General features: G+C 39.4%; 1 protein-coding gene and 1 pseudogene across 6 annotated transcripts; both read left to right on the plus strand.

The window, feature by feature from the left end:
* Positions 1-653: 653 nt before the first annotated feature.
* Positions 654-20,088, plus strand: MRPL42 (mitochondrial ribosomal protein L42). 6 transcript variants are annotated; one of them, XM_036457554.2, is made up of 6 exons: positions 654-770; positions 2,456-2,617; positions 5,656-5,719; positions 9,316-9,400; positions 11,641-11,804; positions 19,926-20,088. In XM_036457554.2, exons 2-6 carry the CDS (start codon positions 2,548-2,550, stop codon positions 19,969-19,971), a joined length of 429 nt encoding a protein of 142 aa, XP_036313447.1. In that variant the 5' UTR covers positions 654-770; positions 2,456-2,547; the 3' UTR covers positions 19,972-20,088. The 6 variants fall into 6 exon arrangements, with proteins under 6 accessions (XP_036313447.1, XP_036313451.1, XP_036313448.1 ...); XM_036457558.2 differs by lacking the exon at positions 19,926-20,088 and adding an exon at positions 18,891-19,293; XM_036457555.2 differs by having other exon boundaries at positions 710-777.
* A 24,194-nt stretch (positions 20,089-44,282) lies between these two features.
* Positions 44,283-55,601, plus strand: LOC123653146 (annotated as a pseudogene).
* Positions 55,602-59,680: the final 4,079 nt, after the last annotated feature.

Below are 59,680 nucleotides of genomic sequence, written 5' to 3' on the forward strand. Positions count from 1 at the left end.
GGATAATGTAAGGCAGTGGTCAAAAGAGCTGAAAGAAGAGCACTGATGGCAATGAGAACATAAAGTGCAAAGGCCCAAGGGCCTTCAAGATAAAAGGCAAAATCCAGGTTTCTGACATTTTCTTCCCCCCATAATGAATAGCTAGCTCAATTCTCAGAACACGGCGCTGGTTTCTCGGATTGGAGGCCCTCCTCACTTCCCTTAAATCCTTAGGGGTGGGACTGGATGTGAAGTTTAAAATGGAGAAGTGAGGAAGGCCTCCAATCCGAGAATCACCCATGGGCTCCCTCCTGCATGATTCACATTGGGGATCACGCCAGAAAACCGCATCTGCTCTCCCCACTCCTCCGCCATGTGCCCTGACTGGGAATCAAACCATGACTCCTGATTCATATATGCGTGGATGCTCAACCACTGAACACACCAGAGGGACTCCAATTATTAATATAAACTTAAAAGATAATACCGCTTGTTACTTTCTAAGGATGTGTGCGTGGGGCAGTGATCTTGTGTTTTTTGTTCGTTTGTTTGTTTGTTTTTTGAGTGATTTGAGTCAGGTTGCTAGCAACTAAACGGAGCATGGTAGGTGGTTCCCAGTACGCCTCACACACACTCCGCCCCCCTCCCCTCCCCCGCTGCCCTGCCCAGAGCTCTTTCCCGAGAGACTACATTTCCCAGAATGCCCGGCGGGCCAGGAAGGCACGTGCAGCGGCGTGCCCTAGGACCCGGCGGGAGGCAAGATGGCGGGCTCGCGGTGAGCGGACGTCAAGGTAGCCGGTGCCTTTTCCTCCTCCGGTCCAGGTGTCCCTAAAAGCCAAGGTGGGCAGGCCCAGAAGGTTTGTCCGCGGTGGTCGCGGCTCCTACCTGTGGTTCGCGGCTGGATAAAGCCGCTGGCGCCCCCAGTCCCGGCCCGTCCTGCCGAAGGGCCGGCGTGTGGCAGCGCATGGCTTATGGCTGCTAGCGGCGCGCCTGTGCCCGGCGCTCGGGGACTCCTCCGGATCTGCCCCGGGATGGAGGTTCCCCGTGCTCCCGGGAGCCTGTTCCTTACACTTAGGGTCCTCCGAGGTGCTCTGCAGGTTTTGCTTCGGGGCTGAGTTCCGGACCAAGTGACTTTCCCTCAGAACCCCTCTCCCTGGGGGGATGATCTGACCCACTTTCGGGGGAGCTGTCTCTGGGCCTCGGCAGAGGAGACCCTGCCCCCCCACCCCCCATGTTTTGTTTCTGGGTTTGTGCTCGGAAGACGGGTTTGCGGACCACTCCGGCCACCTACAAAGCAGGGGTGCGGTGGGCAGAATCGTTTGGCCTCCGAACCTCTGAGTGTTGTGAAATGAGGATGCCTACCTCTCTGCCCGGTGGAAGAGCCCGTGATGTAAGAAAGGGGGTGTAAACGGTAAAAAGCACTCAGTGAACTCAAATGCTCATGCACTGACAGGGCAAGGAACCAACCTGCATAGTGTAGTCTAGCAAACATAACTGCGTGATAATTCCATTTTGTCTGTTCGGGGGAAGGGAAGAAAGCCATCAGGGCCAATTAAAAACAAGCGATGTAGCAATGCTTCTATGCTTTTATTCACAGTAGCCGTGGAGGTTGTGGTTGTTTTCCCCATTTACCATGGAAGAAACTGAGGGTCATTTAGTTAGTAACTTGCCCAGTGTTTCCCAGTTTGCAACTGACTCTTGGAAGTTAGTCGTTTAAACTTTGTACTGAGTTTCTTAATGAATCAAAATAAAGATACCTCTCATAATTAATATGAGAGTGAAGTGAAATGGTAATGAAGGTACCTTGGAAAATTTAAAACCGTAAACATACAGGGTGGAGCAAAGGTAGGTTTACAGCTGTTCAAATGGAAAACAATACAATAATTAATAATAATACAAGAATAAACTGTTTCATGTACTCACAACTGTTGACCTATTTTTGTCCCACCCTGTATATAAGGTGGTGAAATTATCTTTGGCACTTCGTGGTGTTATATGTATTCGTCTAAATCAGTATTTAAAAAAAAAAAATCAAGGATAGGTCTTGTTTAATATTTGTTTTAGTTGGAAACTGAGTACTACTCTCAGAGGTTTCATATCTGTATGGTTCCTGGGATGTTGTACACAGACATTAGCATTATGAAAGAGGATGCTCTGTGTAGCCTGTGTGAGTGCCTGCTTCTAAGGGTAATCCCACATTTACTGAGCACTCAAGTGAAAACTATACTAGGTGCTGAGAAATTTGGATTTAAGAGAAACTGTTGAGGACATAGTTCTGGGGTTTCTGATCACGTGTTTTGATAATGTTGCTCTTATGTAACAGGGAAAGGGAAAGTTGTTTAAAAGTTTTGCTTTAGGTGATTGTGGGTCTAGGTAGTGATTTTTATCTTGTCTTTGTAATGGTCAATATATTGTGTCACTTTAATTTACCATAGGTAGCAGTGATTGATTGATTTATTTCTTATCTCTCACTCAGGGATGAAAAAAAGGTATGCCTAGAAGCAAATTTTGAAAGCATTTTCTCTTCAAATCTTTTTCTATACCACCTGATAAGCATCTTGATTCACCATGGCCGTATCAGCAGTGAAATGGGTGATATCCAACAGAACTATTTTGAAACATTTATTTCCAATCCAAAGTAAGTGAGTTTTTAATGTCTAAAAAAAGTTTTAAACTTTTTCAAATATAGAAGCATGTATTCATTATAGAAAGTTCAAAGCATTAACTTATTGTATGTCTTAGCAGGAGGACTAAGTGGACTCTGTCCCTGGTAGAGGGTGTGCAGGAGGCAGCTGCTGGCACTTGATGTTTCTCTCTCACATTGATGTTTCTTTCTCCTTCTCTTTAAAAAAAAATATATATATATATATATATTTTATTGATTTTTTTTTTTTTACAGAGAAAAAGGGAGAGGGATAGAGAGTTAGAAACATCGATGAGAGAGAAACATCAATCAGCTGCCTCCTGCACACCTCCCACTGGGGATGTGCCCACAACCAAGGTACATGCCCTTGACTGGAATCGAACCTGGGACCTTTCAGTCTGCAGGCCGACGCTCTATCCACTGAGCCAAACCAGTTAGGGCACCTTTTATTTACTTATTTTTAAATAGCTAAACATCAATCAGTTGCCTCCTTATAAGCACCCTGACAGGAGGACCAAACCCACAACTTGGGCATGTGCCCTGACCAGGAATTGAACCAGTAACCTTTTGTGCATAGGATGATGCTCAACAACTGAGCCACACCAGCCAGGCTCAGCTTTTATATATCTTATTAAAATGCAATTAAACATATTTATGTAACAGTAGCCCATAAGTTACAGAGAAGTGACTCGTTGGAATTCTTTTTTTTTTTTTTTTTAATAAATTTTTATTCATATTATTACAAATGTTCCTCTCCCCCCCCCCCCCATTGCTCTCCTCCACCAGGTTCCCCCCCTGGCCCCCCCACCCCCCATTGTCCTCATCCATAGGTGCACAGTTTATGTTCAGTCTCTTTCCACATCCTCCTCTCCCCTTTTCCCCATGAATTGTCAGTTCACTCCCCTTCGTTGGAATTCTTTTGGGCACACTTAGTTGCTTTGGGTTGATTGATGTTAACTTGTCCTAATGATATATTTAGAACCTCGGGTACTTACCGTAACTAGAATTTTCCTCTTGTTACAATGTCATATGAGTTTTTCAAGTATTATGCAGAAATTAACACCTTTGAGGCAGTTTGGCAGCCACTATTTTTTTTTTTTTAGCCACTAAAAGGGATACATTAATAAACATGGTGTCGTTACTGGCCTTAAGTAACCATAAACTTACTTAAATTTGTAGGTGAAACACATCTATAAAAACTAGAAATACCTGGAGTATGAGGTAGAATGTGATGTATGTCATGAGGGTACAAATGTCTGTGTAAGTGCAGAATAAAAATTGTACAGGTTTCTTGTTGAGCTGAAGCACTGTTGTCTTGTGTTTTCCCCCCTGCCTAGTTAAGAATACTTAATAATGTATGTCCTGCCTCTGCCACCCAACCCTGTTTCTTTTAGCAAGCATGTACCTCACTTAGCTGGTTTGTATTCAAAGACTAAAACTTCTTTTAAAATTAATTTAGGCATAATTAGGAAGATCCTCCATAGTGCAAAACAAAATATAAATTGTGTGAATGTTTTTTTACTTTATCCGCTGATTTGTCTTACTGCTTCTTTGTATTAGCACAGTTAATTGAAAATTAATGAATCATTTGAGAGAGAAGGTTAAATTTCTAATTCTTTGTATTTTTTTTTTTTTTTTATGTTGCACCAATAAATTTTGGGGTTGACATTTTGCTGAACATTCTTGTGTGATAATAGTGAATTTTGTTAAGGTACTTTTTTTCTTTGGGGTTAAAATTTATATTTTGACCTCTAAATATAATGTAATCCTTGGAGAAAGGATAGGTATACAAGAAGGAAGAGACATCTTTTTTACATATCTTAATACACATCAATAACAGATGCAGAAAAGATTGCAAAGAAGGTACAGCAATGTCATATGAAATGTTGGTTGTGGGATGTATATATAGACAAGTCTCCCTTCTGTAATGGCGTTGTTGGTGGGGAGGGGATAAAGAATTTTTTTGCAAGAATAGCATTTGACTTTGAAAGATGAGTGCTATTTGAACAAAGTGGGGATTGTGTTTCATACTGAGAAGCAAGAGGCCCTGTTGGGAGAAGTGAGAGAGAGAGTACATAGCCCAGATATATTTGGAGCTTGCATTTACTGAGCTACATTTACATTTTTCCTTTATATTTAAAAGAACACCCTTTCTCTAAACACAGGAGAACCTTTTAAATAAACTTTTTAAAAAGTAATTATGGCTCTTGAATTTGTAGACATTCTAAAAGAAATATGCTTTGAAATATGAGCATTTCGATTAGTGAAAATTAATTTCGAACAATTTATATTTTATTAATTAACATGCTCCCTTTATGAACTGTGCACTCCACATGAAAGTTTTTAGAATATCCAAATACTTTATATTCTTTCTTACCTCTGATCTTTGGCACTTGTTACTCCCTCTGCAAGCAACATTTTACTTATCCCATACTAACTCCTATTTTTCCCCCTCATCCTTCACATAGCTTAGGCATCATCTCCTCTGAAAAGCATTCTTGAACCTGTACAATTTTGTTTCGTTTTTTAATCACCTGAGGATATGTTTTTATTGATTTTTTTTTTTTTTTTAAGAGAGAGAGACGGGTAGAGGGAGATGATTAAGGGAGGGAAGGAAAGAGAGAGAGGACATCAATAGGTTGCTTTTCAAACACTCCCTGCCCAGGGATAGAACCTGCAAGCTAGGTATGTGCCCTGACTGGAATCGAACCCACAGCCTTTTGGTGTATATATATTAAGACACTCTAAGCCACTTGGCCAGGGTTGTACAGTTGTGTTTTGTAACTTTTCTGTGTTCCCTTCTCTTTCCAAATACTTAATCCATCCTAACAGGGTTTATCTTTTTTATTGAAAATTATTTGTTCACTTGTCTGTCTCGCAGGGACTAGATCTTGTTGAATCCAAGGCCCTAATACATCCCTATTTCATAGTAAATAGCAAGTATTGTTTGAATAAATAAAGCTAGTTTTGCATCTATGTGAAAACATATCCTCAAATTAACAAATCTGTTTTATTTTTCTGGGTTTTTGCAGATGGAGCTTTATACTGTGTTTGTCATAAATCCACATACTCTTCTCTTCCAGATGACTATAATTGGTATGTATATAAATTCAATTGAAAAATTAACAGTCTGTTAGCTATATCTGAATTGATTTAATTTTATTTCTTATTTGTGGTTTTTCTGCTTTTTTATTATTCTTTTCTTTAATTTTTTTTTTTTTAATGATTTCAGTGATCTTGTTTACCCAGTCTATGGGCTTATAACTATTTTAAAAAATATATATATTTTATTGATTTTTTACAGAGAGGAGGAGAGAGGGATAGAGAGCTAGAAACGTCGATGAGAGAGAAATATCGACCAGCTGCCTCTTGCACACCCCTACCGGGGATGTGCCCGCAACCAATGTACATGCCCTTGACCGGAATCGAACCTGGGACCTTTCAGTCTGCAGACCGATGCTCTACCACTAAGCCAAACCAGTTTCGGCGGCTTATAACTATTTTAAATAAAAATCATTATCATTGTATTTCAGTAAATACTTTATTTTAAGACAGACATGCTGTTAGAAATGCTATCTTTTCTCCCTGAAGCATTCTTTAGGAGTTTCTTGAAAATTTTAGTTTTTTAGTTTTGTCTTAGAGTGTATATCTATTAGCTTCTGCAGTTATTTACCTTATCTTTTGCTTGATATTGAATAATTCCAAATCACAAATATTTAATTCAACCACAGTTTATTTTAGTCACTATGCTAAGAACTGGGAATAACATGAGTAAGATGTCTTTTTTTCTCTACAGCAGTCTGATGTGCAGAAACCAATGTATTTTCTTAAGCTACATTTTTTATTGCAAGTTTTAGTAAAAATGTATTTTCTTCCCTGTTAACACTTTTAGTTTAAAAAATGTGTTTTTTCCCCCCAGTTTAAAATATATTTTTATTGATTTTAGAGAAGAAGGGAGAAGGAGAGAGAAATAGAAACATCAATGAGAGAGGATCATTGATTGGTTGCCTCCTGCATGCCCCCTACTGGGGATTGAGCCTGCAACCTGGGCATGTGCCCTTGACTAGAATTAAACCCAGGACTCTGATACTCTATCCACTGAGCCAAACCAGCTAGGGCAAAAATATATATATTTTTATTGATTTTAGAGAGAGGAGAAGGGAAAGGGAGGGAGAGAGAGCGAAACATTGATGAGAGAAACATTGATTGGTTGCCTCCTGCATGGCCCCCATTGGGGATTGAGTCCGAAATCTGGGCTTGTGCTCTGACCTCCTAAACATCAACCTCCTGGTTCATAGGTCAATGCTCAACCACTGAGCCACACCCACAGAGTGACACTCTGTAGTTTTAATTATACATTTAGTAAGTGTCTAAGATAGTGATGAAAGTAGGCTAGGTCTAATTTGAGCCTGAAAAGAATGAATCTTATAGGTGCTTATGTAAAACTGCATCCTTCATTAAAATCATTTGATAGACTAAATGTTCATTGTATTTAATCTTAATATCATGGTGAAACAACCTTATCCTGTGTTAGCTAAAATACACTTTATAGTTTAATTGCTGGTCTTGCTCGAATCTGGTTGGGTGTTGAAATTCTAGAAACTTAAATTTATAGATATCTAGAAATCATACATGTTGAATAAAAGCTGAATGCTGTGCTCCTTAGAATGTCTGTAGATCTAAGTACAATATTAGTTGCCAGAGTTTTTGAAAAAGAAACTTGGGACAGCGGGGAGGCTGGGGAGATCTGGGGGAGATAAGAGATCAACTGAAGGACTTGTATACATGCATATAAGTACAACCAATGGACACAAAACTCTGGGGAGGGAGGGTATGTACGGGAGGGGGGGCATTGGTATATGTACAAAAATAATAACTTAATAAAAAAATATATTAAAAAAAAAAAAAAAGAAGAAACTTGGTAAATTGGTACCTGAAAGAATGAGTTCCAGTCAGAGCATTCCTGGAAGTGTTTAGAGGAATACTGCCAAAATGTGTTCTTCTGGGGGAATTAATGGAGAGAAGGGATAATATTCAAGTAATTTCCAAATTTGTTTGACCTATAGAATTCTTTTATTGGAAGCTTCTTACAGTTGTACTGTTCTGCCAAAGGCACTTGAAATGCTGATCTATCAATAGATGTTTCTTTATGAATAGAAAGAAATTCAGGTGATCCTTTACTTGGAAGATTGTCTTTTGCTGATCTTCAGCTTTAATAATTCAAACAAGTAATGTCCTCTGACAACTTTTTGAAGTTGTTAGATGAGAAAAAGAAGTTGTAATAATAGTGACAAACATGAAGGTCTCTTCTAAAAATCTGGATAGTCTAAAAAACAAATAATTTTAAGAATAACTTAGATGTAATAGTGGGTGAGGCCTTAGAGGTTTGTTGTGGTAGTAAACTGACATGTTTTGTGGAGTGGTTTGAGTTATTCTCTATTATATGGTACTGGAGGCCCGGTGCATGAAAATTTGTGTACTTGGGGTGTCCCTTAGCCCTGGCTGCCCCCGCTCACAGTCTGGAAGCCTCAGGGATGTCCTAAGCCACCGTCTGGCCTCCCTCTGCGGAAGGCAACTGGGCTGATCTGGGGAAAGCGTTGATCCCATCACCATGCTGCTGCTGCTACTGCCAGTTGAGGTGGCTGCAAGGCATGAGCCCTAGGCCTTCCCGCTGCCAGGGCTCACTGCTGCCTGAGCCCATGGCTGCTGGGAGCCCTGGGCCTCGCAGCCACTGTGGCTTTGTCCGAAAATGTCCGCCCTAATTAAAATTTTACCCTTTTGTTAGTATCTCAGTTTGCCAATCCAGTAAAGTGGCATCTATTCTTAGAGATTCATGAATAATTAACTGTTGGTGCCCCTCATTTGGACGTCATAATGCCGGGGTTCTTGTCCCAGCCTTAAAAAGGGTTCAGCATTCTGAGAAAGGAGCTGCACACAGATGATTAAGAAGGAGTCCAGGGACGAAAGATAATTTTGAAAGGCATTGGGGGTCAGACTACTTCAGCTAACGGGAGCTGAAGACTGCTTGTCTCAGGAACACGGGCTTTTATTAAATACAATTTGTCCCAAGGCAAGGTGGAAATATATACTTCAAAGGGTAAGGTATCAAAGGGTATTCTACAGAAGCATTAACAGTTCGGGTGTTTGGCCAACAGAAGGCAATAAAATGCCCTGAGCTGTCTGGCAGCAAACTGTTATCCTATTCAGGTTTGGTGTAAGTGCCATTTAGCCGGTTCCAACAGGTAAACTACATGTGACTCAACCCTGTTGAGCTTCCCAAGTTTCACCAACCTTTTGGTAAAACTCTTGTAATTATTACATGCTGGAATTGGTTCTTGGCAGTTAACCCATTGTACTCCATAAGCATCTGTAGACGCAAGCCATAGACCTTCCCCACACACCACGTGCGTCTATTAAAAAGAAAATATTTTCCCTAAGTGACAATCGTAGCCAACTTTAAAATAATTTTTCGTGAGAATTTTCAGCTAAAAATATTCAAGAATACCTGAATTGTAAGTAATTTATTTTTATAATATACATTGCAAATTGATTTTTTTAATTCAAAATATTGTGGCATGAGGGGATAGTTTCTGTTTTGGATGCATGACAGTAAACTGATTAATTTTAGTTCCAAGAGTATCATTCTGCCTTGAATACAGTGTAACTGTTTCTGAAACATTCTTTTTTTTTAGCAAAGTAGAACTTGCTTTGACATCTGATGGCAGGACGATAGTTTGCTACCATCCTTCTGTGGATATTCCATATGAACACACCAAGGTATGTATGAAAAAAAAATCATATAATTTTTAATTTGCTGTTAGAAGTATTCACACTTCCTTCTGGTATCTAAAGAGAAGGATTTCCAAGGGGAGGCATGGAATTTTTTGTTTGCTTCTCAACTAATAAACTGTAGATTGGACTGGACAAATAGAAACATTCTTGAAAATGATTTTACTGTTAGAATAAAGTATGTTCTTTCTGAATGCAGATTAACAAATCTCATGATGATAGTATATGATACTAAATACAAATCCTCAAACTAAATAAATAATAAAATGAAATAAAATCCTCAAACATGACTTAAAATTTAGACTTGCCTTACCTCTTTTCTCCAAGAAGTAGGGCTGCAACTCCAGTGGGCCCTTTGATTTTCTAGACCTGGAAAGCATATTATATACAAAGTTCCTAGTCATATGTAGAAATACCAACTAAAACTGGCTTTAAGAAAGTTAAAATGATTTGTATCTTTGCTTTTCTGGTCATTTATATTTGAATCTAAAGCATGTTGATTATCTTCCATAGATCCATATAGAAAGATCCTTCTTTTTCTGCTTCTTCCTGGTATATGTTTTATTAAAAATACTAATATTCTAGCCTGGCCAATATGGTTCAGTGGCTGAGCATTGACCTATGAACCAGGAGGTCCCAGTTCAATTCCCGGTCAGGGCACATTCTTGGGTTGCAAGCTCGATCCCCTGTACAAGGTGTACAGGAGGCAGCCAATCAATGATTTCTTTTCTTTTCTTTTCTTTTCTTTTCTTTTCTTTTCTTTTCTTTTCTTTTCTTTTCTTTTCTTTTCTATTCTTTTCTTTTCTTTCTTCAATGATTCTTCTCATTGATGTTTCTGTCTCTCCCTCTTTCTTTCTCTCTCTGAAATCAATATATATTCCCTCTCCCTTCCTCTCTCTGAAAAAAAAAATAAAAAAAATAAAAAAATAAAATAAAATAAAAAAAAATATATATTTTTTAACTAATATTCTAAAAATGTTTTTTAAATTTAGTATTTCTCATTTAGGAAAATAAAGATATTCCACCAGAGGCAAAAAAAAATAATGATTGGAAAAATAAAGTAAAAATAGAAGTACTAGGAATTTCTCTTTTTTTTTTTTTTAATTTATTGATTTTTTTACAGAGAGGAAGGGAGAGAGATAGAGAGCTAGAAACGTCAATGAGAGAGAAACATCGACCAGCTGCCTCTTGCACACCCCCTACCGGGGATGTGTCCACAACCAAGGTACATGCCCTTGTCTGGAATCGAACCCGGGACCTTTCAGTCTGCAGGCAGATGCTCTATCCACTGAGCCAAACCGGTTTCGGCATCTTTTTCTTTTCTTTTCTTTTCTTTTTTTTTTTTTTTTTACACAATATTCTTTTTATTTGTAAGGAAATCAAGTATATACTCACATTGTTTCGGCTGTCTTATCCCCACCTAAGAAATGTAAATGTAAAAATCAGTCTTCAAACCCACTCCTTTCCCATGCTTTATATTGGCATTTACTTAAAAAAAAAAATTTTTAATTTTTTATTATTGACTTTTTAGAGAGAGGAAGGTCTAGAGAGACAAACATTGATGAGAGAGAATCATTGATCAGCTATCTCCTGTGCACCCTACTAAGGATCAACCCCCAACCCCGGGCATGTGCCCTAACTAGGAATTGTACCAGCAACCTCTTGGTTCATGGGTTGATGCTCAACCACTGAGCCACGTTAGCCAGGCTCTTCTTTTAAATTGAATTTATAGGGGTGGCATTGGCTAATAAAATTATATAGGTTTTAGGTGTACAATTCTATCTACATCGTCTGTATTTTGTGTTCACCACCCAAGGCAAGTCTCCAGAAATATCCTCTTCAATGAAAGATATTTCATTGTATTTTACTTAAATTTTATTCAAGGTAGAGACTGTAAATTTTGAATTAAAAATTATAATAGGCACAATTTACAGTTTTTAGAAATAGAAATTATTGTAATAGGTCTTTTTTATTGAGGGGAAAATAGAACTTTAAATAAGAACTTTATTATTGGAAAAGAAACCCAAAACTTGATATGAGAAGAAAAGTATTTCTTATTCTTTAGTGAATATTTCAACTAAGTGAAGCTCTGTTCTAATAACTTACCCACCCACCTTGAAGTACTGTAATGAATTCTTGAGAATAATAATTGTTTTATCATAAACTCTATTAAATGCTGGCTAACATTCCTATATTTCGATACTGTTTATTACTGATTATTTTTTTAGCCTATCCCTCGGCCAAATCCTGTGCATAATTATGAAGAAACACAGGATCAAATACTGAAAACCAGATTAGAAGTAAAAGAAGAACACTTAGAGCAAGGACCCATGATAGAACAACTTAGCAAAATGTTCTTTACTACTAAGCACCGTTGGTATCCTCATGGACAGTAAGTTCTGTTTTCTTTTCTTCAACTTGCACTAACACATTGAAAGAACACGTACTTACCTTGCATTATCAAACTTCTGCATGGGGAAATTAATACACAGTATAATTACCTACTATATATTTAAAAATGCAACCAATTTCTGAATATTTGTTTTGTATCCTCGTATTTTACTGAATTTATTTATTAATTTTAGTAGTTTTTTTGGTGGAATCTTTAGGGTTCTCTATATACAGTATCTTGTCATCTGCAAATGACAGTTTTCTTCCTTTCTAGGTTGGATGCCTTTTATTTATTTTCTTGTCTCAATGGTATGGCTAGTATTCTAACAAACAGTATTTTTACTACAATGTGTGGTGCTAAGTTAAGGTGTCATGGAATATTATCTTACCTAATTATCTTCACACTATTTTAAAGTTGTTCAATTTCTTTTGAAATAGTAATTTATTTACAGTATTTGTGATGGCCCACTGGTAAATGTCCCAGTGATTATTGGAAGTTTTATTCCCAGAGTTCAGCTATCAAGGTATGTGGGTTCAAGCCTAGCTGATGAGCTGCTGCTGTCCAGGTCGGGAGTCTCTGCCACAGAGAGGGGCCTTGGAGAGCTCTCTTTATTGCTTCAATTCTATTGACATCCCTGCCCTTTTGAAGGAAGGAGGCTGGGACCTGAAACTGGGCTCTTGTTTCCACAACTGAACCAGCCTAGGACCTGGCTGGTGAAAGCCCATAGTTCCTAGAAACTAGGTGGTTAGGTTTATGGCTTGTGGTAAAAAGAGCACATGTGTTATTTTGCATTTTTAGGAAAGTTACATTAATGCTTTCTTAAGTTGCATCAAATGAGCATGTAAGTGATGTCCCTGTGAAAGGTTTAAAACCTTTCAGGTGCCCACCCCTGACTCTTCAGTTTTCATTAACCACTGTCCTTTGTATGCCAGTGTCTCTAAGATGTCTCTCTAGGGGAAGGATGGGTAAGAGACAACTTTGTTGATACCATTCTTTCTTATAGTGCCTCCTTCCAAACCACAGTTAGGTTATTTGCCCAGACTACCTCTCATGGCTTGTTTTCCATTCGCCTGGCCTCTGCCAGGCAAATCAGAATTGGGATTGGAGGCCCCCACCTCAACTTTTTAGCTCTACTTTGTTATATATGTTGAGTCTCCTGTTAAAAAGAGATTCTTTTATTATCCTTTAAAAGTTAAAAAACAAACAAAAAATAAGAAAATTTATGTGGGTTCATCTAATTTCCATTTGATCTAGGAAGGTCAAAAACACAAAGGTGTTTCTCATCTGATTCTTAATCAAGGTCAGCAAAAGACTTATGATTCCAAGGTGTTGCCTCACCTCATTTGTTCATAAAGTACCTGCATCTAGTTATTGGCCTCACCCAAAGTGGGTGGGTGGGAGTGTAGGTAGTATGATTGTACAGAATTGATGCTGAAATGGTGGCCATTAAACATTGGTGATTAGGTTATGTGAAGTAAAAACTGCGAAATCTGTGCATTGGATTTTGCTTTTTCCTGATTCTAGTGATTTATTTTAGGATGGCAAATCAGTTTTAGATTTGGGCTTTATTTTGAGACTGATTGCTAGAACTGTTTGAATTCTTAGTGTGGGAAATGACTAATGAAGAAATCCAGGACAATGCATTTAAATTGAACTTTTAGTTTCCTATCCTCTTCATTTGCCTGAATTACTTTTTATTTTATTTTTTAAATATATTTTATTGATTTCTTACAGAGAGGAAGGGAGAGAGATAGAGAGCTAGAAACGTCAATGAGAGAGAAACATCGACCAGCTGCCTCTTGCACACCCCCTCCTGGGGATGTGCCTGCAACTGATGTACATGCCCTTCACCGGAATCGAACCTGGGACCTTTCAGTCCGCAGACCGATGCTCTACCACTGAGCTAAACTGGTTTTGGCCTGAATTACTTTTTTTATTCAGTTCTGCAAAGATTGACTTGAAAAATAACATATATATCCATGAGGCTCCTGCTGCTTCCTGTTTGATGAAATCATAGATAATGAAAACAAATTAAACTGGCGTAGCTATTACATTATATTTACTTGAAGTCATGGAACTTTGAACATGAACATATTTGAAAGTTGCTGCTTATGTACTAGTAAAACTCTTTGAAATCCATTTGTTTTTTTGCTTGCAGTAATTTGCTTTAAAAAAAAAAAAATATATATATATATATATATATATATATATATATATATATATAAGAGAGGAAGGGAGAGGGAGAGAGAGAGATAGAAACATCAATGATGAGAGAGAATTATTGATTGGCTGCCTCCTGCATGCCCCCTTACTGGGAATCGAGCCTGCAACCCGGGCATGTGTCCTTGGCCTGAATTGAACCTGGGACCCCTCAGTCTGCAGGCTGATGCTCTACCCATTGAGCCAAACCAGCTAGGGCAGTAATTTGCTTTTGATAATTACTCTAAATAGTTTTTGAGGACATGATTCTAAGCTTCTTTGCTCTCACAGCTATCTCTGAGGTATCTCTTGTTGGCCTTTAGTGTTGCCAGTATCTATCTACAAGTTCTTTCTTTTTTTTTTTTTAGCCTTAGAACTTTATGATTTATTAATCTCACTCTTGTTTGCAATTAATTACAACTAAGCATTGTAACAATTTCTTTATAATCAGAGTACAAGATCTTCTTTTCTTGAGTCTTCTTCAGTTGGCATGAAAGAAATCAAAAGTGATGGAGCATTCCTTACAGTATAAGTATTTCCAGAATACATCATTTTAGCAGTGTTAACAGAGTTCCTTCAGGTTGTATTTGAGCATCTGTTATTTTTCTCATTAATTCAACCTTAACAACTTTGTTGAAACTATTACATTTCTAATGTTCACACATTACCTTACTTTTCCTTCCTGATTCCCTGATTCCTTTTCATCTTCCCTATCTCTAAATTTTTGAGTGTCCTAAGATCAGTTCTTTGATCTTTCCTCATTTCTGTCTGATTCTTAGCCAGATTCATGGCTTTTAAGTACCATCAGAATGCTAATGGATTCCAAATCTATCTCTGGTCACCTCTCCCCTGATCTATATACCTGTTTATCAGCCTCCTAATTGGTATACTTAACTTATTGTTTCTAAATGTACTTCTGCTGGTCCCCCACAAACTAGCTGCTTCTGCAGCCTTCCCTATCTATGTTAACGCCATATCCATTCTTCTAACTGCTTGGCCAGAAACCTTTGTACCACTCTTGGCTGTTCTCTATCTCACACTCCACATCTTGTTTATCAGGAAGTCCTATTAGCTTTGTCTCCAAAATGTATCCCATTTGATTATTTATCACCTCTTCCTCTGCCACCATCTTGGTCCACACCACCATCTCTTGCCTGGCTTATTACAGTGCTTCCTAATTGGTTTCCTGTTTCTGCTTTCGCTTCCCTGTAATGTATTCTTAGTTCATAGCCAGAGTAATCCTGTTAAAACTTCTGTTAGTTCTTATAATTTTTCTCTTGAAAACCCTGCAACTGCTTCCCATCTCATTCAGAGAAAAGCTATAGGCCTTAACTAGTACCTATCAGAAGCTACATGATCTTACCCCATTATCTTTCTACCTTCATTTCCTATTGATCCCTTCCTTATTTACTCTGTTCCAGCCATGTGGCCTCTTTACATGCCGTCCCTTTCACCTCAGAACCATTGTACTTGCTGTTCACTCTGTAAAAAGCTCTTCTCTGCTGTTATCAGCAAAGTTTGCTTGCTTCCTTCGGGTTTTTACTCACTATAGCCTTCCCTAGCCAACATATTTTTTTTTTCTTTTTCCTGTTTTCTCCATTGGAATGTACTCTTTATGATGGTGGGGGTTTGTCTTGTTTTGTACAATACAGAATTCTTAGCGCCTAGAAATAGTACCTGGCACATAATAGATACTTATATTTAAAAATGAATGCACAGATGAATGAGTGAATGATTCTGATTCTTTAAGTTTATTGGAGTGACATTAGTTAATAACTTAAAAGTTTATGTGCACAGCTTTATAATACACCTGTCTATGCCATTGTGTGCTCATAGTAAGTGAACATAGCTCCACTAAATGTACAGTGGAAAAAGGCTATATGGAAGATAAGATGGATCTGGAAAGTAATTCTAAATTTTTGAAATGTAGAGCAATCCTATAAATGTACAAATAGCAATACTGTTTTACTGTTTTAAATAACTTGTTTCATATTTTCCATGGAGGAAACAAATATTAGCTGGTATCATTAGTAGGAAACGAATATTAGCTGCAGTGTGAACCAGGAGGTAAAGTTTTACCCTGGATTAAAAATTGTGGACAAATCTTCCAGATATCACTGAGTCATTATGTATCACTGAGTCACTGTTGATTTGTCAGGAGTACTCTCAGCTTAACTCTTTTATTATTAATAGGGTGGGTTTTATTCTCTATGATAACTTATAAAGATATTCTAAAATTAATGTACTTTATTTCTGGTTAGTGATTGTAGCACATATTGAAAATCCATGCATGATAGGACATCTATAAATGCTATTGGACTATTTGACATTTATTTAGCATATTTTAGAACTTGGCTTTGTTAGATTTAGAGCTATCAGGATCTCAAACATTTTTAAAAATATATATTTTATTGATTTTTTACAGAGAGCAAGGGAGAGGGATAGAGAACTAGAAACATCGATGAGAGAGAAACATTAACCAGCTGCCTCCTGCACACCCCCTACTGGCGATGTGCCCGCAACCAACGTACATGCCCTTGACCGGAATCGAACCTGGGACCTTTCAGTCCGCAGGCCGAAGCTTTATCTACTGAGCCAAACCGGTTTCGGCAGGATCTCAAACATTTTAAAGTCACACTTTTATAGTGAAAATAGTTGAGCAATGTAAAAGTTAGATCACATTTAGTGTTTTTAGGACTACAGACTTCATTGAGAATTTGATGAAACATATGAATCCATTTCCCAGAAAAATGCATATTCTAAATTTTATAAATAATTTCACAAAGTTTATGACTTCCAAAACCCCTGCTGCATTGAGCGAATACCTTTTGGGGATACTATTGCACTAGTACTGTGCCAATATAAGTACATGTAGAAATGGTTACATAAATAATTTGCTATACGTATTTTTCTAATTTAATTTTTTTCTATTATAGTTGACATCATTATATTAGATTCAGATGTATAGAATAGTGGTTTGACAATTATGTAACTTAACAAAATGATCCCTCCTAATAAGTGTTATAGTACCTACCTGGCAACATGTATAATTATTGCAGTATTGTTGACTGTAATAGTGGCCTGGTGCACAAAATTAGAGCACGGGTGTGTGTGTGGGGGTATCCCTCAGCCCAGCCTGCACCCTCTCCTATCTGGGACCCCTTGAAGGATATCCTACTGCCGATTTACAGGGCTCGGACCTAAACTGGCAGTTGGACATCCCTCTCACAATCTGGGACTGCTGGCTCCTAACTGCTCGCCTGCTTGATTGCCCCTAATCACTCTGCCTGCTGGCCTGCTCTCCCCCAAATGACCCTTCCACTAGCTTGATCACCCCCAACTGCCCCCTGTGCCTGCATGCTTGCCTCCAACTGCCCTCCCTTCTGGCCTGCTTGCTCTCACCTGCCCTGCCCACTGGCCTGCTCGACCCCAACTGCCCCCCTGCTGGCCTGCTCATCCCAAACTGCCCTCCCCTCTTCCCACTGTCCTGATCACCCCCAACTGACCCCCACTGATGGCCTGCTTGCCCCCAACTGGTCCCCCTGCTGGTATACTCACCCCCAACTACCCTCCCTCCCCACCAGCCTGATCATCCCTAATGGCCTCCCCCCCAGACCCTCGCCCCCCGAGCCTGATCACCCACAACTGCCTTCCCATCCTGGCCTGATCACCACCCACAACTGCCCTCCCCTCTTGGCCTCTAACTGCCTCTACCTCGGCCCTGCCACCATGGCTTTGTCCAGAAGAACGTCTGGAAGGTCTCTCAGTCTAATTAGCATATTACCCTTTTATTAGTATAGATTTTCTATGCTTTATACTTTACATCCCTGTTGCTGTTTTATAACTGCCAATTTGTACTTAACCCCTTCACCATTTTTACCCAGCTTCTCAATCTTCCTACCATTCATTCTCTGTGAATGTATTTTTGTTTTGTCTTGTTTATTTATTTATTTTTTTAAATTCCACATACATATAAGTGAAATTGTATGATATTGGTCTTTCTCTGGCTGACTTATTTCACCGAGCATAATACCCTTTGGTTCATCCATGTTGTCACAGAGAAGGTATATGTACTATTCTGTAACTTAATGTTCCATATTAGTATATATAGATGTACTCCTTTTCAAATTAATTTCCAAATTTTTAATTTTTAAAAATAGTTTATTGACTTTTAGAGAGAGAGAGAAAGGCAGAGAGGGAGAGAGAAACATCAATGTGAAAGTGCAACATTGATAGATGGGCAGCCACCTGCACGCCCCCTACTGGGGATCAAGCCCACAAGCCATGTATGTGTCCTGTTCAGGAATCAAATTGGCAGCCTTTCAACACAAAGACAATCCCCACCTACTGTACCACACTGGCCAAGGCTATATTTCACAAATGGTTAAAAAAAAAATCATCAGAAAAAAATGTATAGGACAATTGCTTATATGAAACCTTAAAATAAGCAAAAAAACGCTTTTGATATATTTTTTGTTGTTAATCCTCACCCAAGGATATATTCCCCATTGATTTCTAGAGAGTGGAAGGGAGGGAGGAGAAAAAGAGAAAGTGTGTGTGGGGGGGGGGGGAGAAGGAGAGAAAGAAATAGATTTGAAAGAGGGGAGGGGGAGAAGGAGAGAGAAAGGAGAGAGAAGGAGAAACGTAGATTTGAAAGCGAAACATGAGTCACATCCTGTTTGGGGATTGAACCTGCAACCCAGGTTTATGGCCTTGATTGGTAATCAAATCTGTGACCCTTTGTTCTGCAGGCTGGCACTGTAACCACTGAGTAAAGCAGGCCAGGGCTGCTTTTGATATCTTAATCATCACAGCTAAAGAGCATAGAATACATGTATATCATCATTAAAGTATAGAAATCTTTACATTGTATTTTTTTCATATTAGATTTAAAAAGTTAAAAAAACAATTTTAACTCAGATCAACTTGCCAAAATCTGGCTTTAGGGGAATTTTTTTGAAGACAACTTATCACCAAAACTGCATCTACTTTGCAGAAATTTTCTTAACTCAATAAAAAAATAAGATAATGCATAGAAGCAAAAAAGAAAAATTATTCATGGTGAAATTACTCTAAGATGATCACTGCTAACTATGCATTTTATTTTACTTCGTATTTTTACATAAGTTGTGTTAGTTTGCTTTATATGATTTTATTTATACTGAATTTAAATTTGCATCCTGTATTTCCCCCTACCCCAATTAAAATTTTAACTATTTTTCTATATTGCTTTAGGATAGATTTCCAGAAGAGGAATTACTAGATCAAAAGTTATGCCTATTTAAGAATTTTTAAAAGATACACATTGCTAATACTGCTTTTCAAAAATATACCTGTTAAAACTTTAACCAGTCAGGTCTAATAGTGCTTATTTCACTACTCCTGTGCTTAGATTGGGCAGTATGAATTTAAAAATATTTGTAATTGCAAAAAATAAAAGTTTCCTCACTGTTTTAATTTTCATTTCTTTCATATTCTATGATATTGCACATTTTTCCATAAATGTACTAACTGTATTTTAGTATATATTAAAACATACTTTTGCAGCTTGAGCCCTCCATTTAGAAGAAAAAAATCTCTTTTCAAATAAAAATTTAGTAGAGCATGTTGACATTGTACTTTCTTTATCATAAAGATAAATTTTAGTTAATTATTAGTATTTAACAATCATCCAGGTTACCATATTGAAGTTATTATCAATATCTGAATGAAGATTTTCCAAAACGTTTAATAGAAAATAATTTTCACTCTTGGGAAATGTGGCTTATTAAGAACTATCTGAGATATATCTAACACCATATGTATGTAGTTTCATTTCATTGAGTACTAATAAATAGATGGCAAAATAATAATATAAATTTGATATTTCTGTCAGAAACACTTACTGAAATAAATTATCTTAAATATTTTTTTCTTTTCAAGGTATCATACACGTCGTAGGAAATTGAATCCTCCAAAAGACAGATGATATTGAGGTTTTCAATAAAATGCTGTCCTGTTCTCATTTGCCATTTGAGAAAATGCAATCAGATATATTCACTACTATGTTATATAGAAAAATAATAATAAAATGTCTTTTCATCTATTAGAATGTGTATTTCTTTATATTAATTCTGGTCTTGACATTCTTATTTAGAGAAACCTATTTTATTTTGGTTTCTTTGAGATATTAGCCTTCTATCTATTTTTATGTGACTAGTATGATGAAATATTCTACATTATCAGCCACATATTGTTAGTAGTGTAAATACTAAAAATGTGCATGGTTTCCTTCTGAAGATTATAAAATTGCCTTTAAAATGAAACTCAGAAAGTCTACTCAGAAAACATTTTATAATGTTTGGGAGTGAGGAGGTTGGCATCTAGGATATAATTAAATTCGTTACATATTATTTTATTTTTTAAATACACAACCCTCAGGCTTTTGTGGTTTTAAAAAATATATTTTTTATTTTATTTTTTATAGAGAGGGAGAGGGATAGAGAGAGAGAAACATCAATGAAACATCGATCAGCTGCTTCCTGCACATCCCCTATGCCCACAACTAAGATACATGCCCTTGACCGGAATCGAACCTGGGACCCTTCAGTCCACAGGCTGACACTCTATCCACTGAGCTAAACTGGTTAGGGCAATTAGTTACATTTTAATCAGTTACTACTATTTACTAGATCCTTTACATCATTATTAAATTCTCACAATAATCATTTGAAGAAAGAGCATCATCCTCATTTTATAGATAACAGACACTAAGTGACCTACCTACCTAGCAAGTGGAAGAGCCAGGATCCAAACTGTCAGTCTCCAAAGCTTTTTTACAGTGCATTGTAACAACACAGGGTGTTTTCTTTCACCCAGGAATGTACTTTGCTATAAAGACTAGATTATGTGGATTGTATGAAATTATCTTTAACTTTTAAATTTATGCTAGCTTTGGAACACATGCAATTAATATCACTAACCTAGTGTTATGAGAATGTTAATAGTATATCCTGTTTTTTTGTCATTACCAGCTTATACAAGGGTGGACAAAAATAGGTTTATAGTTCATATGGAAAGTAACATAATAATCTATACTACTAATAATAGAGGAATATGCAAATTAGCTGGGGTAGTATAATGTCACAACTGAACATCAGGGACCTGAGTCTGCTTGGTGCCTGGCCAAGGTGAGGGACCTCAGGTTGTTTCCCTGCCCCAGCGCTGGACCAGGGAACCTCAGGCTGTACCCTTTGCCCAGTGGGGCTTGATGGGGATCTCAGACCATGCCCCCATGCCCCTCAGACTGTGCCCCCCGCCCTGAAGGGCTTGAAGTGAGTGGTGGGTGGGGACTTGACTCTAGGTCCCACAGCATGCCCAGACTCTTGTCAGGAGGGAGATTTTCATATAATTTTACTAATTTTCTTTCATCTCTGAAACTTCCATTATATTGTAGAGAAAGGGCAAATAGCAATATTAAAATACTAGAGATTTGGTGCACAAAATTCTTGCACTCAGGGTTTCCCTTAGCCCAGCCTGTGCCTTCTTGCAGTTCAGGAGCCCTCAGGGGATGTCTGAATGACAGCTTAGGCCTGCTCCTGCCACCACCGCTGCACTCACCAGCTGTAAGCTCAGTTCAGGGGTTCTGACTGAGTGCACTGACCACCAGGGGACAGCTGCATTGAGCACCTGGTGATCAGTGCATGTCATAGTGACTGGTCATTCCTCCATTCAGTCGATTTGCATATTAGCCTTTTGTTATATAGGATTTCTTCTAATTCCCTTTTAATGTGCATGAATTTCGTGCATTGGGCCACTGGCATATATATATAAGATGTCATCAACCTACTTGAATTGCCTCCAGGCAATCGTCCTCAGGTATAGACAGTTTTTTCAACATGGTGGGGCAGTTGCTTCTACCTGGAGGCTAATCCTAACTAATAAAAGAGTAATATGGAAATTAACTATCACTCCAGTACACCCACAAACCACACCCATATATATATGCCAGTGACTGAAATGCCGTAATGACCAGAACGACTGGTCGCTATGACACCCACTGTGACCAGTGAACTGGCCTGAAGTGGGAAAGGCGGAGGACCAGCGGCTAACCCCGTGGCCCTTCCCCCAGGCTCAATTTTGCTATGAACCTAAAACTGCTGTAACAAAAACATGACCAATTATATGCTGTCTACAAGAGACCCACCTTAAAAGACACACAGGATGTAAATGAAGGGCTGGGAAAAAAATTTCCATGCAAATGGGTTCTCTGTGCCTCCTGAACTTGTGTGACTTTTTCCTTTGCCAGATTAGGGAAGTTTTTTTTGCCATTATTTCTTCAAATAAGTTCTCTATTCCTTTCTCCCTTTCTGCCTCTTCTGGCACACCTGCTATTCTAATATTGTTACTTTTCACATTATCCCACAGCTTTCTTAAGCTGTAATCCTGTTTTTCAACTCTTATCTTTTTGTTTCTCTGAATGATATTTTCCACTCTGTCTTCTAATTCAGCAAATCAATCCTCAGCTTCCCCCAGTCTGCTGTGTATTCTTTCCAATTTGTTCTTTATTTTTGTTATGTCATTCTTTATCTCAGACTGTTCTTTTTTCATAGTTAATATGTCTTTTTTCATACTGTTGAGCATTTTTTTAAAAAAATGTTTTATTGATTTTTTTTTTTTTTTTTTTTTTTTTACAGAGAGGGAGAAGGATAGAGAGTTAGAAACAACAATTGGAAACATCAACCAGCTGCCTCCTGCACACCTCCACTAGGGATGTGCCCACAAACACAGTACATCCCCTTGCCTGGTATGGAACCTGGGATCTTTCAGTCTGCAGGCTGATGCTCTATCCACTGAGCCAAACCGGTGAAGTCACACACCCCGCATGTTGAGCATTTTAACATCATAACTGAACTCTGTTTCAGATAAATTTCTTATCTGTGCTTCATTTACCTCTTCTGGAGAATTCTCTAGTTCTTTCATTGGGAGGTTGTTTCTTTGTCACCTCATTTTGGTTGTCTGGGTTTGTGACTATGTTTTAGGTGGATCTCCTACACCTCAATCTCTAATGCAGAACAGTGTTAAAGGCTGTTTCTGACTAATTGAATCAGGCAAAGAGTCAATGCCTCCAGAGACTGCCTCTGTCTACAGACTAATAGGATTCCTACTTGAATTGCCTCCAGGCAATCGTCCTCAGGTATAGACAGTTTTTTCAACATGGTGGGGCAGTTGCTTCTACCTGGAGGCTAATCCTAACTAATAAAAGAGTAATATGGAAATTAACTATCACTCCAGTACACCCACAAACCACACCCACCAGGCAATCAGGAGAGTATGCAAATTAACCCAACTAAGATGGCTGTGGACATGGAGAGCAGGAGGGAGGGTTGGGTTTCCCTTGCCAGCCCAGTCCTCTACTTAAGGCTGCAAAGTTTCAATTATAGAAGATACATAAGTCCCAACAAAAATGGCAGCAGCCTCAGAGCATGCAGGAGGCTTGTCTCTGCTCAAGGCTACAAAGTTTCAATTATAGAAGATAAATCTCAGATACCAGGGCCTCCAGCTTGGGCCACGGGGTGTGGCTGGCCTGCAAACTACCACAGGGCCCTCGCCCAGGCCGCCTCATGCCTCAAGGGAACCCCACCCTGATCTGGGACACCCTATAGGGCAAACCAGCCAGCCCCCACCCATGCATCAGGCCTCTATCCTATCTAAAAAAGTAATAAGCAGATTAATCATCACTCCAACACAAGATGGCTGCCCCATGTGGTCAAAGATCCTGCTCCCATATGGACATAAGATGACCACCACAAGATGGCCATCAGAGAAGGGCAGTTGGGAGGGACCAGGCCTGCAGAGAAGGGAAGTTGGGGGCAACCAGGCCTGTAGGGAAGGGCAGTTGGGTGGGACCCAGGCCTGCCAGGAGTTGTTGGGGGGACCAGGCTTGCAGGGGAGAGCAGTTAGGGGTGACCAGGCCTGCAGGGGAGGGAAGTTAGAGGCAATCAGGTTGGCAGGGGAGCAATTAGGCATCAAGCAGGCTGTCAGGAGAGTGGTTAGGGGGTGATCAGGCTGGTAGGCAGAAGTGGTTAGGAGCAATCAGAAAGGCAGGCAGGCAGGCAGGCAAGGAGTTGGGAGCCAGCAGTCTTGGATTGTGAGAGGGCAGTCGGATTTCTCTTGAGGGGTCCCATATTGGAGAAGGTACAGGCTGGGCTGAGGGACACACACTCCTGTGTATAAATTTTGTGCATTGGGTCTCTAGTTGTTACTAATAATCTCTTAAGTGGCCCCAGGGCAAGGTTTTTCAATGGGTGTGTCGACTGTCTTCCCCCCCAGATTGGCAGATGTCTGTGTGAGAAAGATGTCCTCCACTGCGTGAGGCAATGACTCAGCCCAGGAAACTCAGGTGTCTGCCTTCTGAGCTCTATCCTCTGAGGCCTCAGTCCTGGGTTCTGCTCCAGTCCACTTCACCCTCCCTGTGCCAGAGCACAAACTGTGTGGTTCCACAGGGAATTTTTGTGTGTTGTCTCTTCAAGAGGGTGCCCAAACTTTCAGCTGCTGCTTCCTGGCAGACAGCACCCCACTGCTCTTCACAGCTAGACATTATGTGAGTATCCTCAGATTTGGTGCTCTCTTCTGGGGAGCCCAGCTTGGAGATTAGAACCCAGAGTTCTCAGTCTGCCCCCTCTTCCCCCCGCCCCAGCTGAGATAACTTTCTGGGACCTCAGTTGCTGTCTGTGGGTGCCTGGCCAGCCCTTTCTCACCTTTGCTCCTCCTACCAGTCTCTAAGGGTTTTCTCCTGTGGTTTCCATTGATTATTCAGGAGCCTTTCCATATTTCAGTTGTAATTCCAGCTTGTTCCTGGTAGCATGTTTGTGCGGCATCCTCCTACATTGTTAATCTCTGAGAGTTCTTTGTAAATGTTGATTAACAGTTCTTTTGCAAATGTTTTCTCCCAATGTGTGGTTTGTGTTAATTTTCTTGATAGAGTTTTCACAGAGCAGGGATTTTTAATTTTAACCAAGTCTAGCTGATCAGTAATTTCTTTCATGGATAATGCCTTTGGTGCTATATCTAAACCCAAGATCATCTAGATTTCCTCCTATGTTATCTTTTCTAAAAGCTTTATGCTTTTGTGTTTTCCATTTAGGTCTGTGATCTATTTTAATTTAATTTTTGTGAAATCTAAGAGCCGTGTCTAGATTCTTTGCTTTTCTTTGCATGTGATTGTCTTGTTCCAGCACCATTTGTTGAAAAGACTGTCTTTGTTCTGTTGTATTGCCTTTACTCCTTTGTCAAAGATCATTTGGCTATATTTGTAGGTCTATTTCTGGGTTCTCTGTTCTGTTCTAATGATTTATTTGTCTGTTTGCCAGTACCACACTGTCTTGATGATGTTGCTTTATATTGTAATAAGTCTTGAAGTTGGGTTGAGTCTGTCCTTTGACATTGTTCTTTCTTTCAGTGTTGATTGGTTGCATTAATTTTCAAATGTTGAGCCAGTCTTTAATTCCAGAATCAAATCCCACTTGGTCATGCTATACAATTTATACTCTTATATTTGATTTGCTAATATTTTATTGAGGATTTTGGTATTTGTTAAATACTGGCTTGTAGTTTTCTTGTATTGATTTTGATTGGTTTCCATATTAGGGTAATACTGGCCTCATAGAATAAGTTAGGAAGTATTTTTATTTATTTATTTCTGTTCCCTGAAAGAAATTGTTGAGAATGGAATTATTCCTTTAAATGTTTGGTAGAATTCACCAGTGAACCTATTTGGAGCTGATGCTTCATGTTTTGGTAGGTTTAAATTATTGATATATTTCTTTAATAGATATAGGCCTATTCAAGTAGTCTTTCTTTCTGTGTGCATTTTGCCTAATTGTGTCTTTCAAAGAATTGATACATTTCATCTAAGTTATCAAATTTGTGGGTATAGAGTTATTCATATATTCTTTCATTATCCTTTAAATGTTAATGGGATCTTTCATTCTGATATTAGTAATTTGTATCTTTTCTCTCTTTTTTTCTTATTTATCCTGGCTAGTGGTTTATTGACTTTTACTGATCTCTACAATGAAACCAGGTTTTGGCTTTGTTGATATATATTTTTTCTACTAATTTTATTTTCATTGATTTCTGCTCTAAGTTTTACTTCATTTCTTCTGCTTACTTTGGATTTAGCTTGCTCTTCTTTTTCTAGTTTCCCTAGGTGGAAGCTTAAAATGACTGATTTTAGTTCTTTTTTTTCCTAATGTAAGCATTCAGTGCTAAAATTTCCATTAAGCCCACTTTCACTACATCATACAAATCTTTATAAATTGTTTTTTTTTAATTTTGTTTAAAATACTGTTTAATTTTTCTTGATATTTTTTCTTTGATTGATGTGTTACTTAGCAGTATGTTGTCTAATCTGCCAGTATTTTGGGATTTTTCCATTATCTTTCTTTTATTGGTTTTTGGTTTAATTTCATTGAAGCCTAAGAGCAGACACCATATGATTTCTGTTCTTTTAAATTTGTTAAGGTATATTTTATGGCCCAGAATGTGGTATATCTTGATGAATGTTCCACATTAGCTTGTTGTATTCGGCTGTTGTTGTATAAAGTAATCTACATGTCCATTATATGTAGTTGATAGGTGGTGTTTTTGAGTTTAGTTATGTCCTTACTGATTTCCTGCTTGCCGGATCTGTTCATTTCTGATAGAAGTGTTTTAAAGTCTCCGATTATAATAGTGGATTAATTTATTTCTCTATGCATTTCTGTTTTTGCCCCATGTATTTTGACATTATGTTATTGATACTAGGTGTGTACATGTTAAAATTGTTATGTCTTTTTGGAGAATTGTTGCTTTTATTATTATGTAATGCCTCTCATTTTCCTGATAATTTTATTGTTCTGAATAAAGTTATCAGGAAACTTTCACTCCTATCCCAATAGGGGGTGGGACTGGCTGGTCAACCTCCTGCAGCCCTTCTCCCCTTCCTGCCCCATCCCAGGTTGGCTCCCCCACCCCGATCAGGGACAGAGCCAACCCACAAACCTCCCACCGTCTCCTTCTCCCCACCAATGCACGAATTTATGCACTTGGCCTCTAGTGTATACATAAACATCCACTATTATAATCGGAGACTTTAACACACTTCTATCAGAAATGAACAGATCCAGCAAGCAGGAAATCAGTAAGGACATAACTAAACTCAAAAACACCACCTATCAACTACATATATATATATATATATATATATATATATATATATATATGGCTGATGTGCAGAGTGTTTCCTCAGGAGTTCAGCTGGGAGTTTGAGTGCTCACTATGACATGTGATGAACACCATGCTGCTACTCAGAACATGGTAGATGACCAGCGGTGGCAACAAGACACTGAGGGAGCAAGGGAAGGATGAGGCAGAGAGGCGGGGTGGTGGGGGACCTGATCGCCGGCCAGGCCTAGGGACCCTACCCATGCCCAAATTTTGTGCATCTGGCCTCTAGTATAAATATAATCAAATACACTGTTGGCATTTTTTAAACAATATTGTATGTTAGGTTAATGAAGAATAAGAAAAAAAGTTTTATTTACTTACTAGAGGCCCGGTGCATAACATTCATGCACTTTTTTGGGGGGGGCCCTCAACCCAGCCTGCACCCTTTCTCATTCCGGGATCCCCGAGGGGTCCTTAGCACTGCCGTTCAGGCAGGAGAGGCTCCTGTCACTGCCACTCTGCTCACCAGCTGTGAGCCCGGCTTCTGGCTGAGCAGTGCTCCCACACTAAACCTGCTCACTGCTCCTTAGTGCTGTCATGGAGCCTGTCCCACCACTGTCGAAACTAAGAAAACTTAGTTTCTGCCTGAGCTGCACTCCCTCTGTGGGAGCACACTTTACACCAGGGGGCAGCTCCTGGTTGAGCGTCTGTCCCCTGGTGGTCAGTGCGCATCATAGCTACTGTTTGGTTGATTTGCCTATTATCCTTTTATTATATAGGATTTCTTCTTCACTGTTCCTTTTTTTTTTAAATGTGGATTCACATTTCTGATTTATATAATTTTTCTCTCTCTAAAGAACTCTTAACATTCTTTTAAAAATATTTTTTACATGTTTTTATTGATTTCAGAAAGTGGAAAGAAGAGGGAGAGATAAAAACATGAATAGTGAAAGAAAATCATCGACTGGCTGCCTCCTGCCTGCCCCACTCCTGGGGATCGAGCCTAAAACCTGGGCATGTTCCTTGACCAGAAATTGAATCATGACCTTGTAGTTCATGGGTTGATGCTCAACCACTAAGCCACATTGGCTATGCTTCTTTTTTTTTATTTTATTTTTTTATTTTTTATTTTTTTTTAATAAGTTTTTATTGTTCATATTATTACAAATGTTCCTTTTTTCCCCCCCCACCATTGCTCTCTTCCACCAGGTTCCCACCCCACCCTCTGCCCTTTCCCCTCTCCCCATTGTCCTCATCCATAGGTGCACAGTTTATGTTCAGTCTCTTCCCACGCCCCCCTCTCCCCTTTTCCCCAAGAATCGTCAGTTCACTCCCCTTCCATACCTCTGATTCTATTATATTCAACAGTTAATATTGTTCATCAGATTTTTTTTTTAATTTCCTTGGTTTTTAGATTCACTTGTTGATAGTTACGTATTTGTTGTTCATAATTTTTATCTTTGTTTACCTTCTCTTCTGAAAGAACCCCCTTCAACAATTCATATAATTCTGGTTTGGCAGTGATGAACTCCATTAGCTTTTTTTTATTAGTGAAGCTCTTTATCTGGCCTTCGATTCTGAGTGATAGCTTTGCTGGGTAGATTATTTTTGGCTGTAGGTTCTCGCTATTCATCACCTTGAATATTTCTTGCCATTCCCTTCTGGCCTGCATGGTTTCTGTTGAGAAGTCAGCTGACAATCGTATAGGTGCTCCTTTATAGGTTACTACCTTCTTTGCTCTTGCTTCTTTTAATATTCTCTCTTTGTCTTTTGCTCTTGGAATTTTAATAATGATGTGTCTCGGTGTGGTCCTCTTTGGATTCCTTTTGTTTGGAGTTCTGTGTGCTTCCTGGACTTGTAAGTCTAATTCTTTCACCAGATGGGGGAAGTTTTCTATCACTATTTCTTTCAGTATGTTTTCGATATCTTGCTCTCTCTCATCTTCTGGGACCCCCATAATTCTGATGTTGGTTCGCTTGAAGTTGTCCCAGAGGTTTCTTACATTATCTTCAATTTTCTGGATTCTCTTGCCTTCTAGCTTCTGTGGAGGAGTGTCTTCTGGCTCTTTATGTTCCAAATCTTTGACTTGATTCTTGCGATCTTCCCTTCTGTTTTTAGGACTCTGTAAAATATTTTTTATTTCAGACAATGTATTCTTTATTTCTTGTTGATCCCTTATCATTTCTTGTTGACTCCTTATTAATTCTAGTTGATCTCTTTTCATATCCTCATAGGCCTTATCCATCTTTTCTAGGAAATTCTTGAAAAACCTTGTAAGCGTAGATTTGAACTCTATATCCAGACGCTTTTTGTCCTCCATTTCTTTCGTTTGTGATCTATTTTGTTGTCGCATTTCGCAGTTACAGATGGGGCGGGCTATGCTTCTTTAATATTCTTGTGTAGCAGGGCTACTGGCAACAAATTCCTCAATTTTTGTTTGAGAAAGTCTTTATTTCTTTTTTACTTTTGAAGGATGGTTCCGCAGGGTACAGAATTCTAAGTTGGTGTTTTTTGGTTTGTTTATTATTTTACTTTTAACTAATTATTTCACTCCATTTTCTTCTTGCTTACTTGAAGGGAGGTGAGATATACTTTTTATCTCCAACCTTGATCAAAAGTTGTAATTAGGCATTTTTTATGTGTATGATTATTTGATAAATGTCCATCTTCTCTACTAGACTCACTGTAAGCTTCATGATTTTACAAAGACCCTGAATGGTATGTGTAACACTATGTCCCTAGTGCCTCTTATTTATTGGTTTGGCACATACATACATACACAGGCATCCAAATATGATTTTGTAAAAGAAATTGCTCTAGTGCAGAGGATTTTAATCTAAGGATTCCGTGAATGGGATTTAGAATTGTCGTATCTATGAAATTCTTATAATTGTGTCAATTTTTGAGAATACTTGTCTGTGTTTTCCTAGAGTTAGTACTGTAATTTTTCAACAATTCATAAAATAGTATGTCACATGATGCCCTAGTTTTTTTTGCCTGCAGCTAAGCACATAATGACATTTGCACTGGAATGATACTGATATGCAAGATAAGAAAGTGTGGTTTCCACATATTCTAAGAAACAGCCTTAATTAGATTCCAAGTATTTTTAAGAAAAGAAGAAAACAAGGCATGTGCTTTTGCTTTGGATAGTTCTAGCATTTTAGGCACACATTTTTCTGATTTCAAATGTGATTTTTTTTTATTAAATTTCCAGAAATGAGTCAACTTGAATATCAGTGCACAAACACTGAAGGCATAAATAAATGTCTCTGTTGCTTTTATTTGTTTTTAATCCTTACCTGAGGATATGTTTTTCATTGATTCTAGAGACAGAGGAAGGGAGGGAAAGAGAAACATTGATATGAGAGAGAAACATGGAGCAGTCGCCTCCTGTACAAGTGCCAACTAGTGTCAAACTATAACCTGAATATGTGCCCTAAGAATTGAACCCAAGACCTTTTGGTGCACAGGCAATGCTCGAACTAATAGAGCTACACCAGCAAGGGCTTCATTGCTTATTTTGCTGAAGGTATAAATAAATGTCTCTATTACTTATAGGCAAAGAGAATGATTTTTTAGATTTTATTTTTCTGAGAAGTTCAAAATAGTTTGCAAATATTCTCATGCCAAAGAAATATTTTCCCCATTACAGCCCAGCCAATTTCCTCACAACTACTATTCTCTACTGTACTGTTTAACCTTCAGAAAATAATTTTTAAAAATATGTTTTTATTGATGTCAGAAAGAGGAAGGGAGTGGGAGAGAGAGATAGAAACATCAATGATGAGATTTATCCATCAGCTGCCTCCTGCACGCCACCTACTGGGGATCCAGCCCACAACCTGGGCATGTGCCCTGACCCAAAATTGAACCTGATTCATTGGTCAATGTTCAGTCACTGAGCCACACCAGCAGGGCTGAAAGTAATATTTTTTAATGCACTAGGAAGAAATGCTATGGAAGAACATGTGATGTTCTTTCTAGTTTTGTGACAAGGCATTCAGTCTAATTTAGTTAACACTACCTCATTTATAGAACATCTTCCTGCAAGAAACTTAAAATGCTTCACAATCATGAGTGCTTGAATTCTTGTAATATTGTATGTAAATTAGTGCTTGTTTTAAATGGCAAAACTGAGGCTGAGTCTCACATTTTCTAGTACATCTGGAAATTGCAAGTAGAGTCTCAATGTCTTCTGACTCTTTAATTCAACAGGATTATATCTTTCTTTTTTTTTAAAATATATTTTATTGATTTTTTTTACAGAGAGGAAGGGAGAGAGATAGAGAGCTAGAAAGGTCGATGAGAGAGAAACATCGACCAGCTGCCTCTTGCACACCCCCTACTGGGGATGTGCCCGCAACCAATGTACATGCCCTTTACCGGAATTGAACCTGGGTCCTTTCAGTCCGCAGACCGACGCTCTACCACTGAGCCAAACCGGCTTCGGCGAGGATTATATCTTTCTGATGTTCTTTCCAGGCAGCTAACATTTCAGCAGATTTCATTAAGCACCTATAGAGTTCAAACCACTGTGGATTTAAAGATGAGATCTCATTCCTGATTGACAAAATATATTGTGCAAACCTTCCTTTCCCCTCTAGTCAGAATTCACCTCTTTTTAAAAAAATTATTGTTCTAAGTAGATATTACATATATCCCCCCCTCCACCCCGCCCATTGACCTTTTCTTGCCCTCCCCATTCCCTCCCCATTGCAGTCTTGTTGTAATTAAGGTTTGATTGTTTTTTGTATCACTGGGAGGAATTGACCTCCAGGCAAACTGGCTGTGAGAACCAGTTGTCTCCCAGCTAACAGTGGGAGAATTTCTATGGTGGAAACACCCTCTGGGGCAGGACCTGCTTCAGTGGGGCTTTGGGGCTCTCTGAGTCTGCCTCCTGAGTGAGTCTCTTATGGATCTGAAGAGCTGTAATCTGGATGGTCTCACTCTGACCACTGGTTACACTGGCCCTTGGATCTCTAAGGAGGTACAAAGTCAACCTCTGGCTGAAGCCACCCCACAGAAGCTACAGAGAGATATAAAGGTCTCTCCTCTTTGTTTGGGGTTTGGAGGTGCCCAGATGAGGCCCAGCTGTGAAGCAATGCAAGCTGCTGTGGAACCTTGAGCTTTCTTTTGGAAGTTCTGGGTTTCTCTGACTCAGCTGCAGTTTGTTAGATAATTTTAGAATGCAAAAGGCCAGGCCATTCCTATGCAAAAGCCTCTGTGCACAGCTTGAATGGGGTTGCAAATTGAGTGTGTATGGGGGGGTGTCTTAGGGCATCACCAGGGCGGAACAAACAGCAATGGCTGACTGTCAGCACTGCAGTGAAGAGGACCCTCACCCACCCAGGTCTCTGTGTCCTGTGGCACCGGGCTAGAACAATGATTGCTGCAAGCACCTCTGTAAGAAGGCCACCCTTGTGTTCAGGCCCGATGCCAGACAGTCCAGTTTCTCTCGTGTGAGTCTGGGTCCCCAGAGTCTCCCAAGAACTGGAGTTCAGAGCAGTCAGGAGCTTGTGACTCCCTCCTGATTGAAAAAGACAACAGCGTACTCAGTTACCAGCCCCTTTCTACGCACACACCTCCATACCTCCGCACTTAACTCCTGCACCTCTGCGCCTCCTCCGAGTCTCAGTGTGCTTTTCTATTTTCTTCTAGTTGTATAATTTCCACTAAGCCACTCTTCCCGTGGTTCTGGATGATATCTGTTCTGTCTTTTAGTTGTAGTTTTGAAGTGGTTGTGTGAGGCAGCAAGTTCAGGTGTTTACCTATGCCACCATCTTGGTTTCTCTCTCAATTACTCTTATACCACTTCAATTTGTCTTGAATTAGAGCAGTGTTTGTGTAAACTGTGTCTCCCCGAAAATAAGACATCCTCCGAAAATAAGACCTACTTACAGGTTTCCTTCTGAGTGAAATATAAGGCATCCCCCGAAAATAAGGCCCCCTTAGGCTAAACATGAGAATTTGGTCCTCTGATTCTGAAAGAAATGGAGTCACAAGAAATTCACCAGGAAATTCAGGAATTGGATTGTTAAGATGATGTTCCAGAAGATGATGATATGATTGTCATTGAATAAATGAGTAAATTCTTGATACTGTAGGATTCACAGTTTGTCTGGTTTGTGTTGACAACTACCATACTACCGTATTGTATACAGGTAATAAATTTCCTTTATTTTCATTTAACAATAAATGTGTACAGTATTCTTCTTTATGGAAAAATAAGACATCCCTGAAAATAAGACCTAGCACATCTTTGGGAGCAAAAATTAATATAAGAAACTGTCTTATTTTCAGGGAAACAGGTCAGTATGACAATTTGGATTGATCCCATTGGTCTTCTCAGTTGTTGCCATCCAAGAATAACTACCATTAGGTGGCTCATAGAAGACAGAATAATTGAGCTAAAAGACATATTTTTGGACACAGAGTTTGATTTTACAGATTTGGGAACTGATACTCAGCGAGACTAATCGACTTTCTTAAGCAGAATCTCTCAATGTCTTAAAACATTAAGGATGTTTTCCTATGTATATTTATGTACACATACTAGTGAAATTTGCTTCCAACAACACACGTGCCCTGTAGTATACTGGTAAATGTGTAACAGCTGGCTCTGATTGGTATTGTTTGCCAATTTACATGGTGTAAATACTCTTGTCATAGCTGATTTAAACTACCAATAGTTTAACAACTGGCTCCCACAATATTCTTAAAGTTAATAACTGGATCTCACAGGTTGGTGTGAACCAGCCCTAGCATTTCACTGGGTGTGCCCCTGAAATTATACATATTTTGTTAAAAAATTTTGTTCATTTTCTCCCTCATTCTAGTTATCCATTCAAAAGCACTTTACCTTATTTTCTGATTACTAGTTTCATGGAGAAGTTATTTCTTACATATTAGTGTCAGTCTTCACTTTCAGTTTATTTTAAGAATTTAATGGCTTGCCCTAACTAGTTAGGCTCAGTGGATAGAGCATTGACCTGCGGATTCAAGGGTCCCAGGTTTCGATTCTGGTCAAGGGCATGTACCTTGGTTGTGAGCTCATCCCCAGTAAAGGGTGTGCAGGAGGCAGTTGATTGATGTTTCTCTCTCATCAATGTTTCTTTTTTTAAATTTTATTATTTTTAAAATATTTTATTTTTTTACAGGGAGGAAGAGAGAGAGATAGAGTGTTAGAAACATCGATGAGAGGGAAACATCGATTAGCTGCCTCCTTCACACCCCCCACTGGGGATGTGCCTGCAACCAAGGTACCCTTGACTGGAATCGAACCTGGGACCTTTCAGTCCAAAGACCGACACTCTATCCACTGAGCCAAACCGGTTTCGGCTCATCAATGTTTCTAAGTTTGTTACCCTCTCCCTTCCTCTCTGTAAAAGAAAAAAAAAAAAAAATCAATAAAATATATTTAAAAAAGAGAATTTAATGGCTTGTTAATAAGTGTTTAAATCTACTTGAAGGATGTGTCTTTAAGAGAACTTTAGATGAGTCCTTGAGTATGTTATTTATTGGTAAGCTACAAATCTCTCCCAAATTGACTGGCTTAAAATAATAACTCTTCCCTAGCCAAGTTTTGCTCAGGGATTAGAGCGGCCCTCAGACTGAAGGGTCTCGGCTTTGATTCATGTCAAGGATATGTTCCTCAGTTGCAGGCTCCATTCCTGGCCTCCATTGGGGTGTATGTGGGAGGCATCCAGTCCATGTGTCTCTCTCACATCAATGTTTCTTTCTCTCTTTGTCTTTCCCCCTCCATTCTACTTCCTATATATAAAAAAAAAATCAATGGAAAAAGTATGCTTGGATGAGGATTAACAACAACAACAAAAACTAAAACAACCCTTTATTTAGTTCACAGTTCTGGGTAATCTCCTGCTCTATTTTTGGAGCATTTGTTATAGATCTGTGAAATATGCCATTGGTTGATCAGTCAAGTTGATCTTGACTGGGTTTGCCTCTGCATCTGTGGTCATTACTTGAGTCAGTAATGACTGGTGACTGAATGACTGACAGTAGGACAATAAGGGGGACCATGTGGTTCTCATTATACAGCAAGCCAGCTCTGGCTTACTCACATGGCTTCAGGGTCCCAAAGGTGCAAGACTGGAAGCTACAAGGCTACTTGAGGCCTAGTCTCAGAACTTATACAACACCACTTCCACAAGACCATCCCAGGTTCAGGGCCTGGGAAACAGAATATACTTTTTGAAGGGAGAAACAGCAAATACTTTGACCATTCCATCACAACAGGAATCACTGAGTTTAGATTGTCATGTCTCTGTAGGACTGAGCTAACTGCACATGGTATCAGGGGTTTTCAATTAGAAACTGATTGGGGTTTTCTTTCCCAGTGTCCAAAAGAAATTTATAACTCTTACTTATAAATTATCTGTTTTACTAATCACTCATTGATATGTTCAATAACTGATAATTTCCTTATTGATTTAGTAGCCCAGTGCACTAGTGGCCCAGTGCACAAAATTGGTGCACATTAAAAGGGGATTAATTAGAGGAAATCTTTTTAAAAAAATACTTTTATTGATTTTAGAGAGAATCATCCATCAATTGCCTCCTGCATACCCACCACTGGGTATCCAGTTCACCACCTGGGCATGTGCCCTTGACTGCAATTGAACCCAGGACCCCCTTCTCTGAAATCAATATATATATAATTTATATTTAATTATAAAGTTACAGGATACATTATTCTAACTAGAAATTAATGAAGAATTTAAAATGAATTTTGAAAATACAGCATCACTTGCATTATATTGGATAAAAGTAAAAAATCAGACTATGTTGATATTATTTTAAAATTTCCATTCTCATGATCATTACTTTTAAACCATGGTTCTTTCTTATTTATGAACTAGAGGTCCAGTGCACAAAATTTGTGCATGGAGGGAAGGGGTCCCCTCAGCCCAGCCTGCACACTGTCTAATCCAGGACCCCTTGGGGGATGTTCGACTACCAGTTTTGGCTCGATCCAGAAAACTGGCAGTCAGCCATCCCTCTCACCAACTGGGACCACTGGATCCTAACTGCTCATCTGCCTGCCTGCCTGATTGCACCTAACTGCCTCCCATGCCAGCCTGATCACCCCTAACCGCCTCTACCTGCCAGCCTGATCCTTTCCTAACTGCCCCCCACACTGGCCTGGTCGCCCCCAACTGCCCTGCCTGCTGGCCTGGTTACCCCTCACTATCCCTTCTGCTGGTCTTTCTTAAAATGTATTACATTGAACTGAACTTCAGAACATAATGTTCTTGATCTGAACAATATATTTCTGCATTGGTACCAATAATGCATTACATTTTTTAGTAGTAATTTCACTCAGTTGATTTGTATTGAATCACAATTTCTTAAGAGGGAATCAAAATATCAAAACAGTCTCCATATTCAGCTGTGTGTTTGTGTGTGTGTGTGTGTGTGTGTGTGTGTGTGTGTGTGTGTGTAAGCACATTCTCCCATTTTTCGGATTCCTTTAGGGAGAAAAGAAAAAAGCTTATTTTTGTTGCTATCCTCGCTGATTTTTAGTTTTACCATTTAAAGGTTAGGGGCAATGCTGGCAATGTAATCAAAGCAGGGATGTTATACTTAGAAACTTCATTCTGGCTAAAGGGTGGAAGTTAGAGGCTCACTGGAACAGGACCAAGATGAAATGTTTGAGTGAACTGGTAAATGACGTAATTCAGATGACAAATGGTAATGGCCTGGATTAGAGAAGCAGAAAAGGAGATTGACAGAAGGGGACACACAAGAGTTACGTAGGAACTGAAATTAATAGGACTTAATAACTATACAGGAATGACAGTAATGAATGAGAAACGGGTGAAAAGCAGCTCTTGATATCTAAAAGCTGATCTTGGCATTTACAGCTAGACAATGTTATTTTCCTATTGGGAATAAAAATCTCACAGAATACCAACATCAGAAAATATTGTGAGATCTTAGCCAGTCACATGTCCCCAAGGGGGGAAGAGGGGGCCCCAGAGTAGCCCTCCACCGCTCCAGCCTCCCTCAGCCTCCCTCGGCGGCCCCTGCCCACCGGCCCAGGAGGCGGCTTCCAGCCGCAGGACGGACCCCTGACGCTGGCGCCTACCTTCATGCCGGTAGGTCATCTCCTGGCAGCCGGAGAAGTACAGCAGACCAGGGCGCAGAGGCAGAGGAAGAAGGAGAAGTAGAGCACAAAGAGCACGTACTCCATGGCGCCCGCCTGCCGCCCGTCCAGGCCTCTGGGTCCTGGGAGGAAGCGCCATCTTCCTCCACAGGATGAGTTCAATTCATAATTTTGTCTAAGCACAAACAAAAACAGGTTTATTGGGCCAGCTACAAAATATAAAATGCCCCCCTTTTACAGCTAAACCTTCTTTACCGGCTTTATAGTGTTATCCTTGCTCTGGACTGTCCTTCTTGTAGGTAAGATGTACTGAGATCCCAGTCATAAAATGCTCCTTCTTTCTAGAAGCATCCAATCTAGAGTAGACCTCTACTCAAACATATTATTTATAGCAAAACACAAATCAGATCACTCAACAATTTCCAAATCCTCTAAGTTCCTTCTGACATTGTCTTGCTGAGTCCCATGGCTGACTGTGTGTCCTCCTTCCCTGCAGCGAGGAAATCAAATAAGAAAATAAGACAGAACCCCAAGGAGCAACTGTATTTATGAGGTGGGCAGAAAATGAGATACCTAGAAAAGACTTTTAAAAGGCCCTGTCATTGAGGAAAGAAGAGAATCAGAAGTAGAAAAAGACCCAAAATTAGAAAAGGAGAGTTTCACGAGGGAGGTTGAGATTAATAGTTTTATACACTGCAAAGAAGCCTGGTAAGACAATGAACCCTTCTAGCTGTTTGACATGTCCCCGTCAGTTTCTGAGTACCTGTTTACTTTCTGACACATTAAGATGTTTCAGGCTCCTCTTAAACTAACATCCCCTAGCACTGAAATCAGAGATTTCTCTAAGGACTCCTTTTTCCTGAGTGGAAAATGGTTTTTAGAATCCAAGATTTGGTGTACCCCTTATTTTTGTGTTTTGCTATAAATAATATGTTTGTATTGGTTTCAGACATAGAGGAAGGGAGATGGAGAGAGAGGAAAGAAGAGAGAAGAGAGATGAAGGAAAAGGAGAGAGAGGGAAACATCGATTGGCTACCTTCTGAATACCCCTATTGGCGATCGAACCTGCAACCCAGGCATGTGCCCTGACCAGGAATCAAACCTCTTTTTGCATGGGACAGTACCCAACCAGGCCAGGGCTCCTGCATCAATTTTAAGAAGCTTTGTCTGTAAAGGGCTTTGGCTATGTAGTAGTCACACAGGGAAATGGAAGGAGAGGAAGAGGGAAAAACTTGGCTTAGGTAAAGATGAGCAAAGTTCTGATTATCAGAGCTGAAGCTTAAGATCAGGAACAGGTTAAAGATGATCTGATTTGACCTTGAGTCCCAGAGTGGCACGTAGAACTCCAAAGGTCTCCCTGAGGCTGTAATTCATTTCAGGAATCTGGGCAGGGTCCTGCCTTTCAATACTCATTAAATGGTTTCAGCAGGGGAGAGAGGCCATCTGCCAAGGCTAATCACCAAGCAAAGCCTGAAACCACCTGTGAAATGTTTGCTATAGCTACCTGTGCCAAGCTTTTTATCCTGGTGCGTGGGCTTCAGCATTGCGATTGTAACTCTACTTATTCAAGTGGCTAGAGGTCTGATGCACGAAATTCAGGCATGGGTAGGGGGTCTCTAGGCACATGCCTGAGTTGCAGGCTTGATTCCCAGTAGGGGGTGTGCAGGAGGCAGGTGATCAGGGCTGATCTGTGGGGCAAATGGTGTTGCGATTGGGGGCGGGGGGGGGGCTTCACTGGCACCCGCCTTGGCTGGCCTGGGCCCTGCAGGCTGGGGGCAGCTCCTGCATTGAGCGTCTGCCCCTGGTGGTCAGTGTGTGTCATAGTGACTGGTCATTCCATTGGTTGCTCTACCGTTAGGTCAATTTGCATATTAGGCTTTTATTATAATTATATTTATTGGCTTTAGTAGTCTTTACTATTATGAAAAGAATTAAATGTTTGGTGTGAGCATCTCTGGTTTTGTTGGTTTAACATTTCAACTCTCTTCTGGCAAATGCCTTTTTTCCCTACTACAACCAGATCTTATGGGCAGTCCCAACTCCTGGACAGAGTTAATTACTGTAAAGTAGAGATATGAGTAAACCACATCAAGTAGGACTGATTGAAACACATGACCTAAGTCAGGCCAATGATTTGAAAAAAGTGAAACTGGGAAAAGAGGCTTCTTCCCTGAGAAAAATGAAGAGGTGGAACAATATGTTTGTGGCATATTTCCTAGGAAGAAAGCTAACGGGAGAGAAACAGACACAAAAGAGAGAGAAGACTCCAGGTGGTGCTTGAATCTCTGATTCCTTGTCCGTGAAGTCCAGGTGTGCCCTTATCTACTCAGAACTTTCTACAGTGACTTCAAATAAGTCTGGTGTTAATTTACATTGTTAAAAGCTAATTTTTAAAAATAAAAATCTCAAATATCTCACCCAAAATGGTAAGAAATAAAGTGAATATAAATGGCTGTTGAGTTTTTCTAAAAGAAGCAGCAGTTGTTCAAAATGATTTTTTTCTATTTATGTCTAATGTTAGAACATCTATCCAGGCACTCTCCCAAGAAACCAACATTAGTTTATTGTATTTCCATTCCTCACCTCCCCCATCACACTCTTACACTGAAAGTATATTATATTGTCAGTTTGTTAGATGCTTCCTTTCTAAAGCAGCAAGAAATAATTTGTAAGAGAAAGTGTGTATACTTTCTTATATTTCTTTTTAAAAAAAATGTATTTTATTGATTTTTTACAGAGAGGAAGGGAGAGAGACAGAGAGCTAGAAACGTCGATGAGAGAGAAACATTGGCCAGCTGCCCCCTGCACACCCCCTACCGGGGATGTGCCGCAACCAACGTACATGCCTTGACCGGAATTGAACCTTTCAGTCCATAGACCAACACTCTACCACTGAGCCAAACCGGTTTCGGCGTTTCTTATATTTCTTTAGCTACAAACAACTTCCTAAGTGAGTACTCAAGCTTACACTTTATCTAAACAAGAGTTATTTTAATAGGTTTTATTGTCCCTGTTTTACTTTTATCTTTCCTCTCCTTAAGGCCAAGTAGAAACTCTAACCTGTTTACCCAGACATTTGCTGAGTTCAAGGACAGCTAACCAAGCTGGCTAATGTCTTTGTTCTTAAAAAGAATCTGGTTTTGGTTCAATGCTTATAATTATTGAGTGCTGTGTTGATCATTACATTCCATAGTTTTTCTTTGCCTACTCCTTCTTATAGAATCTATCTAATTTTCTTCTGGGTATCTATCCTTTCCACACTCTGTGAGGTTTCAGTGGCATTCTAATCTCCACATCTAGAGTGGATCCATATCCCAGGCCCCAGACATCCTGCACATGTATTCTTAAGGTAGGTAGGTACATGGCTAATCTGTGCAGAGAACATTTTAAGGCTTTTATGAATGCCACCAGCAGATATGTTTTTTCTCTCCAGTTAGTATGAATTTAAGGGACTATGAAGCTGCACCCATTGTATAACCATGAAGGGACTGTCTGCCTGAGAATGGAGTCCACCCATATGACATGGAGCCGAAAAATGGAGAAAGAGAAACCGGGTCTTAATTACTTGAACCAAAAATTATCTTTTGCTTAAGCTCTTTGACTGAATCTTCCTATAATAGCTAAAGAATCTTAACTAATGTAATACTGATCATATAAATTCACTTGAATAAGAGGAAAAATTAAATGTGTGTGTGTGTGTGTGTGTGTGTCTTTCTCTTTTGTGTCTGTTTCTTTCTCTCTCTTTCTCTCTTTCTCTCTCACTCTCACACACACAGAGAGAATTTTTTTTAAAGTGTAAAATCTGAGAAACAAATGGAAAATCAGGATCTATTGGCCATGTCAGCTTGTCATATATGCCAGTCTAGAAAAGAAAGTAAAGGATAAGAAACTAGGCTCTTAGCATTCTAAAAATCTGACCAGCTGAAACCGGTTTGGCCTGTGGACTGAAGGGTCCCGGGTTTGATTCCAGTCAAGGGCATGTACCTTGGTTGCGGGCACATCCCCGGTGGGGGTGTGCAGGAGGCAGCTGATCGATGTTCCTCTCTCATCAATGTTTCTGACTTTCTATCCCTCTCCCTTCTTCTCTGTAAAAAATCAATAGAATATATTTTTAAAAAATCAAATAAAAATCTGACCAATTGCTTGGATATCCTGAGTCTGAAAGATTTAACCAAGTCCCTTAAAAGTGCATTATATTTAGAATAGTTTTTATGAGTAGTAATCTGAGACATAAGAAAATTAAAGTTATCAGAGAGAAAGATTCATAAGGTCATAGAATTTTTGATCTGCAGGAGTTAAAATCACCTACTACACTTACTAATGCAAGGAAATAAACTTGTGCCATTTTCAACAATATAAATTGAAATACATGTTTTAGGTTAATTCTTAACTAAAATTTTAAATACATGAAAACAATGGTTTTCCAAACCTTTTTACTGACTAAGACTCTACAATACAAGGGAATTTTACCATGGCTGGGCCTCCATAGGTCTTGTAGAACATAGAAGCTTAACAAACAACCCCTTCCTCTTTTTCTCTATCCTATAAAAGATAGGATGGTGGGACAAATCTATTTTTTTCAAAGTAATCTTTGAGGAATGTCATACACTTTATATCAAATTAATTGGGAGGGAGGATGTGGAGTAGAAATGAAAGAAATAGAAAGTTAGCAGATTTTTATTTGAATCCTAGCTCTGTCCATAACTGTGTGAGCTACTTGAGGTAACTACATGAGGGCATGACCCAGATCTATTTTAATTCATTGATATACAGTAGGTCCTCTGGTTACATCAGAGATCCATTCCTATGACATGACATAACACGATTTTCACCCTAAGTTGGAACCCACCTACATAAGCACCTACATTACTCACATGGAGCACATACACAGCAGTAATGAAGAGAAACAATAAAAAAAAATTAAAAGAAAGATAACAATTCCTGACCTTTGCTTGTGGTAAATAAACAATAAAAAACATAAAGCACATATGTACATATGTTGAAATGATGGAACTTTTTTTTTTTTTTTAATAAATAAATGGGAGATAGCAACATAACCATGAAATGACGTATGTTGAGTCCGACGTAACCCGAGGACTGTCTGTACACTCAATGCCAAACACAGTTCTGGCACATATTCTATGTGCTCAATAAGTTTTCTGTTAAATAAGTGAATACATGGATTTTGCATGACTCCCTTACCTTCTTAAGTTAGGCTAACTGGTACATCAACCACCAAATCCTCAGTGCTGGACACAATAAAGACTTATTTCTCCTGTTGCAGTTTATCTTGGGTCAGTAAATGGGGGAAAATATCTTTGCTCCACAAAGTCATTCAGGTACCAAGGCTTCACCATCCCCTAGGTCCTCGGACTCATATATTAGATTACGTGTCTGGAAAGCAAAGAAGGGAGAAATCTGGAAAAGAATGGATTGTATATGCAAGGTTAGAATGGACAGTCCTGGAGGGGGTTTCTGCCACATTACATTGGCCAGAACTCTGTCAGCCCACTCCTTCAACTGCAAGAGAGTGAGGACATGTGATCTAGTGGCATGCGTGCCTCAGAGAAGAGGAACTCCAACACTGGTGAGAACTAGCTTTCTCTGCTTTACTTTATGAGCCCCAATTGCTTCTTCTGAGAAGAATTAATAGTTGCTATTTGTCAGCATTTTATGAGAACTTAGGCAATAAATGTGGAAATACTTGGTAATGTGCTAACCAAATGACAGTTAGGAATATTCCTGAGTAATTTGGTCCCTTTACGTTTGCTTCTTATTTGTGAAATGTGTAGGCTGAAATGCCCTCTAAGAATCCTTTCCAGCTCTAAAACACTTTGATTCTGTGATTCTTTTATTTTTTTTTAAACTTTTTTCCTTGTTGTTAATCCTTTACACTTTGTCCATTGATTTTTAAGAGAATGGAAAGGAGAGAGGAAGGGGGAGAAAGAAAACGTCTTTGATGTTGGTATGCTTGAAGTTGTCCCAGAGGCTCCTTACACTATCTTCATATTTTTGGATTCTTTTTTCTTTTTTCTTTTCTAGTTGGGTGTCTTTTTGCTTCTTTGTATTTCAAATATTTTACTTGATTTTTGGGATCCTCTAGTCTGTTGTTCGATCTCTGTATATTATTCTTTATTTCAATCAATATATGCTTAATTCCTGATTGGTCTTTTTTTATTTCTATTTTTATTCTTGAGGGTCTCACTAAATTTACCAGCCTTTTCTAGAAAATTCTTGAAAAACCTTATAACCATGGTTTTGAACTTTATATCCAGTAGTTTGCTTTCCTCCATTTCTTTCATTTGTGACCTGTTTCTTTGTCTCCGCATTTTGGCTGCTTCCCAGAGTTGATAAAGTGGCTTTGTGTGCTAGGTGTTGTATAGGGCTCAGTGGCTCAGCCTCTCTAATTACCTGAGGCAGACACTCTTGGTGCACCCCTTTGTGGACTGTATTGGTTTCACTGGGAGGAATTGACCTCTAGACCAATTGTCTGTGAGGATCATCTGTGTCTATGCTGGGAGAACTTCTATGCTGTAGACATCCTTATGAGGCAAGACTTGTTTCAGTGGGGCTTTGGTGTTCACTGAGTTGACCCCTGAGTGTGTCCCTTATGAATCTGAGGAGTCATAATCTGGATGGTCTTACTCTGACCCCTGGGTACACTTGCTCTTGGATCTCCAAGGAGGTGCTAATTTAGACTCTGCCTGAGGCTACCCAGGAGGAACTATAGAGAGATCTTCAGATTTCTCTTTGTTTGGGTTTTGGAGGTGCCCAGATGAGGCTCAGCTGTGAAGCAGTGCAAGCTGTTGTGGGGCCTTTGGCCTTCTTTTGGATGTTCTGGGTCTCTCTGACTCAGCTGCAGATTGTTAGGTTAGTTTAGATTTCAAAGGACCAGGCCATTCATATACAAAAGCCTCTGTGCACAGCTTGGATGGGGCGGAGTCTTGGGACAGAGTCTCAGGATGGAGCACACAGCAATGGCTTCCCGGCAGCTCTGTCCTAAGAGGACCCTGGGTCTCAGTGTCCCTAGGTAAGCACTACAAGAACTTCTGAGAGAAACTCGTCCTTGCATTCCGCCCACTGCCAGACAGTCCAATTTCTCTCTGTATCAATCTGGGTCCCCAGAGTCTCACCCGGAACTGGAGTTCAGAGCAGTCAGGAAATTGTGTTTCCATGTGGATTGAGAAAGCCAGTTGCATACTCAGTTGCCAGCCCTCTCAGTTAGCATGCTCAGTACCTCTGCACTTCTGCATCTCCTCTGAGTTTCAGTGCTTTTCTCTTCCCTTCTAGTTGTAGAATTCCCACTTAGTCAGCCTTCCTGTGGTTCTGGATGATGTCCGTTTTGTCTTTTAGTTGTAGTTTTGAAGTGGTTGTGTGAGGCAGCAAGTTCAGGTGTTTACCTATGCCGCCAGCACAAAATAAGTGCTCCTTACTTCTTTTACAACAGTTTTCCAGCCTTTTTTCTCCAGCTAAATTTCCTTTGCAGTGCATTGACAATTGTTTTTGCATAATTCCTAGGGGAGGCTGGCCAAGGGGATGTCTAAAATTTCCTATACTATTATAAATGCAGCTGAGGGGCTGATATGCATTGATGCTCAGGGGTAATTTGGCTTCTAGGTCAGTCACATAAAGCGGAGGAGCCCATGTACTACTTCCACACCAGTCCCTTATCCCTTCCCTTCACCACTGTCAGGTGGCTCTTTTCACAATGCAAATCTGATGTCATTACCATGCTTCAAACACTTCACTGTGTATAGTGTAGTTTTGAACAAAACTTTGATATAATACAAATAATATAATGCAGATATTATCAGGACAGTTGGAAGAGTTTTGCTAATTGGATATGCCTATGAAAACACAACCCCAAACAAGATAAAATTTCTATCTCCTTAGAAATCTTTCTGTTCCCTTTTACCAGTCATTTCCCCCCCCTGGCGGGCTGACTCCCATACCTAGAGGCAATTACATTCTGATTTTTTTTTTTTAAAGCATGTTTATTAAAGCTGCTGGCAGTGAAACAAGGAAAGACTTAGAATAGAAGAAGCAACAGGAGAAACCTAGGTGGGTCTGTTTTGGCTCTTTAAAAATGTATAAAATAAATGAGCCTAGATCCTGCTGCTTTGACTCACTGGAGAGTCAGAGAAAAGGGGACAACCTTGAGGACAGGTTGAGGGGGTTAGCTCAGGACGAGCTGCTGCTGCCCATTGCTCCCCTGTTTGAAAATCTTGTGGGATCCCTTAGCATTTAGAGATGCACACCTGTGGAGAAGATGAGGGGGAAGTAAAAGGCATAGGCTTGCACCTGGGAGGGAGAGCATGTGCCCACTTTCTGATTTTTATCACCATAACTTTTCTTTGTTTTGGATTTCATACAAATATAATAAAAGCCTAATATGCAAATTGTCCCCTTAGGTGGGAGTTCAACTGAGAGTTCCACCTTTCACTATGAGGTATGCTGACCACCAGGGGGCAGCACAGAACATGGCGGATGTCAGCGATGTGCTGTGACCTCTTGCCGGCTACCTGGGGCAGGGTGACGGGGTGACGGGGACAGAGGTGTGGCGAGAATGCGGAGTGTCAGCTGAGCTTGCTCTCATTCCCTCTGTTTCCCTCCCCTGGGATGCCAGGGCTTACATGCTGAGGAAGCTCCTGTGCTCAGGTGCCAAGTGCCTGCAAGAAGCCCATTCCACACCAGCATGGCCTCTTTGGGGGAGCTGGGCCGCAGGGGCTGGTTGGGCTCCCTGTGGGTTCGTGCAGGAGCTGATCTGTGAGGCCGGTTGGGAGAGAGTGTGCTGCCCACCCAGATTCCATGCGGTGCCACTGGGCGGCCCAGAGGCTCATGCTGTGTCCTGGCCCACGGTGTCCAGCTGTGTTCACCACATCTCCATGTGGGGACTTGGGTGCTGTGACTTAGGTGGAGGATGGTGTGCAGGGGCCCGGGGACCCAGGTGCTGCACAGGGCCCAGCTGGGACTTGCTCTTCCATGCCAGATATTTGTGCTTCGATCACTGGCCAGGCCTAGGAGCCACACTGGTGCACAAATTTTGTGCACCTGGCCTATAGTACAAATATAATCATACAGTGTGGATTTTCTGGTGTCTGGCTATTTTTATTCAACATGATAATCTTTTTTGAGAGTATTCCATGTTGATGTGTTTTCATTCCTTTCACTTGAGTATGAAAATACCACTATTTGTGCATCCTCTTGTTGATGGACATTTGGATTGTTCCCAGGGTTAGGCTATTTTAAGGCTGCTGTGAATATTCATGTTAATTCTTTTGGGAATATACATTTTCATTTCTCTTGGGAAAATACCTAAGAGTGGCATTGTCAAGTAATAGGTGCTGAAGTCATCCAGCACATGTTCCCCCCTTCTCACTCTCTAAATTTCAGCCCTTCTGTACGTGTTCTTCCCTCTGCCAGAACCCTTCTTTCCAGCTCATCCCTCAAACCTAACTTCCAGCAGCAGCTGCCTATCTTCCCCATGGAGGTAAATCTCTTATCACAGGCATTCGCACTCTGTGTTCTCCATACCCCTTCTAGGAAGGACTGCCGTTTTATATTTATGGGCACGATGACTGGTTTAGTGTTTGCCTCTCACTCAGCAGCAAGCTCCACGAGGGCAGGTTAGCTGACTGTTTAGTCACAGTGAGGAGCCTCATTTCTGGCACAGACTGAGCATGCAGTACACTATTGTTGGATGAATGAATAATGGCTGTTCCTCACCCCACCACTGATTCTGTTCCAGAAAAGAAACTCAGTTCCCATCATGGATTTCTCCATGGCCTGGGCTCAGCTGGAGGGAAAAAGACCAGGCAATCGGTTATTTTTAGGCTGCCTGGCTTCCAGAAAAGAGAAACACTTGAATTTCCATCTTACTAGCTCTCGCCCTAAGCAGATCAATATACAAACAAAATTCCTACTAAAGGGGCTTCTGATTAAAATAAGACAATGAAGCAATGACGTTAGCCAATATGCCATCTTAAACTAGGCCAAGGCGACTGACTCCTGGTTCTGCTTGTTTTTATTTTCCTGAATTTTCTTCTTGAGCACCTGGGGGCATCCTCAAGATAGCACTGGTTTTCTTGGAAAGCAGAATATTTTTTAGCTGAGAGTCAGGGAAAGAAGTTCCAGGGGGGAAAAAATTAAAAGATAATACGCTATGCAATAAAATTTTCTTCTATATTGAAATGTACCTTCGTAAAGCATTTTCCCATTCTGACCCCACACGTGCAGGATTCATGCATTGGGCCTCTAGTAAGTATATAAGTTCTTTGGTTTATCTCTTCTTGTCCCCATATCAACACATGGAGGTCTGTTCCATGCCTTCAGTCTTATTTTATTTATTGTTTTGTTTTTACTTAAATTCTTTATTGTTTAAGAGTATTTCATATTTGTCCTTTTTCTCCCATTGACCTCTCTCTGGCCACTCCCACCCCCCAGCACATGCCTTCACCCCCCAGTGTCTGTGTCCATTGGTTATGCTTATATGCATGCATACAAGTTCTTTGGTTGATCTCTTACTCACCCCCCACCCTCTCCTGCCTTCTCTCTGAGGTTTGACGGTCTGTTTGATGCTTCTCTGTCTCTGGATCTATTTTTGTTTATCAGTTTATGTTGTTCATTATATTCCACAAATAAGTGAGATTATGTGATATTTATCTTTTTCTAACTGGCTTATTTCACTCAGCATAATGCTCTCCAAGTCCATCCATGATGTTACAAATGATAAGAGTTCTTTCTTTTTTACAACTGTAAAATATTCCATGGTATAAATGTTCCACAGCATTTTTATCCATTCACCTACTGATGGGCACTTGGGCTGTTTCCAAATGTTAGCTAATGTAAGTAGCGCTGGTATGAACATAGGGGTGCATATATTCTTTCTGTTTGGTGTTTCAGGGTTTTTAAGATATATTCCCAGAAGTGCTATCACTGGGTCAAATGGCAGTTCTTTTTTTTTTTTTTTTAAAGAAACTCTTACTGTTTTTCCATAGTAGCTGTACCAGTCTGCATTCCTACCAGCAGTGAGCTATTCTTCTCTTTTGTATATTCTTACCCACACTTGTTTGTTGATTTTTTTTTAAATGATAGCCATTTGACATGTGTAATGTGATATCTCAGTGGTTTTAATTTGCATTTCTCTAATGATTAGTGACTTTGAGCACGTTTTCATGTCTCTTGACCATTTGTATGTCCTCTTTGGAGAAGTGTCTATTCAGGTCATCTGCCCATTTTTAATTGGATTGTTTGTTTTCCTTTTTTGAGTTATATGAGTACTGTATATTTTGGAGATTAACACCTTATCAGATGTATCACTGGCAAATATGTTTTCTGATACAGTGGGTTCCCTTTTTAATTTTTTTTAAAAAAACTCTTGATTTTAGAGAGTAAGGGAAACATCAATGATAAGAGAGAATCATTGATTGGCTACCTCCTGCACACCCCACACTGGGGATGGAGCCCTGACTGGGAATTGAACTGTGACTTCCTTGGTCATAGGTTGATGCTCAACCACTGAGTCATGCCGGCCAGGCCCTTTTCATTTTTATGGTAGTTTCTTTTGCTCTGCAGAAGCTTTTTATTTTGATGAAGTTCCATTTGTTTAAAATTTCCTTTGTTTCTCTTGTCCTGGGAGGAAATTCTGCTACATGTGATGTCTGAGATTTTGCTGCCTATTGTTTCTTCTAGGATTTTTATGGTTTCCTATCTTAGATTTAAGTCTTTTATTATTCATTTTGAGTTTATTCTTGTGTATGGTGTAAGTTGGTGGTCTAGTTTCATCTTTTTGCATGTGTCTGCCCAGTTTTTCCAGCACCATTTTTGATAGATTCTCCCTTCCCCCAATTGATGGACAGAGAATGACGTAAACTCCACCTGCAGTCCGAACATTCCTGAGCACCTAACCAGACACCTTATTCAACTAGCAATCTTGTTCTGCCAGGCTTGGAGACTGAAGCCTCACTTTCTTGCTGAGAGTCTTTCATTTATTTCTCTGTCTCTTTTTCCTTCTCTTCTCTATCTTATCACATGCACAAACCTTCACTAAAACCTTCACAATTTCAATTACGGGAGAATCTATCACATTTGAAGGGACTGTCCATTGTAAGTTCTTGTCTCCTTTGTCAAATATTAATTAATTGTAAAGTTGTAGATTGATTTCTGGGGTCTCTTTGCTGTTCCATTGGTCTATGCCTGTTCTTATGCCAGTACCAGGCTGTTTGATTACAGTGGCTTTGAAGTGTAGTTTAATATCTGATAGTCAATCCCTTCAACTTTATTTTTCTTTCTCAGAATTGCTGCAGCTATTCAGGGTTGTTGTTTTTTATGGTTCCATATAAATTTTTGGAATATTTGACCTAGTTCTGTGAAGTATGCCATTGATATTTTAATAGGAATTGCATCGAATCTATAGATTGCTTTTTAAAAAAATATATATTTTTATTGATTTCAGAGAGGGAGAGGGAGAGAGAAAGATAAATTTCAATGATGAGAGAGAATTTTTGATCGGCTACCTCCTGCAGGCCTCCCACTGGGGATTGAGCCTGAAACCCAGGTATGTGCCCTTGACCGTAATCAAACCTGGGACCTTTCAATCTGCAGGCTGACACTCTAGCCATTGAACCAAACTGGCTAGGGCATATTTATTGCTTTGGATAGTATAGACATTTTAATGAAGTTAATTCTTCCAATCCATGAACATGGTATTATCTTCTATTTGTTTGTATTTTCTATTTCTTTTTTCAATGTCATATAATTTTCCAAGTATAGGTCTTTTACCTCCTTGGTTAAGTTATTCCTAGGTATCTTATTTTTTTGTTGCAATAATAAATGGGATTTTTTTTTTCTTTTTTTAGTTTCTCTTTCTGAGTGTTCATTATTGGTATATAAAAATGCCACTGGTTTCTGGATGTTGATTTTGTATCCTGCTACATTGCCAAATTCATTTATTAAGTCTAGTAGTTTTCTGGTGGAGTTTGTAGGGTTTTCTATGCACAATGTTATGTCATCTGAAAATAATGACAGTTTTACTTATTCCTTTCCAATTTGGATGCCTTTTATCTCTTCTTTTAGTCTGATCGTAATGGCTAGGACTTACTTTTTTTTCTTTTTATTTTTTATTAAGGTATTATATGTGTACATATCTTACCATTGCCCCCCTCTTCCCACTCCCATACATGCCCTCACCCCCCAAAGTTTTGTGTCCATTGGTTATGCTTATATGCATACACAAAAGTTTTTCGGTTGATCTCTTATCTCCCCCACCTCTCCCTAATCTTCCCACTGTAATTTGACATTCTGTTTGATACTTTACTGTCTCTGTATCTTTTTGTTCAACAGTTTATAATTTTCTTTATTATCCATAAATGAGTGAGATCATGTGGTATTTTTCTTTCATTGACTGGCTTATTTCACTTAGCATGATGTTCTCCAATTCCATCCAGGTTGCTGCAAATGGTGAGAATTCCTTCTTTTTTATGGCAGCATAGTATTCCATTGTGTAAATGTACCATAGTTTTCTGACCAAGTCATCTGCTGACGGGCACCTAGCTTGTTTTCAAATCTTGGCTATTGTAAATTATGCTGTTATGAACATAGGGGTGCATATATCCTTTCTTATTGGTTAGGGCTTTCAATACCATGTTGAATAAGAGTAATGAAAGCCGACATCCTTGTCTTATTTCTGTTCTTTTTTTTTTAAATATATATTTTTATTGATTTTTTACAGAGAGGAAGAGAGAGGGATAGAGAGTTTGAAACATCGATGAGAGAGAATCATCAATCAGCTGCCTCTTGCACATCCCCTACTTGGGATGTGCCCGCAACCAAAGTACTTGCCCTTGACTGGAATCGAACCTGGGAACTTTCAGTCAGCAGGCCGAAGCTCTATCCACTGAGCCAAGCCGGTTTCGGCATTATTTCTCTTCTTAAGGGGAATACTTTTAGTTTTTATCCATTGAGCATTATGTTGGTTATAGGTTTATAATATGTAGCCTTTATTATGTTGAGGTATGTTCCCTCTATTTCCACAGTGCTGAGAGTTTTTATCAAAAAAGGTGTGCTGGATTTTGTCGAATGCTTTGTCTGCATCAATTGATATGATCATGTGATTTTTTTATTTTTCATTTTGTTTATGTGATGTATCACATTTATCAACTTGAAATACTGTACCAACCTTTCATCCCTGGAATAAAACCCCCTTGATCATAGTGTATGATTTTTTAAATATATTGCTTGATCCAATTTGCTAACATTTTGTTGAAGATTTTAGCATCTGTGTTCATTAGGGATATTGGCCTGTATTTTTCTTTCTTTGTAGTGTATTTATCTCATTTCAGAATTAGGATAATGCTGGCTTCATAAAAAAGAGCTTGAAAGTGTTCCTACTTCTTGGATTTTTTGGTGTAATTTGAGGAGGATGGTGTAATTTGAATGTTTGATAAAATTCTCCTGTAAATCCATCTGGACCAACACTTTTGAGAGCTTGTTTGGAGGTTCTAGCAGGGGAGCGCAGCTACTCGTATACCCTTGACCGAAGACCGGTCCTCTCCTCTTGGGGGAAAGTCATCCTCTTCGACCGAGCGTGCAGCTTCGGGAGGGACGCACATGGATCGGTGAGGGAGGAGGGGGACACCCGCCTATCCAGCCAGATCAGCCGAATCAACCCTGGCGATCAATGGGGTGACAGATGTCGCAGCTAGATCACCCTCACATCCTGGACCAACACTTTTGTTTGCTAGAGGTTTTTTAATTACTGCTTCAATTTCACCAGCTGTTATTGGCCTATTCAGGTTTTCTGGTTCTTTCTGACTGAGTTTGGGAAGAGTGTATGTTTCTAGGAATTTGTCCATTTCACCCAGGTTATCCAGTTTGTTGGTATATAGTTGTTCATGGTATGCACTTACAATCCTTTGTATTTCTGTGGTATCTGTTGTTTTATTGCCTCTTTCATTTCTGATTTTATTTATTTAGGTCATCCTCTTTGTTTCTTGATGAGTCTGGCTAAGGATTCATCAATCTTGTTCAACATTTCAAAGAACCAGAACTGGGATTCATTGATCTTTTGTACTGTTTTTAGGCCTGGACGTCATTTATTTCCATTCTGATCTTTATTAATTCCTTCTTTCTACTTCCTCTGGGCTTTTCTTGCTGCTCTCTTTTAAATTCATTTTGTTGTAGGGATAGTTTATTAGTCTCTTTTCTTGTTTCTCGAGGTATCCCTGTAAAGCTATGAACTTCCCTCTCAGGATTGCTTCCATTGTGTCCTATATATTTGGGGTTGTTGTGTGCTTATTTTCATTTGTTTCCAGGAAGTTTTTAATTTCTTGCTTGATTTCATTGGTAATCCACTCATTGTTTAATGACATGCTATTTAGCCTCCATTTATTTGAGTGTTTTTGAGGTGTGTGTTTTTTTATTATAGTGATTTCTAACTTCATGCCCTTGTGATCTGAGAAGATGCTTGGTGTAATATCAGTCTTCTTGAGTTTGTATAGACTTGTTTTGTGTCCTAAAATGTGATCTATCTTTGAGAATGTTCCATGTGTGCTTGAGAAGAACATTTATTCTGTTGCTTTGGGGTGAAATATTCTATAAATATGTTATACCATCTGATCTAGTGTGTCATTTAAGGCCTCTGTTTTCTTGTTGATTTTGTATGGATGGAAGATCTATCCAGGGGTGTTAAAGTCACCTACTATCACAGTATTACTGTCAATCTCTTCCTTAAAGTCCACCAAGAGATTTTTTTAAAATTTATTTTTTTATGTATTTGGGTGCTCCTGAATTGGGTAAATATATGTCTACCAGGGTTATATTTTCATGCTATGTTATTCCCTTTAGTATTATGTAGTAGGCTTCTTTGTTTCTTGTTATGGCCTTGGTTTTGAAGTCTATATTGTCAGATATGAGTATTGCCACCCCAGCTTTTATTTTCTTTCCATTTGTGTGGACTTTTTTATTTTCATTTTTTTATTTTCAGTCTGTGTGTATCTTTTGTTCTGAGGTGGGTCTCTTTTAGTCAGCATATATATGGGTCATGTTTTCTTATCCATATAGTCACCCTATGTTTTTTTTATTGGAGCATTTAATTCATTTACATTTAAGGTTATTATTTATAGGTATTAATTTATTGCCACTTGTATTTTCTTTATGCCTATGATCTGTTCTCTCTCCTTTTCTTATTTTTAAAGCAGTCCCTTTAACATTTCTTCCATTGCTGGTTTGGTGGTAATGAGCTTCTTTAACATTTTTTTGGTCTGGAAAACTTTTTATACATCTTCAGTTTTAAATGATAACCTTGCTGGATACAGTAGTCTTGGATTCAGACCCTTGCTTTTCATTACTTTGAATACGCCATGCCATTCCCTTCTGGCTTGATGTGTTTCTATTGAGAGTTCAACTGACATTCTAATGGAACGCTTTTAAAATATACACAATAGATTTTATTGATTTCAGAGAAGAAGGGCGAGGGAGAGAAATATAGAAACATGAGTGATGAGAGAGAATCAGTGATTGGCTGCCTCCTGCATGCCCCACACTGGAGATTGAGCCTGCAACCCAACCATGTGCCCAGACCAGGAATTGAACTGTAACCTCCTGGTTCATAGGTTGACAATCAAACACTGAACCACACAGGATGGGTGGAAACTCTTTTGTAAGTAATTTTCTGTCTCTCACTCACTGCCTTTAAGATTCTTTGTTGCTCATTTTAATTATGATGTGTCTAGGTGTGGATCTCTTTGAGTTCATCTTATATGGACTTTGTGCCTCCTGAACTTGTGTGAGTTTTCCTTTACCAGGTTGGGGATGTTTTCTATCATTATTTCTTCAAACAGGTTTTTTGTTCCTTGTCATATTCTTCTCCTTCTGGAATTCCTATGATGCAGACGTTGTTACGTGTCATGTTGTCCCAGAGCTTCCTTAAGCTATCCTTGTGCTTTTTAATTGTTTTCTTTATATGCTACTCTAATTGGGCATTTCTTTTTCTTTTTCTTTTTTTAAAAAATATTTTTATTGGTTTTAGAGAGGAAAGGAGAAGGAGAAAGAGAGAGAGAAACATCAATGGTGAGAGAGAATAATGGATTGGCTGCCTCCTGCATGCCCCACACTGGTGATTGAGCCTGCAACCCAACCATGTGCCCAGACCAGGAATTGAACTGTAACCTCCTGGTTCATAGGTTGACAATCAAACACTGAACCACACAGGATGGGTGGAAACTCTTTTGTAAGTAATTTTCTGTCTCTCACTCACTGCCTTTAAGATTCTTTGTTGCTCATTTTAATTATGATGTGTCTAGGTGTGGATCTCTTTGAGTTCATTTTATATGGACTTTGTGCCTCCTGAACTTGTGTGAGTTTTCCTTTACCAGGTTGGGGATGTTTTCTATCATTATTTCTTCAAACAGGTTTTTTGTTCCTTGTTCATATTCTTCTCCTTCTGGAATTCCTATGATGCAGACGTTGTTACGTGTCATGTTGTCCCAGAGCTTCCTTAAGCTATCCTTGTGCTTTTTAATTGTTTTCTTTATATGTTACTCTAATTGGGCATTTCTTTTTCTTTTTCTTTTTTTTTTCTTTTTTTTAATATTTTTATTGGTTTTAGAGAGGAAAGGAGAAGGAGAAAGAGAGAGAGAAACATCAATGGTGAGAGAGAATAATGGATTGGCTGCCTCCTGCATGCCCCACACTGGTGATTGAACCTGCAACATGGGCATGTGCCCTGACTAGAATCGAACTCAGTTTGTCTCCACCCCCTCCTTGGTCAGGAGCACCTCTCAGCTGAGCCGGTCAATGTCTGCAGTGGTGCTGAAATGACCAGAGACACTGACAGATGAGAGCCTCAGCAGCTTGGCAGCCCCACGTCCCCTGACCTCACTTATTTCTAGCCGCAGCTTCCAAACCAGTGCCATTTCAAAGGACATCGATGCAGCAGCCAAGTTCATTGGGGCTGGGGCTGCCACATAGGGGTGGCAGGCTCTGGGGCTGTAATTGGGACTGTGCTTGGGAGCCTCATCATTGGTTATGCCAGAAACCCTTCTCTGAAGCAACAGTTCTTCTCCTACGCCATTCTGAGGAGGCCATGGGGCTCTTTTGCCCAATGGTGGCCTTTCTTATCCACTTCTCCATGTGGAGGAGCTGTCTCCACCTCCCATAGTTCTTTTTCCTGCGTCTTCTCTGCCCTGTGTGTTCCTTTTCCTATACCTCTGTAGGCAGCCTGGGGAGAGTGGTTGGCTCAGGGTTTGGCAAAAGGAAGACACATAAATACTGTATTATAAGATTTAAAAAAAAAATGGGTTGGAAGCCATACTCTGAGCCAAGGGCTACACTTGATAAGTGGAAATTAGGAGTCCACCTGCTATAGGAGTGTTTCAAAATTAAGATCCAAACAGAGCCACAAGGTCCAATCAGCCCTTGCAATGTGTGGGTACTGAAGCAAATTACACTGTGTTTTACTGTGTGGGAAGACAGAGCTTCAGGAGTTGAAGGGAAGCATTATACTTTTGGAAAATAATAATTTTAGGATAAAAGTATTATAACAAGAAGACATGATAGTGCTTACAAAACATTAAAATGTCTTAATTGTGCAAATTTAACAAAAACGTGTACTCTTGTGAACAAATTGTTAGGACTTCTCCTAGGGACTTTACCAGATAGGGGCCTTGAAACTTACGCTTCATTATCTTTGAGATAACCCCACTCTGACCATGCCTAACCCTAGTATTTTTCTGCAGACTAAATCAAACTAAAGTTAAAACCAGCTAGTGGGATGAGTAGAAGGCAGAAACTATAGAACGGTCACAGTGGGACTCATCACACACATTCCTATTCCTTTCTTAAATGTTGAGCTCTTGAGCTGGGAGATGACCTAGGACATGTTAGGTCTTCTGAAGAATACATAAAGGAGTTTTGGGCTAAAGATCAGGCCTTCACATGTGAGCATTTGCACGAACTGGGAACCCAGTGGAGAAGAGAATGTGACATAGGAAGGCAGAGGAGTTACTTGGAGGGGAGAGAGCTGGAAGATAGTGCTGTGCCCAGGCACCTAAGTTTGGGATCTGCAAGGACTACTGTCAGCGAGGCACTCATTGCTAGCTTTACAATTCCTTCCAGCTGGCAAATGGGGAACTTTAACCATGTTTCTCAATAGAGAGGATTACACACATGAAAGAAAGAAAAAAAAAAAAAGCCAAGTTGCCTTTTGGATGGTTTAATGAACCTTAGGTACTGGGCAAGCCACATGACTGGGAGTGAGTGGTTGTTGGAGGGTTGGTAGAGAACACTCTTGCTGCTCCAGAAACTCCCCAAGGCAGGAACAATAGAAACAGTGAGAGCATTAAGTGGGTACTGTCCCTGGATGGGTAAAAAGGGGAGGCAGGAAGAACCCTTAAATGAACTATAAGATCAAACCATTTAGGTAAATTAAACATACAGACTTATCAAATGATGCATATTGTATACGAATACACAGTAACAAAAGGAGACATTAAATACATTCAAAGGGCCCAGCCAGCATGGTTCAGTGTTTGAGCATCGACCTATGAATCAGGTCACGGTTTGATTCCAGGTCAGGCCACATGCTTGGGTTGTGGCCTTGATCCCCAGTGGGGGTATACAGGAAGCAGCCGATCAATGATTCTCAGAATTTCTCTTTCTCTTTCCCCCACCCCCACCCCTTTCTTCTCTGAAATAAAAAATCTATTAAATACATTAGAAGGGCTACATATGAGAGAATGTTGGTTAGGACTAAGAATGAGGGTTGAAAAGGAACATGCTACTCACTGACTCAGTCCATAATAAACAATCAAACAAACAAGACTCCAACAGCGATGGGAGAATGTCAACTTTTGGTAAAGTGGGAGATTCCCAATAATAACTCGGTGTGATCTACAAAACCAGTTTCAGATTCCCAAGGTTGTGGGCTTTAGGAAACAAGGGCTGTCCATGTATGAGAATAGAAAGGATATGTTTAAAAATGGCTCCATAATTTTTTGGAAAAAAGATACATGTTTGTGTTTTCTTAAAAAATGCAAACAACATAGATTATTAAATCAATCTAATCCATGTAAAGTACTTAAAAGAATACCTGACACATAACAAGCCCTCAATAAATGTAACAAAAAATAACCAGAAATTCTACCACCCAGAGATAACCATAATTATGATTTTGGTAAATGTGCTTTCAAGGAAGTATATCAATTTACTTAATTGTATATCAAATTCCACATAATGTTCTGAAACCTGCTTTCTTCATACAACATGATACTGTAAAGACCAGTTCATTTCTAGTTCATACAGTTCATTTTCAGTTCATACTGTGAAGACCAGTTCATATAAACATCTCACTCTAAAGTCTAGAATGTATTCCATTGTATAGATGTATAGACATACCTCATTTTATTACACTTCCCTTTATTGAACTGCACAATGTTGTGTTTTTCACAAATTGAAGACAAGACCCTCTACCAGTAAAAGGATTATGACTGGCTTTATTGTAATGGTCTGGAACCAACCCCACAGTATCCCTGAGCTGTGCCTTACTTAAATGTGTCCCCAACTGCTGGACATTGAAACTGCTTCCAGTTTTTATTATCTATAACGTTGCTGGAGCACTCACAAATAACTATAACTTCATACCTGTTTGAATATCCCCTTATGGTAAGTTATTGAAATGAAAGGGAATTGTGGGGTCAAAGAGTATGCACATTGCCGAAACCAGTTTGGTTCAGTGGATAGAGCATCGGTCTGTGGACTGAAAGGTCCCAGGTTCGATTCCGGTCAAGGGCATGTACATTGGTTGTGGGCACATCTCCAGTAGGGGGTGTGCAAGAGGCAGCTGATTGATGATTCTGTCTCATCGATGTTTCTAACTCTCTATCCCTCTCTCTTCCTCTCTGTAAAAAAATCAATAAAATATATATATAAAAAAGAGTACATTGGTATTTTGATACTGCCAAGCTGCCCTATAGAAAAGTATTTGGTGTCTGTACCCCATCAAAGGTACATGAGTGTTATGTTATCTCTCAACAAAGCTGGGTGTAATTCTTTTCAATCTTTGCACACCTGCTGGGTGAAAAATGCCTTATTGTCAATTATATTTACTTCTAAAAAATTAGCATGATGGCTAATTTTATGTGTCAACTTGGCTAGTCTATGGTGCCCAACTTTTGGTCACACAGGGGGCTAGATGAGGTTGTGAAGATATTTTTTAGATGAGAGTAACATTTAAATCAGTATCTTTTGAATAAAACAGATTACCTTCCATAATGTGGGTGGGCCTCATCCAAGAAGGCCTTAAGAGAAAAGACTGAGGTCAGTTTTCCCTTGGTCTCTAGTCTGCTCACCTCCTCTGCATATTTTGGACTTTCCTGCCCCCACAACACATGATCTAATTCCCTAAAATAAAGCCCAATCTCTTTTAAAAGTATATATATTTTATTGATTTTTCACAGAGAGGAAGAGAAAGGGACAGAGAGTTAGAAACATCGATGAAAGAGAATCATCGATCAGCTGCCTCTTGCACACCCCCCACTGGGGATGTGCTCGCAACCAAAGTACATGCCCTTGACCAGAATCGAACCTGGGACTTTCCAGTCCACAGGCCGACGCTCCATCCGATGAGCCAAGCCGGTTTTGGCAAGCCCAATCTCTTTATACACTTACAACTTGATGGTTTTGTTTCTGAGGAGAAACCTGACTAATATAATTAGTGAGATTGCCCAGCTCAAAGGTTTATTTGCCATCTGTATTTCTTTTCTCTCCTCTTCCTTCCTTTCTTTTTTTTTTTTTTCCTTCCTAAAAATTATCTCCTTACCCTGCGCCTGAGTCTTTTTTTAGCTCCTTTGCTCATGCCTGATGTGCGGTAATGTGACCAGGGGACTTACAAAGTGAGGAAGTCTGGTTAATATTCCCCAATTTTTTGACTAGGTTATGGGAATAAATAGACTGAATAAATAAAGCCAAATACATACATACATACATACATATACACATACATACATACATACATACAGCCAACTAATTGATATACTGCTTAGCTAAGGGAACTTATTTTAAAGACCAGTTCCTTCTTTATTTATCAGTTTACAGCTGAACACAGAATTTCCTGTTGTTTCTTTTTTCCTCTCCCAGTAGTTGATGTCATCATGGCCATCTAGGAGAACAATTTCCTACAGTGATGGAAGTTTGCGATGTCATTGGGATTACAAAAGCTGGCGAGGAAATTTGCTATCAGCACTTATTACCAGAAATTACAAAGGAAATTAATGTTAAGCTTTCTGGGAAAGCTGTTCAATGAAACTTAAAATTTTTCTTATTATACAAAGAAAGTCTATCCTTTGTCTACCAGAGAGAGAACAAC

The sequence above is a fragment of the Pipistrellus kuhlii genome, unplaced genomic scaffold (genome assembly GCF_014108245.1).
Source record: "Pipistrellus kuhlii isolate mPipKuh1 unplaced genomic scaffold, mPipKuh1.p scaffold_m20_p_3, whole genome shotgun sequence".
Classification (NCBI taxonomy): domain Eukaryota; kingdom Metazoa; phylum Chordata; class Mammalia; order Chiroptera; family Vespertilionidae; genus Pipistrellus; species Pipistrellus kuhlii.

Coding starts and splice junctions, on each gene's coding strand:
- MRPL42 (XM_036457554.2), top strand. CDS start 2,548: ATGGCCGTATCAGCAGTGAAATGGGTGATATCCAACAGAACTATTTTG. Junction 9,401..11,640: donor TTCCATATGAACACACCAAG/GTATGTATGAAA, acceptor TTATTTTTTTAG/CCTATCCCTCGGCCAAATCC. Junction 11,805..19,925: donor CGTTGGTATCCTCATGGACA/GTAAGTTCTGTT, acceptor TTTCTTTTCAAG/GTATCATACACGTCGTAGGA.